Source organism: Corticium candelabrum, chromosome 2 (assembly GCF_963422355.1).
Source record: "Corticium candelabrum chromosome 2, ooCorCand1.1, whole genome shotgun sequence".
Lineage (NCBI taxonomy): Eukaryota > Metazoa > Porifera > Homoscleromorpha > Homosclerophorida > Plakinidae > Corticium > Corticium candelabrum.
In genome coordinates this window covers 6439504-6510068 of record NC_085086.1, presented here as the reverse complement: position 1 = coordinate 6510068, position 70565 = coordinate 6439504, and the positions used below count along the sequence as shown (strand labels likewise).

The 70565-nt window shown below is 42.6% G+C and overlaps 10 protein-coding genes and 1 long non-coding RNA gene across 11 annotated transcripts; 8 read left to right on the top strand and 3 right to left on the bottom strand.

Moving 5' to 3' along the window:
- Positions 1-4454: 4454 nt before the first annotated feature.
- On the top strand, positions 4455-6269 carry LOC134176135 (mitogen-activated protein kinase kinase kinase 20-like). The gene is made up of 2 exons (XM_062642813.1): positions 4455-4813; positions 5616-6269. Exons 1-2 carry the CDS (start codon positions 4769-4771, stop codon positions 6111-6113), a joined length of 543 nt encoding a protein of 180 aa, XP_062498797.1. The 5' UTR covers positions 4455-4768; the 3' UTR covers positions 6114-6269.
- An 11119-nt stretch (positions 6270-17388) lies between these two features.
- On the top strand, positions 17389-19662 carry LOC134176411 (jerky protein homolog-like). The gene has a single exon (XM_062643081.1). It carries the CDS (start codon positions 17766-17768, stop codon positions 19446-19448), a length of 1683 nt encoding a protein of 560 aa, XP_062499065.1. The 5' UTR covers positions 17389-17765; the 3' UTR covers positions 19449-19662.
- A 7531-nt stretch (positions 19663-27193) lies between these two features.
- Positions 27194-30384, bottom strand: LOC134176410 (circumsporozoite protein-like). The gene is made up of 4 exons (XM_062643079.1): positions 30379-30384; positions 30297-30337; positions 27425-27711; positions 27194-27369 (listed from the first exon to the last, which is right to left on the bottom strand). Exons 1-4 carry the CDS (start codon positions 30382-30384, stop codon positions 27194-27196), a joined length of 510 nt encoding a protein of 169 aa, XP_062499063.1.
- Positions 30385-37216: 6832 nt separating this feature from the next.
- LOC134176409 (jerky protein homolog-like) lies at positions 37217-38812 on the top strand. The gene is made up of 3 exons (XM_062643078.1): positions 37217-37488; positions 37696-38311; positions 38483-38812. The coding sequence occupies exons 1-3, from the start codon at positions 37217-37219 to the stop codon at positions 38810-38812; spliced, it is 1218 nt and encodes a 405-aa protein (XP_062499062.1).
- Positions 38813-40018: 1206 nt separating this feature from the next.
- Positions 40019-43201, top strand: LOC134176408 (uncharacterized). Its single transcript, XM_062643077.1, has one exon. It carries the CDS (start codon positions 40019-40021, stop codon positions 42980-42982), a length of 2964 nt encoding a protein of 987 aa, XP_062499061.1. The 3' UTR covers positions 42983-43201.
- A 5182-nt stretch (positions 43202-48383) lies between these two features.
- LOC134176406 (uncharacterized) lies at positions 48384-50100 on the top strand. The gene is made up of 2 exons (XM_062643076.1): positions 48384-48798; positions 49119-50100. The coding sequence occupies exons 1-2, from the start codon at positions 48500-48502 to the stop codon at positions 50098-50100; spliced, it is 1281 nt and encodes a 426-aa protein (XP_062499060.1). The 5' UTR covers positions 48384-48499.
- On the bottom strand, positions 50087-51678 carry LOC134176131 (transcription factor Adf-1-like). Its single transcript, XM_062642809.1, has 3 exons — positions 51146-51678; positions 50986-51069; positions 50087-50929 (listed from the first exon to the last, which is right to left on the bottom strand). Exons 1-3 carry the CDS (start codon positions 51436-51438, stop codon positions 50548-50550), a joined length of 759 nt encoding a protein of 252 aa, XP_062498793.1. The 5' UTR covers positions 51439-51678; the 3' UTR covers positions 50087-50547.
- An 864-nt stretch (positions 51679-52542) lies between these two features.
- Positions 52543-53833, top strand: LOC134176405 (jerky protein-like). Its single transcript, XM_062643075.1, has 2 exons — positions 52543-53069; positions 53512-53833. The coding sequence occupies exons 1-2, from the start codon at positions 52714-52716 to the stop codon at positions 53831-53833; spliced, it is 678 nt and encodes a 225-aa protein (XP_062499059.1). The 5' UTR covers positions 52543-52713.
- LOC134198389 (uncharacterized) lies at positions 53071-55507 on the bottom strand. The gene is made up of 3 exons (XM_062667769.1): positions 55088-55507; positions 54832-55025; positions 53071-54769 (listed from the first exon to the last, which is right to left on the bottom strand). Exons 2-3 carry the CDS (start codon positions 54836-54838, stop codon positions 54126-54128), a joined length of 651 nt encoding a protein of 216 aa, XP_062523753.1. The 5' UTR covers positions 54839-55025; positions 55088-55507; the 3' UTR covers positions 53071-54125.
- A 52-nt stretch (positions 55508-55559) lies between these two features.
- Positions 55560-59513, top strand: LOC134198391 (uncharacterized). The gene is made up of 5 exons (XR_009972829.1): positions 55560-55700; positions 55790-56074; positions 56913-57415; positions 57475-57787; positions 57847-59513. It is a non-coding gene; the product is annotated as an uncharacterized LOC134198391 (long non-coding RNA).
- On the top strand, positions 56101-56902 carry LOC134198390 (jerky protein homolog-like). Its single transcript, XM_062667771.1, has one exon. The coding sequence runs from the start codon at positions 56158-56160 to the stop codon at positions 56794-56796; it is 639 nt and encodes a 212-aa protein (XP_062523755.1). The 5' UTR covers positions 56101-56157; the 3' UTR covers positions 56797-56902.
- Positions 59514-70565: the final 11052 nt, after the last annotated feature.

Sequence of the window (70565 nt, the reverse complement as noted above, 5' to 3'; positions counted from 1 at the left end):
AATTTAAGAAATTTTTTAGGAATTTGCATAATAACTTTGAACTGTAGTTATTATATTTCTAGTTAAATAATTAGATTAATTTTGTAGTTATATGCTATTATTAATAGAGAACAATTGAAAGAGGAATAATTTAAGAGAAGGAAATATTCAAAGGAGAGGGTTTTCAGATGGAGTAGTTCTAGAGATATCAAATTATTACAGTCTAAGTGTACTGTAGATTTACTACTAAATATTTCTACCTAATGGTTACTTCTAAATCATACAAGGTGGGCCATAGCACAAAACACTAGCAAATATAGAAAGTCTTTAAAACATACATACATACTCAACATACCCAACTAAAAACCAAAAAGGTTGATCCTAGCACTCTTCAATTTTAGAGATTTTACCTACATAATATCTTGCAGACGATGTCTACATCTATGTCTGTTCCTCAATAGAATTAACTAGCAAGATGCGTTTGAAGAATCCGTCGTATTGAGGTCCGCCGTCTGGCTGCCACAAAGATTCCACCATCTTCTCATAATCTTGCATATTATATGGCAGCAAAGAAACAGAGCCTTAGTTCTCTGCTGAGAAAAGACATTAACTGCTTTACCGCCACTTGCAAATAAGACCCGTACATGTCAAAGTCCCGTCTGTGCGTGGTCATGCAAGTATCGAGCGTTTCTTCAACTCGTCATTGAACACTCTATTGTTCTTTCAGGAGCACCTGCAAAGCATCTGCCAAAGTTGTCCATAACGCCATTTTCACTTTCGGTTTAATGTACGAAACGTCAATTAATTTAACCGGGTAATTAAATTAACAGATACAAAGTCATGGCAGTTGGTTACCCAGATATTACCCAAAATAATTTGGGCAATAGGGTTCTTTGTCTTTCGTTTGCTATAAAGATAAAAAGAATTGATCAAAGTACTTGTGATATGAACTACTTTCTTCAAGACTCATTTGAGCATGCACGTTTAAGGACAATATTAGAGTAGGCGTATCTCGGTTGCCATGGATACTCGGTGTGCTTTGTTAGGCTCATTTGGACGCCAAACTACACGTTCTATAACTAAATAAACGTGCAGTATTAAAAATTTTTGTTTCAACAGATTTTCTCCTTCCGATTTTGTTCAGCAGTTTTACAAGAGATCTGAGAAATGGCTTTCTCTTCCCCACATATGGCACACAAACGGTGGGCACAAGCTTCAATCTCAAGAGAGAACTAAGTCATCACTGCAGGAGGAAAGGATGGAGAATTGAGATATTTACTATCGATAGAAAGTCTGAAATGTGCCTAATTTGTGTCTATTAATTTGCTTTAATACAAAAAATATTTGACCTAAACCATTTAATAATTGATATCAGCCTGTCAGTAAGAATCTTGTACGCGTATTTTTGCGCTCTGTATTCAAGTTTCACACAACGTTTGAGATAAGTAAATTATGAATTCAGCACGCGATTTCTCATTAGCGATTCTCTCAATTTATATCTCCGTACACATGCAGACACAACGAACGATCTACACTCACAGCGATCGATGCCGAAACACACACGCTGGGACTGGTCACAGATATGCAGAAAACGTGCAATCCTTACGAATGATATCAATCTATTCGTCTGTCTAACAGAGAAAGTTATAACACGTGATCACACATTAATTGATCACGTGGGTAGGTAGTTGCATACACAATAGAGAACGTCACAGGGACTTCTTTCTTTGTAGTCTGTCGATCGGTGTGCTGCGATAAGTTCAGCGCTATAGAAAATGTTGGATGTAAAGTTGTCACTGTTAGGTCTGGCTATAGGCTCTTCGTTTGATCTCCAACGCGCATATCAGTTGCCTATTTTTCATGAGTTGTGTGCTGAAGTGTTATTTTTGTTTGCTGTGAAGAAATGAACAAATAATTGTTTGAAGCAATGAGGAGAAGTGATATTCAGTCGGTAACGCATCTCTTGAAGATGGGAATTGACATTAACTTACGAGACGAGGATGGGGTATGTGCATGTTGTGAGTTGCCATGTATTTTCTCGATGTTACACATTGTTTCATCTCAAAATAGAACACTCTTCTGATACAAGTTTGTGTGATTATAAGAATGAAATGGTTGAGTTGCTGCTCAATAAATCAGCAGATGTTAATGCGACAACTAGCATTGTCAATTGAATGTGTGAAACTGAGATGAGTTCTTGCTTGCTAAAAGATGATGCATATCAAGGAAATGTGACAATCTAATTTAACAATCAAAAGTCTTCGTTTCTTCTTGCTCGTCAAGAGGCAGCAGCGTTGACTTGTGACAGGCTGATTAGTATATAGCCACTGCATGCAGAGATGTAATCTTGTTGGCTTAGATTCTATTCAACTTGGACTGTTTGATGTTTTGCAGAAGCCAGATTGCTTTATTAGGTTGTCTTCATTTTCTATTTCGTTTTCTCTTGCAGCATGTTTGCAGTGTGTTGAAGAGATAACCATAATAATAATAACTCATTCTTCTGTATGCAGCAGGCATCAACAGTTTTGATGATAGCAGCACGGAAGGGATTAGCGGATATTGCCCATTTATTGCTGACGGTCAGAGGTATTGATGTCATGAAGAGGAATCGAGTGAATTTGAGTATTGACACATTCATTCGATATTGAGCTGTCCGTTGTGCATGTAATAAACAAATCTGTGAGTAGAATGCATTCATTTTGCTATTGTTTGTGTTGATCATACTCTATGGAATGTCTCGTTGTATGGTATGCTGTTGCTTTACTCTATTTTACTTGCGCACTTCTTCATTATGATATCGGTATGTTGTTCACTCAGGGAGGAATGACAGCCATCCATTTTGCTGCATGGTGTAATCATGTAACCATTGTAGAGAGACTTATGGGTAGAGGAAGACATCACAACGTGCATGGCCACCATAGAAGACGCCTAGCGCTGACGCGAGATAAAGATGCGTACAATCCATGATGACAATGCTGATACAGAGGAGTAGACAATGTGGGTAGAGGAAGACATCACGACGTGCACGGCCACCATAGAAGCCGCCTAGCGCTGACGCGAGGTAAAGATGCGTGCAATCCATGATGACGACGCTCAAACAAAGGAAATATTGGCGCAAAGACACGAAGAGAAAAGTACCAAACAATGACTTGTAGACAGCAGACTGTGCAGATGAAAGGTGAGCAAACAAACGATCACACAAAAGGGGGCCCCAATGGCCAACAGAGTCATAAACGGCGTTAGCGGCCAAAGCCGCAAACGATGACTTGGACGACGACTTGAAAACTCTTTTCCTTGATCCTTGAGACGAACAGACTAGAAATGTGTGGTCCGCCACTCTTTATCCGGGATCTGTCTATCTGTCTGTTTGTTCGCTTTTGTTTGTCGGGTATTTTTGGTTAGCATTATTTGTATGTCCGATTGTCTCCTTCAGTCATTCAATCTGTCATGCAGTTTGTTTATCAGCCAGTCTTTTATGTTTGTGTGCCTTTATGTATGCTGTGTTTGTTTAGCTTTATGTTTGTTGTTGTTATGATTGTAGGCTGGAGCGACAGCACTGCATTATGAAGCTTACAAGAATCACTCCAATATTGTCAGTCTCTTATTAGCAAATGGAATTGATGTGAATGCAGTTAGTGAGGTGAGACATGCTGCTGCCAATGTAACTGACAACGTGAAATTTTGCAGTTAGTGTATGGTGGCTTATATGTCCAAATGTATTAGCATGTATTGTCATGTTTCAGTTATGGAAGGTGTTTGATTAATTCTGATGCTGGATGTTGTGTGTGTTGGCAGAAAGGAACGGCACTAGAATTAGCTAAAACATGCAACCACAGACATGTTGTTGATACAATCACGTCGTTTGTTACCCCTTTGATAAGTGTGTGTGTATGTGTGTGTGTGTGTGTGTGCGTGTGTGTGTGTGTGTGTGTGTGTGTGTGTGTGTGTGTGTGTGTGTGTGTGTGTGTTTGTCACAGTGTGTAAGTGCATTTTTGGCTGCTTAGTCTCATTGATAACTCCTGTACTTTGCTTGGCAGACGAGAGCAAGAGCACCTCTACAACAGTCTACAGATAAAGAGCTAGTAAAACAACTACTTCAACAGATAGAGCTACTGAGAGGAGAAGGTACAACCAAAGATAGAGAAATCACTCGTCAGAGACAACAAATCATTGATCTAGAGAAAGCATTGAGAGACGAGCGACTGCAAAGAGAACGAGAACAAACAGGCAAAGAAGAGAGAAGAGAGAACGAAAAGGAGGAACATCTACAGCAATTGCTAACTGAAGAACAAGGAGAACGGCAAACATTGAGGAGTTGCTGTCTGATGCCGAAGCAGCACTCGAACGAAACAACCAAAGGAAAGAAAGCGAAGTCCTCAATATCCCTTCACACGACATTCGACTGACTGATACAGAACTAGGACGTGGATCATATGGAGGTGACATGATTGCATTTGTTTCATATTTCTCTTTATTTGTTCTAATCGTTTGCTTGTTGATGTGTGACTAAGTTGTTTGTACTGGATATTGGCGTGGCTGTCCTGTTGCAGTCAAACGTCTGTATGACCACTTGGCTGCTGCTCCACGATACGTTCACTTCGTGCAGCAATGGGTGTATGTAGCGAGGCGGTTGCATCATCCAAACATTGCTGCTGTTCGTGGTCTCACTCTGGAGTTAGAAGAGAAGAAGGCATGGATTGTAATTGAATTACAGAGCGGGTCCACGTCTGGTGTTATTGATGCATGTCATGGCGACGTTGCGCCTCTCACTCTACGAGAAAAAGTCGACATGACACACGATACTTTGTGTGGACTCGACTACATTCATTCTATGGTAAGACATGCCTCTAAGGAGCAACTAAATTAGTTGCCATGTCAACAAGTTAAAATTTTTGGTGAGTTCTAACCGCAATTTTTTTATTTTTAATGGCTGGTAGGTAGTACACTTGTGGCATATAGAAGTAGCAGGTTGTATACCACTGTATGTCAATGCCTAGTAGCCAGTGGCATAGACTAAGCTGATCTTTTCGATCAATTTAGAGATTTTTAATTGCAAATTTTGGATCTTGACTGAATGTGATTGAAGGTCAGTTTATCATTTGAAGTGTGTGTGTGTGTGTGTGTGTGTGTGTGTGTGTGTGTGTGTGTGTGTGTGTGTGTGTGTGTGTGTGTGTCTGTCTGTCTGTCTGTCTGTCTGTCTGTCTATCTGGCTGTGTGTGTGTGTGTGTGTGTGTGTGCGTGTGTGTGTGCGTGTGTGTGTGTGTGCGTGTGTGTGTGTGTGTGTGTGTGTGTGTGTGTGTGTTTGTGTGTGTGTCTGTGTGTGTACCCACACTTGTCCCAGCGTTTATCTCTTGGGCCATTGGCTCCAATTGACTAGTCTCGCGTAGCCAGATCCTTTTTCCTCGTCGAAGTGTCTGGCTACACGCGACTACAAATTGACTACTAATTTTCATCTTGTTAACTAAAGTGTTTCTCTTACTGGCCAATGGCCAGCAGAGCTCAATTTGAACTTCAATGCCAGGGTAAGAAGAATAAACCCATGCTTTACATAAATTGCACAAAAAATAATTAATTTATTTATTGCAAAAACTGTTAATTTTATTTATAATTTTTATTTTTATATTATGTCGTCATAGCAACCCAGAGAAATTCTCCACGGTGACAGCTGTCCAAGGAACATTGTCGTAACAGCAACGATGAGAGCCAAACTTGGTGATCTAAGAGCCATTCGATTCCGCGATGCCTCAATGTCAGTCAGTCTGGTCAGTCCACAATACACAGCACCAGAGAGACTTGACGTTCCAGCTCAACCGAAAAGCACGAAGACCGACATGTACAGCATGACAGTGACGATATGCAAGCTTTTCACCTTCGTTACTCCTGATCGTGACCAAAGAAAAGGTCAAGTCTTACTCATCCGTCAGAGAGACGTCCGTTCCTTGTGTAAGCACTTGATGAGTCATGATCCTGCCACACCACCGACAGCAGCAGAAGCTCGGGATGTTGTCAGTCAAATTTGTGAGACGGACGAGTATACAGCGTGTCCTCCTAGACGAATGGCAATGGGTAAGATGTACGGAATCAGTGAAGTTGCTCTCGTTCAGCCACATGTGGTGAAGCCCACGTGTCTTTGAATTTTGTATTTTAACCTGACACTGTGTATACATGCTAGAGTGTGTATCGACGTATGAATAGCAGCAGACTTAGTCATGATTGTTGGATTTGCATTTTGCTGGTCAGGCAACTAGCGTTTTTAATAAAACAGCGTGACTGTCAAATACGTGTAAGACAGACAGACAGACAGACAGATTGGTGGTCGCTGGACACCCTTTTATGATATGCGCATGTCTACTAGTAGTGTTGATTTATGAAAATTATACTATTACTGACAGACAGAGAGACAGACAGGAACACGCACACACCACATTACCCCCCCCCCCCACACACACACACACACGCACGCACACACACACACACACACACGCACGCGCACGCACACACACACACACACACACACACACACACACACACACACTGTACGCGGTCCTCAAAACGTCAAAGCATGTAGCCACACTGTAAATGGGACAGTTCCTTTACTGTACCATCTGCTTTAGATGTACAAATGAATTGATGCTGTGGCATAAAAATTTGTTATCTATGATACATATATGACGCAAGTTCTATGTAAAGCATATGGTGACAAGGTCCACTCCCAGTCAAAACCGTGTACTCATTTCTACTCCTGACTCAAGGAAGGGAATTGCGTGTAATTTTTTGCCCAAGGGAATTATGCTTGCGCTCTTCTGTCAATGGATTTGTGACATAGAATTTCCAGAAGTTTCTCTCTCGCATACAGCTTAGTCATTATTGACGGACAGATGCCACACATGCATGCATTCACACACACACACACACACACACACACACACACACGCACGCACGCACGCACGCACGCACGCACACACACACACACACACACACACACACACACACGCACAAACACAAACGCAAGCGTGCAAGCACGCATGCACACACAGACATGCAGAAACATACATACATACTCAACATACCCCACTATAAACCGAGAAGGTTCATCCCAGCACTCTTCAATTTTAGTGATTTCAAGTATATAAAATCTTACAGACGATATCTATATCTATGTCTGTTCCTAAATAGAATTAACTAGCAAGATGCGTCGAAGGATCCGTCGTCTTGAGGTTCGCCGTCTAGCTGCCACAAAACTTCCACCATGTTCTCATAATCTTGCATATCATATGGCAGCCAAGAGACAGAGCCTTAGTTGTCTGCTGAGAAGAGACATAAACCGCTTTACCGTCACTTGCAAATAAGACCCGTACATGTCAAAGTCCCGCCTGTGAATGGTCAAGCAAGTATCGAGCGTTTCTTCAACTCGCCATTGAGTACTCTATTGTTCTTTCAGCAGCACCTGCAAAGCTCCTGTCAAAGTTGTCCATAACGCCATTTTCACTTCCGGTTCAATGTATGAAAAGGCCATTAATTTACCCGGATAATTAAATTAACAGATACAAGGTCATGGCACTTGGTTATCCAGATATTACCCAAAATAATTTCGGCAATAGAGTTCTTTGTCTTTCGTTTGCTATAAAGATAAAAAGAATTGATCAAAGTACTTGTAATAAGAACTACTTTCTTCAAGACTCATTTGAGCATGCACGTTTGAGAACAATATTAGAGTAGGCGTACCTCGGTTGCCATGGATACCCGTTGCGCTTTATTAGGCTCATTTGGATGCCAAACTACAGGTTCTCTAACTTAATAAACTTGCATTAGTAAAAAAATTGTCTCAGCAGATTTTCCCCTTCTGAATTTGTTCAACAGTTTTACAAGAGATCTGAGAAATGGCTTTCTCTTCCCCACATATGGCACACAAACGGTCGGCACAAGCTTCAATCTCAAGAGAGAACTAAGTCATCACTGCAGGAGGAAAGGATGGAGAATTGAGATATATACTATCGATAGAAAGTCTGAAATGTGCCAAATTTGTGTCTATAGCTTGCTTTACTACAAATTATATTTGACCTAAACCATTTAATAATTGATATCAGCCTGTCAATAAGAAACTTGTACGCGTGTTTCTGCGCTCTGTATTCAGGTTTCACACGACGTTTGAGATAAGTAAATTATGAATTCAGCACGCGATTTTTCATTAGTGATCCTCTCAATTTATATCTCCCTACACATGCAGAAACAACGAACGATCTACACTCACAGCGATCGATGCCGAAACAAACACGCAGTGACTGGTCACCGATATGCGGAAAACGTGCACTCCTTACGAATGATATCAATCTATTCGTCTGTCTAACAGAGAAAGTTATAGCACGTGATCACACATTAATTGATCACGCAGGTCAGTAGTTGCATACACAATAGAGAACGCCACAGGGACTTCTTTAGACTGTCGATCGGTGTGTTGCGATAAGTTCAGCGCTATAGAAAATGTTGGATGTAAAGTCGTGACTGTTGGGTCTGGCTATAGGCTCTTCGTTTGATCTCCAACGCGCATATCAGTTGCCTATTTTTCATGAGTTGTGTGCTGGAGTGCTATTTTTGTTTGCTGCGAAGAAATGAATGAATAATTGTTTGAAGCAATGAGGAGAAGTGATATCGAGTCGGTAACGCGTCTCTTAAAGATGGGAATTGACATCAACTCACGAGATGAGGATGGGTATGTGCATGTTGTGAGTTGCCATGTATTTACTCGATGATACACATTGTTTTATCTCAAAATAGCACACTCTTCTGATACAAGCGTGTGTGAATAATAAGAAAGAAATGGTTGAGTTGCTGCTCAATAAATCAGCAGATGCTGATGCGACAACTAGCATTGTCAATTGATTGAGTGTGTGAAAATGAGATGTGTTGTTGCTATAAGATGATGCATATCAAGGAAATGTGACCATCTAATTTAACAATCAAAAGTCTTCGTTTGTTCTTGCTCGTCAAGAGGCAGCAGCGTTGACTTGTGACAGGCTGATTAGTATATAGCCACTGCATGCAGAGATGAATAATCTTATCGGCTTAAATTCTATTCAACTTGGACTGTTTGATGTTTTGCAGTAGCCAGATTGTTTATTAGGTTGTCTTCATCTTCTATTTCTCTTGCAGCATGTTTGTAGTGTGTTGAAGAGATAACCATAACGCTAATAACTCATTCTTCTGCATGCAGCAGGCATCAACAGTTTTGATGATAGCAGCATGGAAGAGATTAGCGGATATTGCCCATTTATTGCTGACGGTCAGAAGTATTGATGTCATGAAGAAGAATCGAGTGAGTTTGAGTATTGAGACATTCATTTGATATTGAGCTGTCCGTTGTGCATGTAATAAACAGATCTGTGAGTAGAATGCATTCATTTTACTATTGTTTGTGTTGATCATATTCTATGGAATGTCTCGTTGTATGGTATGCTGATGCTTTACTCTGTTTCACTTGCGCACTTCTTCATTATGATATCGGTATCTTGTTTACTCAGGAAGGAATGACAGCCATCCATTTTCCTGTATGGTGTAATCATGTAACATCGTAGAGAGACTTCGGTCTTTTTCTGTTTCTGCTGATATCATTGATAATTATGGTCGTACACCACTGTAGTTTGCTGCCTGTGATGGTAGTGTGTGTTCTGTTGATCTTCTCCTAAGTAATGGAACGAGTTCCCAACATAAGAGGTAACTTCAATGTCCTACAGTCAATAATATTACCAAGGTGATGCCATTGTGATAGTGAGGGAGATGGATCACCACTAGAGATAGCTAAGCAACGTTGTCACAGTAATGTGGTTAAGATGGAAGAAGCCCTAAGCTGTAAGTGAAAGAAACAATTAATCGTGTTTTCATTTTTCTTGTTTGGATCTAATGGCACGATATTGATGAGAGGTTAGATTCATATTGCTTGTTATCGTGCATTTTTATCGAGCTATTGTAGCTCACGATGTGCTGGCATTCATGTTCTCACTATATTCTTCTCAACGTTTGAGTTGAAGTGGTCTTTCTGCAATGCTTGTTTTTAGCTCGTGTTCTAGGCCTGTTCATTATTCAGTTAGACAATTTAATAGCACAATTATGTCTTCTTGTCTAGATAATTGTGTGCCAATCTGGCTGTGGCATTAGGGATGTGAATTATTGTGTATCAGATTTACGGTATTTGCTGTTTATATTGGGGTTATTTATTTACATTCTAATCTAATATTTGTCTGTTTCTGTACTTGTCGAGCTCGAGTGTGATCATTTTGTTATATTGGACATATTATGTTTCTCATTCAATTATAATAGAACGTTCCTGTTTATCTAACATGATGTGTTGATGTGGTGGCCAGTATAGTAGCACCATTTTTAAACATTTCAATTGACTTGCTTTGTACAGTTAGAGCTCATCGCCACGTGGAGAGTCTTGTGTCTGTTATCAGACATCAATATGAACAAACAGTAACGTCACTTAACCGGACATCTCCAGATGTCTGTCTCACAAGATGTATTGGTGTTGCATAGATCGCTGAAATCCAGAATGAACTCGAGAAGATGAAAGAAGAACTAAGACAATCAGTTCATGTAAGTCAAGTGACGAGGCTGAGAAATGAGATTCAACCGAAAGGGGAGAAACTGAGCCGTCTCTTGTCTGATCTTGCCTCTGCTGGCGGAATGACAAGTGAGAAAGTAAAACAAATACACAGCGCTTGATTGTTGTTTTCAAATATTGCTCGTTGTTTTGACTCTCCACGTACTGCATGAGCATTTTCCAGAAAGAAAGCCGGGAAGAAAGATAATTGTCTGTCCTTCTTATTCTTCGTGATTGAATGTTTGTTCTGTTGCCTTGCAGGCTAGTGAAGATCACAACACTTCTGCCGAGTGTCAGATGTTGTCAAATCGAGCAGGAGCGTAGCGTTGCCTCTAGAAATGAGGGGGGGGGGGGTTTAAACTTTACGATGCTACGAAACACTCCCACTTTTATCGAGACAACTACTTGTATTGGCTTCTAATAGACTGATATGGGACAAATATTGGCACTTCCGGACAGGAATAAATTGTGTTGTATATACTATATACAGCTTTGGTCCTCACACGTATTTACAGTCCACAATTCTTATGACCGTGCCTACAAATGATGAGCTATAAATCGGTCTATAGGCTCGGTTCCAAACGCTTTCCCGTACTACTGCGAGTGACAGGTATATGGGGTCAAAAGTAGGAGCAGCAAGCGGGAAAGATATTAAATATGAAACACCCCGCACAAATAGAAACTTTCCGCTCGATCCGAGAAGTGGGTTTTGTTTGGTCTACAACAAAAGCAATACCTTTTAGTTTACTGTTACAATTCTAGGCATGCTACTTGTTGTTAGGCGTAGAGTTAGGCCCGCATTACAACAGCTGCCGCGTTTCTTGCGATGGAGGTCTTCCCGAGTGAATTAGAAATAGAAGCTAACCCTACTACACATACACTGACCCTCGTAGATCCATTTCAGATGATTCAATAGCGGAAGCAGTAGCTGTTTGAAGTCCTCAATTTTAGTGATGGAAGCTCTGAAGCACCTCTGGATACATGATATGTCATCTGGCCTGAGGAGACGACGTTCTGGCATGTTTTGCAACTGGCCATGGCAAGGCTGTGATATTCCACATGATGCCAAGTGTGTGCAACACTCTGCGGTTCATTGGTAATGCAGACTGCTCTATCCATCCAAGCCACCTCGTTCTCTCGTGAAATACCATGTAGCAAGTTTGACTGAACACGGTGTAACAGCTGCGATGATAGCTAGGCGGGAGCTTGTTTGAAAAAGAACAGACTTAACGTGGTAATTTCAGCGTTGTGTTTGGCAGTGCAGAGATGCTCAGATTGGAGAAAAGCCCTCCAACAGAGTCGATTCTGCGATGACGTCATTGCTGTTGTTGCATACGAAGTTCACTGCGTCGTACAGTGGTTAGCCTGTTTTTCCTGACTGTCTTCATGCTATTCGAATGCAGTCTACGGAAACAGCCCGCGCGTTATGTTACAAACAAGACTCGGATTACATGCATCTGGTTGTGTCACAATGTCTCGCATTCGGGTACTTTAATGATAATCTTTGCAGCCGCCAGAGCTTACGCTTGTCTATTAATTGTCACAACTTGTAGTAAAATAAGGTTTGGAGCATAAATTCAAGAAATAGGGGGATGCAACGGAGGACAAGTTTTCGTAGGAGAGGGACGGAAGTGGACGTGCTTTGATCGTGAATTTCATTCCAAGAAAGGAGATGACCAGCTACCCTGTTTCGATCGGCATAGGATGCAGTGTAGCTTATTCGATTGCTAACAGCAGTTTGCGTTGGTCTCGAGATTTCTTTTGCACAGGAGAGGAATAGTGAAACGAGTGGAAATCGAATCTTGAACTGCGCGGTGTGCGGTAAGTACATAAACTACGAAGTACGGGCGCTTTGTATGAATCTTCAGGCTTTCAGGTGTGAGTTGATGGTCTTGCGCCTTGCTTGTTGAGAGATAACTTTGGAACTTCTCGAGCATTTAGCTCCACCGCTAGAATACAATTTGTTTCGCTCATGCTATCGTATTAATGTTTTCCTTTTTCACTTTGCAAGAGTAGCACCAAACCGTTGCTTGTGAGGGTGTCTATCGGTTGCATGAAATACGAATTTCGTCGACTAGGGTCAGCTCTTGTGACAAACAGTAGGCGGGGCTGATGAGAGTATGCGGGACTTAGGCTTTTGAGCTTCGCCAGATGCATACAGTACCCGCACTCATTGTTCCGCGAATTTAAGTCAAAAAACGTTGTACAAGCACATTTACTCTAATGTACCTGTAGTTGAACGTTGTTGCGTCGGGAGCAGAACGTCGAACAATTGAAAAAGGGTTCTTATCGTGAAATCTTGCCATAGTAAGGCAAGTAAGCCAGCGTGACCATTCACATTCGATAAAGGCTATAAAGATAAAGGCTATAAATTCAAGACAACTGATCGTTTTCGCTGATGTCTTACGCTTTGGATTTATCCGGGTACTTTTGAAGATAGACTACGGGTTGTCCGTGCCCTGATGAAACAGACTGATGAGTTACCGACATCATATTGCGATAGCTTTGTGCAACATAATGCAGTTAGATTTGTGGTATAATTTAGATCTAATAGCTTTCCCGCCCCTGAACTCGTTTGTATTAGCAGTGCGCCCAGACGCTTTCCCGCTGGCTCCTCCTACTTTTGACTCCATATACATGTCACGTCAGTAGTACATACGGGAAAGTGCCTGGAACCGAGGCTACCCAGTCTATAGCGTATGCCACGCTACACCCCTGAAATGGAGAGAGGTGCATTCTGTATCTTGCGCAGTGTAGACGGTGATTGCATGTAAAAAGACTGATGTATTGTAATGAAATAGTAAGTGGTATGCAAACATGCACTAAATAATTATGACTGCTACTTACATCACTCCTCAGACGAAGGGAAGGGCAGTCTATAAAATCATACAAATACTATTGTCAAAGTCTTTGGAGTTCAAATCTTCTAAGCACTTGCGGAGAATCAGCATTTCAGCTAGAATCTGATTTGTCGTCCGAATCATTCTTAGAGTACGTGTAAATATCTGAAAGAATCTCTCCGTAGGCTTGCATTTTAATATACAGGTTTGCATGTTAGTACCCAAAAGATCCCTCTATTGGTTTACATCCGTTCTAATGTCTTTAAAATTTATGAAACCGCGAGTCCCGCTGTACATACAGATATAGTTCTATCGTTATCATTCACATTCTTCCTTCAATATGGTTGCCGAACCTTATATACCACATCGAATATTTTAACAATCATAAGGGCCGGTCACTTTTAACTGTCCGTGTGGCGAGCATTTATGGGATAAACCCGACATGGTACATGTACCCATGACCCTGCTTATAGAAGAGTACTAAAATCGTGACCTCCACCCAAGAAAGTTTAAAAATCTATGACCGCCAAACATGTAGTCCAACGAAGAGTTCCACGGATTGCAACACACGAAGGACATGCAGGTATCTCATATAATTGAAGCTTCTTACTGCTAGCGAAGTCAATAAAACGCGATTTCCGGGAAGGCTTCACAGTACGTCCAGACCTACTAGTAGCTAGATACAGAAGCTAGACAAGTTATTTCTCGTCTTCACTTGTCTCTGACTCAGCATCTTCTAAAACGTCCAACACCTCTTCATCGGATATATTATCAGATTGACTTTTCGACCCTAAATCACCGTCTTCAGATCCTTCATGATCGCTTTCGTCAGAAACTCTAACATCTCGCTGGGCTTCTCAAGTCCTTCCCGCAATGCTTCTTTTACTAAGCAATATGATGTAACTTTCTACTAAATGCTGTAATGGTTCTTCAATTTTTACGTCAGGAGGCATCATAAAATGGAAAATATTACTTAGCTCAGAGACTACTAAGAGAGTAGACAACTTCTGTTGCTTATTTATAAAACTATCTCTAACCATACGCTTCGTATAAGTACGTGACTGTTACTCTTCTCTTTCTCTTTTTGGGAGAAAACATCTTAGGGACGCACAGACAGACACACAAACATATGAAATACGTTTCTTCTCGTGTTACATAGATAATCAACTTTGTTTAAACATCGGAACATAGAGATAAAAATCTGACATGTTAGCTCATGAGGGACGCAATTGAGCGAATGATGTACTTTTTGTCCTAGTTTTTGTGATGTAGTAATTCTTTTGCAATGGAGTTCAAAACAGGTCTGTCGGTCATATCGTAGTAGTCCGAATTCAGTTTTGCCTGGCTATCCTTCTTGTAAAGCCCAATTTTTTAGTACATCATTACTTTGAGTTACTGCATTGCAATTGCAGAAAATTCTGTGTAAATATTTTGTGTAAAACTTTATCTAGTATCCCTGCAACTGTACGAATAATGTTTTACATTACGGAGAGCAATATTCCTAGTCTACCTACAGTCAATTTATTAAGTTACTCGATCAAGACGAAGTCATGCAGAATGGTACAGCAGGTCAACAGAGTACATGCAGCACAGGGCTAATAATTTTAAGGTTCTCTTAAGTAGGAAACATAAAGTTCATGGGTGACGAGGCACTTTGGGAAGTGACTGAAACAACACCGTCTGGTTCAACATCGTATCCGCTTTTAATAACCGAAAGGAACGGGTCTGCAAGTAGTATGCGTTCTGACCTGCCGACTGCAGGCATTTGGTATGAGGCTGTCCCTAGAGTATTCAAATAATTATATTTAATCACATATACGCCATTCCGGAAGTTCTTGGGAATAGTCCATTGGTAACAGTACACAAAATATTGAAAAGTGGTCCGGTTGAAATCGGACCAACCGGACGGGGCGAATTTCATTTTTGGACACCCTTTCGATTTAGCCACTGCATGGAGCGAATAGTTCGCTGGTAGTAAATTGGCTAGCAACGCGGCCTTCGATTCTTGGTGGTCAATGGACATGTTAAACTGTGATTGACACAAACGAAGTACTCTCTTATTGCGCGTCTCTCGAGCGTTAACTTGCACCGTTTTCTTTATTTAAAGGGAACCCCAGTTTGAACAACGCCTACTGAACGTTGTTTTCTCTGCGCAAATCAACTTCAAATAGATTGAAGGGCAGCTAACGTGATATATAAATTACTATGCATTGCGTTTAACACATTCTATTATTTCTAAAGTCTTTTTGAGCTAATGTAGCTAAGCACATTGCCTGAACTGAATTGTACGGCAATATTTACGCTGTTGCATACACTGCATACATCAAATTGTACACTATTTATTGCAAATCCATTTTCTGTGTGCAATCATATAATATGCAATATAATACAATTATAGAATGCAAACTAGTACTGTACCACAAACATATTAACAAATATAATTTAAATGAAAGCATTGATGTATTTTAAGGATTACTTAGTTGGTATAAACACGTACGTAAACTAATCTATAGAGACTTCAATAATCATGACAAATCAGTCGTTGGAACGTTATATGCCTTTTACGAGCTGACATATTTTGAAATACATATCATGCCATTGGTTGTTATATAGTTGGTGACATGAATGGCAGTCATATATGTAATTAGTTGTGTGTGTGCGTGCAGCGATTAAAGTGGCTGGGTAATGTGGGTAGAATGAATGAGGAACGACTTCCAAAGAAACTGATGTTTGGGAAATTGAGGAAGACAAGACCTTGCCATGGAACAAGAAAGAGATGAAGAGATCTAGTTAGTCAAGATCTGCAATTAGTAGATATCAAAAACATCTGGTACCAGAGATGCCAAGACCGCAATAGGTGGTTCAGTCTTTGTCAAAGGGGTGTTGAGAAGGTAGTCACAAATCGTGGGAAACGCAGATGTGCAGCGAATGTACGATTCCAAGGAGAAAGTTTCTTATGTGAATGTAGAAGATCATTTAGAACACACGGCGACCTCACAAGACACAGGCGGTTTTGTCCTAGTAATTTGCCAGTTGCCCAGGAGCACAATCCAAGAGCCCCGCTATCATAGTTTCTTTTACTATGGGTGGTTTCAAGGTTCAAGGTTCAAGGTGTGCGTGTGCGCGCGTGTGTGTGTAGTGTTGTGCGTGCGTACTTTACCTACTTGGAGTACGGGCAACATAGGTAAAACTTAATCAATATTTGGTAAAGATCAAATGGTTGAAATGAAGAGAAGATCAATAGTTAGTTAATGCCGCAAATGTTAGACAAACTTAACTTTGACTTACTAGAATTATTACTTTGTAGATGGTAATATTTTATTATACGATCTACACAGCTAATCAACTAAAAACTCTTTTCCTAGTTAATCTAGATTACCTATTTACGTGGAGTATATTATTGCTACGGTTAGTCTTTTACATTGATATATTGAGTGCCTACCTGTTGGTATCAATATATATGTAAGTTTTTTTGACTTAATGTGTTGACTAATTTTTGCAGTCAAACTAATACTTAATTTCATTATCATGCAACAACAGTTTATAGATGTTATAGATACTAAGAAATAAGTCAACAATTAACTGTTTATCTGTTCTTGTTTTTGTTTGTGCGTCAGACCATCTGTTTATTTTGGTTTCTTGTCGGCTTGTTTGTTTGTCCGTCTGTCAGTTTATCTATTTGATATTACATATGTTCTTATTGAGGGTTCTATAGTTTATATGCATAGGCTAAATAAAATAATCTAAACCAGTTAGTTAGCTTTATATGTATGTATATATATATATAAAGATAGATAGATAGATAGATAGATAGATATACTACACATTGTTGTATCTAGGGGCATTCCTTGGTATTTCTCAATGTTTGTCCATTTTTTGACCAAAAACCTACATTAGGGAATTTTTGCTGCTGCATTGGATTTCAGTATACCTTGACACGTAAATTTATGTCACAATGACTCATGTCACAAATAATCGGTTATTCATAACACATAGTAAAATGAGTTGTAATCAAATATGCAGTTTACATTGTGCAAGTTAGTGGTCCAAGTACTGAATATTTCTTGAATGCCTTCATAGCTGTGCCTAATCAATGAACACAATATTATACTGGCAGGTTGAGAGCGTAGTGAACAGTCTATCATCTTTCGGCATATTGTTGATTTTTGGAGATACAGTAGAGCCTCGCTAATCCGAACCTCGTTAATCCGAACCCTCGCTAATCCGAATGTCCCTAACTGCTTGACCTCGAGTTTCCAGAGAGCATTTAGAATTCCGAGGCCTTGTGCAAACGTCCTTTCATATCCGGGAAATAACAAACATCTGATCATATCCGGGTACACGTTCTCATGTCGTCAGACAAAGATATAACAAAGAAGACAAAACGGGCTCACAAGACTCTAACAATAGAGCAGAAGGTAGCAATACTGGATGAACTGGGAAGTGCCTCCTATTCTGTGCTGTGTGAACGATATGGAATCGGTCGAAGCACCATTAGCGATATCAAGAGGAAAGAGTCTGAACTGAGGCAATACGAAAGGAAGCTAACCGAAATGGGAACGAGTCGACTTGCCAAAACAATGAAGCTTTCTACTTACGAGGAGCTGGAGAGGGCTGTTTTCATGTGGTTTCGGCAGACGCGCGAGAAAGGCATTCCTGTATCAGGCCCACTACTACAAGCAAAGGCCTTGCAGCTTCACGAGAAATTGAAGGAGTCTTCTCAAGAAGAGGATTTCGGCAACTTTGTTGCCTCGTCTGGTTGGCTTTGGAGATTTTGTAAGCGTCATTGCATTAGACAGCTGGCCTTACAAGGAGAAAAGCTGTCTGCCGATAAACCAGCTGCTGATCAGTTTGTGTTACGTTTCCAAGCTTTTGTCAAGGATAGTGATTACAGCACTGAACAAATATTCAACTGTGACGAGTCAGGTTTGTACCATAAGCTGCTGCCTCAGAAAACGCTTGCTGGTCACTTTGAGAGGTCTGCTGATGGGCGCAAAACTCAAAAGGACCGTGTTACCATCAGTGCCTGCTCAAACGCGTCTGGTAGCATAAAACTACCCTTGGTCTTGATAGGTAAATCCAAGAATCCTCGTTGTTTCAAAAACGTCAATCGTGATCACTTGCCAGTGAGTTACTACAACCAGTCTAATGCTTGGGTGAACACAGGAATATTTTCTGACTGGTTCCATCATAAGTTTGTTCCTGTAGTGCAGGAAACGTTAAGGGAAAAGGGTTTGGATGATAAAGCTGTCCTTCTGCTTGACAACTGTTCTGCTCATCCGAATGAAGAAGACCTGATATCAGCAGATGGCAAAGTGATCGCAAAGTTCCTTCCACCGAATGTCACTTCGTTAATTCAACCCATGGATCAAGGTGTGCTAGTATCCATTAAACGCCGATACAGGAAAAAGATGCTTCAAGATCTTATTCTTCAAAATGATAGAGGTGTGTCAATCATTGACTTTGTTTGTGGAATCAACATGATGGAAATTTCTGATAAAGTTTCCGCTAGTTGGGATGAAATTACACCTAGAACAATTCGATTGTCTTGGAGAAAGATTCTACCCATTTATCCTGACGAAGGCAGTCAGGAACCTGCTGGCATCACAGAATCAGGAGAGTCATTTGAAGAGCCTTCTTCTAATTTGACCCCTCTCTTCTCTGCTTTGGGTTATGAAATGACTTCAACAGAAATTGAGGAGTGGTTAATGGTAGACAATTTGGATCCTGGTTACACTCATTTGGATGATGATGAAATTGTCACTGAAGTCTTGGCTCACGGTCGTGATGAAGAGACTGCTGCAGATGAAGATCAAATGCAAAGTTCTGATCATGATGCAAGCACAAACCAGTCTGGCATCTCTCATGGCAGTGCATTTCAAATGCTCTCTGATTGTTTGACATGGTTTCGGGAACAGACAGAAGCAACTCAATACAGCTTGAGTGTTCTTCGGAGCCTACGTGACCTTGCAGCTAAAAAGAGACTAAGCATTCTTGAACAGACGCGGGTGACGGACTACTTTGAGAAATGAGTTGCTTTTGCTTGTTGTTGGGTTACCTACTTAGTTAGTTGCGTTGCAAGAATTCTTGTCCCTGCGTAGGCATGTAATTGTTGACATATGTATGCGCAAACGGTCTGGATTGTCAAGGCTATGTCTGGGTCTCCAAGGCTTCGTATTTTGATAATCCGAACAAATTCAGTAATCCGAACAGGTAAGAACGGAGTCTGGTACAGAGCTATTCGGATTAGCGAGGCTCTACTGTACCGTCTTTAAAAGAGTGAGGTCTCTTGATTGAGTTGTTTTTTAGTTGAACTGACATAAAATACATGTCGTCTTTTTAAGTCTCATTTTGATTTTTTTAACAGCTGCAGGGGCTCATCCAGAAGCTGCTGCTGCTTAGCTTGTTGGCTTGAGTAGGGATCCTCATACCTCGCCGCATAACTCCCCCGTAATTTTTTCCAATGACACTGCTCCCAAACGTACAACCGAATTTATGCAAAGCTGTAATCAGATGAGAATTTGTGGGTTTCGTGGATAGTTTATTGTATGTTGTAGAAAACTTTCTAACCTTTGCTGGAGCAAAACATCAGCCGTCAGTTGCTATTTAATATCTTCGGATATTACGTCAACTACCTGACAAAGTTGGTCTTGTTGCTGTGTTTTTTTGTTTAGGACGGACAGTGATATCACAATCATGCTCTTTGCTGCATTGCTTTGTGTCATCATCTACACACCATTGTGGCTGGAGATATTCTGATTGCTCGTACCAGCCAGTTGAAATGTACTGCTGCTCCTGCTCTTGTTGCTGTGTTGGTGATAGTGGTGGCTCGTGTGATTTCTTTTGTTCTGTCAACTGGCTTACTGATTAGCGTATGGAAGAACAAATCTCCTACACATTCCTTGCCATATGCAATGTGTATGCCAACTTCCATTCGTCTTCAGGGTTGAGTGCAGAAATGCAGTTTACTGTTGTGCACCCTAAGTGCAACACAACTGCTGCTTGGAGGCTACACGGCTACCCATCTTGAACTCTTGAGCCCGTGGAATCTCCTATTTTCAGGTCAGTGTAATAAGCAACTTCCGTGTAAGTCTTGCTTGCCACCAAAAAGCATTCTTTTACGATGTGCTTTATGGTTACTTTAGCAAATGCTTTAGCATTTACACCTTAACAGCGAAGAGAAATATAGCGGTCAACTCGACTGTGGGCTACACTAAGCAGATTACTCTGGTAATAACGTCCCATAGTTTCAGATATGAAATAGAACATCCGTACCAAGTTGTATGCTTTCACTCGACTGAAAATGAGCTCTTTCAGGATCCTCATTCCAGCTTCTGCAAGTTGTTCGTGTAATTTCCTCTGATCAGACGTTAGCAGTGCGTCCATTCCCTTCGCCTTGCCAATAGAGACTGCATGTGACTATAGAATTTCGGATATTTCTTTACTTCAGGGCTTTGAAAGAAACTGTTGCAGTGTATCTGTAGCTCACTTTCTGCACCAGTGTAAACTAATTTCTTGACTTTTGCAATAACAACGGTACGATCATTATAAAAATTGAGATTTTTACTATCATACAGCCAGGTCTCCCCTGCGTTGAAGAAAATGGAATGTACATAGGAGATTTGCTGTTGGCCAGAAATTTTGAAGAGCTTCTCGCTCTATATGGCTGTCATAGGTCATAACAATAGTGAGACCATGTTTCGCTCCTTTGCCATTGAATGCTTAATGAGGCAAAACTTCTTTACGAACACCAAGTGGCGAAAAGAGACAATTAATTAGTTAAACCTCAAAGACGATATCTTGATACACGGAAAAAGCAAATGGAAGAGGAAGGAAGATCAGCCTTTGGTCATGCAGACGTGTGGATTGTGCGTGTGAATGGTATTCAAAGTGAAAATGACATTGAATAAACGCCACACCTAACTTAACTGAACTCCTCCACTGAAAGAACGCGCTGCAGGATCCAGACTTGCGAAATGAATAAACGCGCCGCTTTCTTTCGAGCAATAGTTACGAAATGCGACGGCCAGCTAACAAGCAGCTGTAAGTAGTCTCGTAATTCACGTGCCCGTGCCTCCAGGAGTCTAACAGTAACCCTAACCCGTAAGCCTATAGCCTCTGGTGAAAGTTCTCTATACACATTGGTCAGTGGCCTCCCCAACAGCGCCTCAGAGCGGTTCTGATGGACCTGCAAGACGCATAGTTAAACTGTTATATCTAGAGTACGTTTGAATAAGCAGTGATCCATCTTACATGTCGACATCCACTGAGCGCTGTCATTCGCTAATCTAGAGAATTTAGCGTTATGGTTGTCTAAGACAATGTGTCTTGTTATACCTTGTTATGCAATAACCAAAACGATTGTAAAAGAAAGTACTCAAGCTTGGATGAAATTATCAATGACTGCCCAATTAATGCTTTGATCTACCGTGGCATGACATTGGTAGACTGTCATTTGTTGTTGGAAATTTGCATTGTTCACGATTCAAAGGCGCAATTTGACTGTTGCATATCTTACCCAAGTATAACAATGAAACCGTTCATTTCATAATATTGACATTAAAAATATAAATTTTTTGTCATGTTTTGCAGCTGTACGAATGGCAGAAACACAGAAGTAACAGCAGGCTTTACAAGGTATTCGTACCTCAACGTGACTGCTTGCTCGAAAGGTCGTAAGAAGAGATTTCGTGTTTCCAGCTGCACGAAAGAATCAGCTGAACTAGCGGTAAGTACGTGGTCGGCATAAACGCATGCATCGAAGTTGTATAGAAGTGAAGAATGCATGCAAAACTTCGCCCGGTAGATCACTGTCAGGTCCCTTGACTGTTGATTGGGCCGATGCTGGGCAATGCCCAGAGGAAGCACCTAAGAATGATAGCTGTAGTAGCCGGGCTGACGTCGACGTCTTTGGTGTACCGGTCAGTCTGGCAGGTGCTGACCTCAGCGAACCTCTTAATCCTGCCAGTGCACCATGTCGCTGGCAGACGATTGTTCATGGTGAGACAGTGACGCATGACAAACAGCGCGATATCTATACAGTTGAAAGTACCGTGCAATCTATGAGTACTAGTGTACTTCCGCGAGTACAGACTGATTGCACGTCACAATCGCAAGCGCAGACGCGATAGTACGCTTAACCATGAACATAGCATGTAGCACAGTATTTACCGTCTACTGATGCTTTCGCCAGAATCGAAACAAAAGCAGACTTTTCTTGGCGTAGTTGGAACACGAACGTCTTCAAGCAGAAGGTACAAGCATATTTGGTTCGCTTTCATCGCAAAATTTCGAAGTCGCATTCGTCGAAATGTGACGTTTGTCGTGAGGCGTGGACTTCGATTAAAGCTTGCGCACAAGGTGAGTTGCCTATATGTAATCGTTGCCAAAGAGGCAAGCGCCTTCCTAAATAATTCTATATTGAGAACTACGCGATACCGGGGTCGGTCTCAAAGCGATTTGCCTTGCTAGCGATTTGTCCTGCTAGGGCGCGATGCATGAGCCAACTTACGATATAAAGTTGAAGATGCATCAAGTTTGGCGCCAAATAATCTGTTTCAGGAGTCGGTGACTTGCCATGCCGCGCCTATTACGCATGCGTACATACCATATATGGTGCAATCTAAATTAAATTTGGCGCCTAATATTCTGTGCAGAAATCCAGTGATTCGCCCGGTGAAAGAAATGAAACCGTACACCGAAATAGATGTCTTAGTGTTTCTCAAGACTGGAGAAAAACCAGGAATCCTGACATAAAACAAGAAGTGCTCATTCAGCCGTCAAGCTCGCTCATTCAAACTAGATAGCATGCATATTACCAAGTACAACGTTGTGAATTTGAATAACTTACAAGTTAAATGACTATACAACGTGTTAGTCTGCAAAATTACTCTTGCACGGAAGATAAACAGGAGTACATAGTAGAATTCAAGTTATAGTTGATTTAAAACAAACATTAGAAATATTCAACACATCTATCTATCTAAAACAGTTCCCTGCTGCAGCCTTGAAGTTGTGCTGCTTTGTTGTTGTTTGTTGCTGTTGTTGCTGCAGCTGAATAGACAAGTAGAAACTGGTAAACACCCATAGCATATGGAACGTCTCACGCTATAAGAGTGTTACTAGACTAGTTCTAAATTTTTCCACTTCCAGCTTAACATACACATAACAGAAACCAATAACTAGCAGTCTAGCAGTTAGACGTTATCTGTGCATGAAGCAGTATATTACTCAGACTTACATAAACAATGCTTAGATGTTTGATTAATACTCTATTGACTTGATCAACAACAGTCAATATCAGCCTTCAAAGTGATTGAGTGTTGTTAAATTCAGTGGCACATAAACGCCTTGTGGTTAAATTTATTTTCATACCTATAGATTCTGGTCAACTTTTCTACATTGGACTTAAAGGTAAAGCCAACAGACGGGTTCCAATAACTGATTTAGAAAGAAGGCCGGCCTTTATCCACTGTCACAACTCCCCTCAAGGTGGTCATATGGGACGTCATAAGACAATAGAAAAGATAAACTATCGCTATGACTGGTCTGGATTGTATGTTGATGTACTGCAATGGATTGCTGAATGTGGTAAATGTCAAAATTTTGAGCAGATAAAAACTGTAGCACCGCAGTTAAAACCGATAAAAACAAGTGGCCCCTGGGAAGTGGTGGCAATTGACCTAATATGACCATGTAATGTAACAGCACAATGAACCGCTCCATACTGAAATGCCCTTGTTTTTATGGAGTAAAGTTCCCTGTAGAATAAGCTGTTCATGACAAGTCAGCAGCTTCAGTAGCTAGTAAACTTGTCAAAATGTTCTGGCAGTATCGACCTTCTCAAAAAATCATCACAGACAATGGTAGAGAGTTTGCTATCATTGCAATGGCATTCTTTTATAAAAGAAAGTGGTGTCCGCCAAAAAGTGACCTTTGCATATCATCCGCAAACAAATGGTCAAAACGAGAAAACCAACCAGACCTTGAAAAGAAGACAAGGCAAGTTAGCAAATGAACAACAAGACAACTGGGATGAAGACCTGGAAGCAATTCTATTCGGCATTCGCTCCAGCATTTCGCAGGCAACAAAATTCAACCCTTTTTTCTTGATGTTTTGCAGAGAAGCCAGGCAGATTTCAGACATGGTCTTCGCTGATACAGAATGTGCTGCAACCATGCTTCAAAGTGATACAGAAAAGCAAGTACAAGAAAGGACGAAGTTTTGCCAACAGATAGGGCAACGCGTTAAAGTGAACATTGAAAGAGCACAACCAAAGGTGAAGAAGGCATATGAAGCTAGGGTGTTCAAAGGTACAAAGTGTTTTTACATTTAAAGTGGGTGATGTTGTCCTTGTCAAGAACCAAAGTAAAGCTGGAAGAAAAGGTGCAAAACTGGAACCAGATTGGAAAAGAACTTACACAATCACAGAAATAAGTGAAAGTTATGACAACGTACAAAATTCACAAGGAAAACTGCTGGCCAATACAGTGCCCCGTGAACACCTCGAAAGTCTTTTGTAAACAGTGCGATTTCAGTTCAAATAATGACACTGTCACTTCCATCCAAAGAAGATTCTCCAACAAACTTAAGAAGACAAACATTGTAAAATACTTACCACTTACTGTGTACACGTCAATTCTGCAACACAATTACTGCATGAACGATGAAAAATTGCCGCGTAGTCCAGGGCAATTCGCTGAAACAGAGTAAATCGCTGTGATTAGTACAGCGATTTATCTATCCTGCTTATCTAAGCGCATGCGCAGCTTTACACACAGAAGGGCAAATCGGAAGCAAGGGAAATCGCTGTGACACAAGTACCAGAATGTTTCGTTCGGTTGCCCGTAGTAGAGAAATGCTCCTCGCTTACATCATGCCGATGATGCAGACGTACATTTTACCGTACAGTCAGGACGGATACAAAGAGCATGTCATCTGTCTACAGCAAGACGTTCAGTCTGTAGCTACCGCGTTGCCACGTACTGGGCGGTCGGTGGGTGTCATACGCAATAATCGTTACTATTCTAACGTAACGATAGACTGCGACGTTGCAGACGCGTTGCCACAAGACAGTACGTTGTCCGAAATGCAAGTACGTTGTCCGAAATGCAAGTGATTGAAGACGATGACCTAACTAGACTAGACCCAGAAGATGACGCTAACGTAGACGAGCAACCTGATCAAGAAGGCTCGTATGATAATGAGGACTTGCCACTGCAGCGAACAGTGCTTTCGCAGCTAGATACGCGTAAGTGTGAGAACGATATCATACGCGATTAGGTGTATGAAGGTGCCCCTACGTGTACTGCACGTGTCGCACATGCGCAATCTGACGTATCTGATCAGATTATAAAAGAATAATTAGGTGATGGCTACTGTCATCGATTGGTCCGCTATTACCAATCAGTTGATCGACGAGTTTATTTCGAAGATTGCTGGAGCAGAGCGTTTCCTACACTGTTTCCGACGGATGCTGGTGGGTATCTTGCGCCGAGACAGCGACGGATAACGCTCGGGCAGTACTCGAAGCATCCCAGATTTAGTTACTTTGCACTGAACACCATGATGAGATGGCGAGCTCTCGAGACAGGCCGTGTGCTTGTCAAGCAGAGAATTGGAGAAAACCATCTGAGCTTGGAAGAACTGAAGGATATGGTTAATCGAGGTTACACTTCATTTGCATCTCCAGTAATGAGGTTTAGTAGTTCTTTGCATGGAACTAGACAGTACTGGTGTACTCCAAGACTAAACCTAGCGGCCATGCATAAAGCACTAGGCATGCCAACTATATTCTTTACGCTTAGAGCAGCTGATAATCAATGGCCAAACCATCAGGATTTGATGCGTTACTATCGACAAAGCGCTAACCAAGACAAGGCCAGTGAGAGAAGGCGGTTATTCCTCACTTGACTGGTTGGTTCTTTTGCAGAGCAGAAAAATTTATGCGATACTTTTTTGCAAGCAGTCTTAGTGCTGTAGATTTCTGGGCACGCATTGAGTATCAGCACAAAAGGAATTCTCATTTGCTTGGAGTGGCATGGCTGGCCGACGCTCCACATTCTGATAAGATCAGCTGATTTTTGAATGAATTCAAAGTGCGGGAAATGAAGCTTATCTAGCAACGGTGCATCAGACGATTGAATCATTCTTCATCGAGACTCATCGAGAGGTACATGCACTTTCTCTAGCTATGTGTGTGGCGTACGCCTAGGTACCAGAGATTGGATCTTGGTGTGGTAATCGTAGAGACATGGATCACGACTCTACCGTCACAGATACGGAATTGGGACAACATGACAAGAAGGTCAAAGATGAGAAAAGGAGATGGATCCGGAAAAAAACAACCAAAAATCAAAAAGAGGGAAAGCAAGAGGAAGCAAAGAAAAACGAAGAAATAAAAGAACAAAAAAAACTACCACGAGAAATAGTAATTGAACCAGCACAGAAACAGCAACAATAACAGCCAGCAGAGCGACGCCGTCAACAAAGATGCGTCTAAGGGAATTAATAACACAGCGTCTGGAACTGTGTTTAATTTGATTTTTCACGTATACAGAGATAGACGAAGAGGTAGAGAAAGAGCAGGAGCAGGAGGAAAAGTGAGAGGAAGAGCAGGAGGAAGAGCAGGAGGAAAAGGAGAGGAAAATCTAGGGGCGTCGGAGTTACTAACCAATTTTACGCTAACAATATTGTTTTGGATTATAATTAGTGTGTTTGTTGGTTTTACATTTTAATTAGCTGATTCTGTAACTATCAAAATTGGAATAATACATATTACAAATTATGACGCTGCACATCGCGAGCGGAGTCTGCACCGGGACCAGCAGAGCAACAACAACTGGCAAAGAGACCTGCAGCACCTGCACCAGCCTTTCCACCAGCCTCTGCATCGTGACCAGCACAGCAACAACAGCTGGCAAAGAGACTTGCAGCACCACCATCGAGACCTGCTGCACCACCATGGTACGGCCACATCCACACCAATACATAGACACTCTAGATCACCAACAGCAACACGTACAGCAAGTTCTAAGGCACGACCGTCACAACCATCAGCATCATCACGACCATCAACATCATCACGACCATCGGCACGATCAGCATCAACACGACCACCATCGGCACGATCAGCATCATCACGGCCATCAGCACCATCACGGCCATCAGCATTATCACGGCCATCAGCATTATCACGGCCATCAGCACCATCACGGCCATCAGCATTATCACGGCCATCAGCATTATCACGGCCATCAGCACCATCACAGCCATCAATACCACAAGGACAAGCACTACCATTGTAACAGCAGAGGCACGTGCACCAGCACGAGCAAGAGCACAAGCACGAGCACGAGCACCAAACCAAGACACAAACGCTGCCCAACCGCAGACTATGTAAGTTATTCAGTTTTCCATGATATTGCACAACAACCGTAAGCAACGGATAATTGAACGCATGAATCGGATAACTGAACGCCTGAATAGGATAACTGAACACCGGATTCGGATAATTGAACGCAAAATACTATAGAAGAGCAACTGAAAGTCTATTTCCTGAGTCAACGCGTTTGTTTGACAGAAACCATTGCTACGTAACGCAACCATTGTTACGCGAATAAGTAAAGACAGAACGCCATCGCTCGCCAAACACAATGCTAACCGAGCATTTACTAAAGTGCGTTCACGAATTAGAGCGACTGGTGTAATGTAGGGTACACCCTAAGGCGTGGCGTAGTGTTTGCGTAAACGGATGTTATGTTGTCACAGAAGGCAATTAGCATCTGTGTTTCAGAGCGTTTGGTGTCAATGACAAATTAGGTAACTATATTGTTACGTGAAAGTGTACGTATGACGTGTTGCCTCTGGCTGCCTCGCTGGCTTGAAACGCGGTTTGCTTCATGATGCAATGATATACTAAAAATTGCAGTTTTGCTATAACCCATGACAACAGACCTGGATGTTTCTATGCGCTCACTGGTTGTATGTGTCAGTTGCCTCTTCTAGGAACAGCTTTAAGTACCAGATACATACACTCATTCACTTCCGGCTCAGAGAAGCGTCTGGAAACCACGAGAACTTGACTAATTTGACCATATCAGAACCAAACTGACAAGCCATTTAGTGCATTCTTGAGCGTTGATGACATCCATTTGAGGACTTTGACCTTCCTGCTTCCTCTGACCTACAGTTATGCTGCACAGCACAACACAGGGATTGGTGGGTTTACGATGGAAAACATCAAGCGTCTGTGTAGAGAAGGTCTAGCAAACGTTACTGTGGAAAAGTGGGCAAAATGCGTGAGGCACGTACGTGAGAAGGTGGAGAAGCATTACAGGAAAATACACGGTGCGTTAGACGACGTTGTAGAGCAGATGGTCATTGAATTCGAAGTTGGTCCTGAATCAGAAGATTCGTCGTCGTCTGAAACTGAAAGTTCCAAGGATGAAGAGTAGAAACGGACCCTAGACGCACTCTTTCCTAGCTAGCTGACACCCCAACTGGGAAGTTTACCGTGTTGGGTTACTGTTAACAGCCTGCTAGCTATAACAATTATGTACTTAGCTTTATGCAATTAACCCTAATCCCGCCTTAGTCCCTCCTTTCTCCGCCCCTAACTCATTAAAATGCAGAAAATTGGCTCTATTAACTTCAGTTACGTCTCTGTAGCCCAACAGTGAGTGTAATTAGATCCGGCAAATGAAGAGCTTTCGATTGATACCAATATCTGCCCGGAGGACAACATCTTTGTCGCGCAAATGGCCACATTCCACCAGTCTCTCTAATGCGTGAACGCACTTTAGTCAGATGTGAATGTTTGTAAAGTTAAATACATTTGTTGAACAATGAAAGTGAGTCGGTGTTTGGATATTGTGCATCTACCTTTCTGCTTTTAATTGGCAAGCGAAGCGAGCCTCTCTCTTGTCATGTCAATTGAGCTCGAGATATATTATATTTATATATTTATTAATTTATATATATGTGCGTCAGCACTTGTCATATGGATTTACGGCAAAACAGAAAGACAAATCGATAAAACGACGATGCCAGATGAAAGCAACTTTGACTCCGTAACATATGCGCTAAAAATTGAAGCAAGGGACCCCTTTCAAAGGGTCGACTCAATCCTAATTTTTTTTGGCGAGAAGAGTCAAACGACTCTCGATTTTGCTCACTTACGCGACTAAAGAGCAAAGGAGACTGATTTGTGATAAACGGAATAAAAAGGAAAAGCTAAAAGAAGAGAAAAGTCTGTTTTTTGAGTTTCCGCGCCGTACTTTGATAGAAATTATTGCTACGCAACCATTGTCACGTGACTATGCGATCATTGTTACGCAACTATCTCAGTAAACGAGTGAGACGATTGAAGCGTAAACGAAGAATTGAAGACAACTATAGATTTAGCGTTCAATTATCCGAACTCGGGGTTCAGTTACCCGATTCAGGCAAGCAATTATCCGAATTGGGCGTTCAGTTATCCGATTCGGGTATTCGATTATCTGACATACAGTTATGTTCTGTCCTAATTAGAAGTACCAAATATGTAAATAATTATTTTAGTCGCACATTTCTTTCATAATCTTTACCTTAACTCAAAGACACTCCCTTCCTGGACCATCCAGACGACAGATGGACACAAGAACAAGAGATGATGAGACACATGGTGAGAAGTTTTCATATTAAAATTTTTCTAATAAATTTCCAAACACTATTATTGAAACCCACATATCTCTAACCTTTCCTCACAGGATACTCGAGAGCTCACAGTAACCACAGTCGAAGCAGAGACCACTACAACGACAAATGCCGTCGCACTTCGTCACCGAGAAACAAGGTAAGGAGTCAACTCATATTTCTTACCATAACCCATAACCATTACCTTAACTCCTTACGAGAACCTGCAACCAGACCACAACGATCCTAAAAGAAAATTTGAAGACAATAGACACTGCGTTTCAAACCAACATGAGCCGCATTGACCCAGATGAGACAACGAGTCTATTACAAACCGTCACAGGATCAGTCGTGAGAACAGATGAGGAATTAAAAGCTCAACGACAAGCCTCGCAGAAAAGAAGATTAGCCACACTAAGAAACCTCAAACGAAACCGACGTGACAATTGGGACAATGACAGGAATGGTGGCAGCACGACTGGCCAAGCCAAACGACCAAACACACAAGGACACTCCGTTCCTGGACCATCCAGACGACAGATGGACACAAGAACAAGAGATGATGAGACCCAGTGTGAGAAATTTTCATAATTAAAATTTTTCTAATAAATTCCCAAACACTATTATTGAAACCCACACATCTCTAACCTTTCCCCACAGGATACTCGAGAGCACACAGTAACCACAGTCGAAACAGAGACCACTACAACGACAAACGCCGTCACATTCCGTCACGGAGGAACCGACTGCACAAACCAGAAGAAGACAGAGGTCGCAATACAAGGCAAGAAGACAGGCGACGTTGACTATACTCCGAAAACTATGTAGACCTATCAGAATTAGAAATAAATTAAATAATAATAATAATACAGTTGTTGACGAAACCAAGGTTACGAAGTCAAATGTTGATCACAGACACAGAAAGCCAACGAATGCCGCTACGCGAACACCCCCGACTGCCACTATAAAGACGAGGGCAACGACACGAACAAAAACAACGACGACGAGAGCCAACAAATACATTCTGAACAGAAGCAACCAAGAATTATTACACACGCAAATGACCCTGCCCGACAAGGGTCTTATATTTGTCCCAACCGAACGAAAGCCAAACAGACATCGCCAAAACAAGAATTCGACGCTTCTACAATACGACTCCGGATCCATACACGCCGATCGATGGCAAAAACAATGTCATGGCATCAACCACGAAGACGAAATGAAGTACATACCTCCGCAAAACCACACCGATTTCGAATGAAATCAAAATGGAATCCCCAAACTACGGGCAATCAAGCACTAGAGACTTACATAAACAGAACAAGGAAGTTGCTAACTGAAGCAACAAGCAAAACACATTCGTCACAATCTGACCAAACATGAACAAACTGCCATCAAACGACTCACACGTAGGAATGACATAATCATGAAAAAAGGTGAAAAGGGGTTCATGATAGTAATTGAAGACAGACAAACCTATATTGAGAAGGCCTGGAACAAGTACACGACCCACAAACCTATCGACGTCTAGACAAAGACCCGAGACAATGCATAATAGAACAAATCAATCAGACAGTTACTGACGTGCACAATTTAGGACTATTGGATGGAGACACACTGCAATTTCTTTTTCAACTTAAACCATCTCACGTACGAACACAACAATTCTAATTTCTCAGTAAAATACACAAAACTCCAGTCGCATATCGAGCAATCGTCTCTGGTTGCTCGGGACCGACCGAAGCCAACTCTCAATTCGGAGACTATCTCCTTAAACAAATGCCAATTGATTATATGCATTGTGTACTTCAAGGAGTGAGCAAACGTCTAACAAGACTGTCGTTTAACAGTCGAAGTCATACTAATCCTGGTAAAAATTTATCGGACATCTTCTTTCATAACTTTCAGCTGAACAAGACGAACATCATGTCATCTACGCCTCTTCCTGTTCGTTCGCCAAGCGTAACCATTGCACGAACACAGAAGAATCAGCACTCTAGACGTTCACTGACTTGCTTGATATCTGTAATTACTTGATAGTTGTGTGTCATGTAAGTCTCCTGAGTTCTAGTTTATAGCTTCTAAAAATAGTAATAGTAATTTACTGCACATTGTTTGCAGCCATGTCATTTTTGTAGAATAGCATCTTTCAGTTAGCAAATAAGGTTTGTGCTTCCTGTGTTGGCACACATTGTTATAGGACTTACGAGTCGATACTAAAATAGGCAAATTGCTAATCAAAAAGTTAGACAACTGCTAGACAATGCACATCTTGACTGCTAATCCAGATAAAGAAAGAAAAATTGAACTATAATATGATTATCTAATAATTGTCCAAAAGACAATTTGTTGTGACATTTGTTGTGTATACATTTGTGACATTTATAATTTTGCACATCCTTCTATACTAAACACATGCACGAACGAACGCACGTACACACGCACGGATCGTTTCCCTTCTTCGAAGAAGAAATGACAGCTTTGCACAAGCCTCTCCATAGCTGGTACAGAAAATACGTATGCAAGGGTTGGCAGACACGAGTGACGGAGCTGCTAAAAAGCGCTCGCTTCGGGTGACTAGTCTGCTGACGAGGTTAGAGTGATTAAGATGTACATCGCGTTGCTAAGAGAGACCCACCTAAATAGTAAACGTGATCTATTTGCGTACTTTAATAAAGTTCATCTTTGAAAAGGCATAACGGCACGGACGACATGGCTGGCGTGCGTAAGACGTTATGTTTCGCAACTATGCCCTAGCCCACCCCACTCACAATAACATGCGTGGTCGTGGTAGCTTCATTAAATTGAGTTGGCAGCAAATGATGCTTTTGCAAAATCCTATATGAAGATGATGTTTCTACAATGCTGATAAATTTAGATTATGTCTATCAAAACAGCCTAAAGCGCCTTCGTGAGTTGAAGGAAATCGGTGATATCTTGGAAGAGTCAGTTACGAAACCTGGAAAGGGCCATGGTACCAAATGGCTACAGCACAAATATAGAGCACTAAAAAGTCTAATCTTGGAATAGCCTGTAATCTGTGCACATCTGGAGTCTCTTGCTGTTAACTCTGCTGCAAAAGCAGCGGACAAGGCAGGCTTCAAAGGCTAATTAAATAAGTTGCAAAGATTCAAATTTGTGCTGCATACGTCGGTTGTTCTTTCAAGAGTTACTCAATCCACTTGCAAGGCTCTCATGCTGTTTGCAAGAATTTTTTCAGCTGATTTGCCATTTGCCATTTACAGTCTATCCATTCACAGCTTGGCAGCTAACCGCGTCAGCAATCGCGAGACATTTCAAAACTGAAATGTCTATTGAAACTGTCTGCAGAAAGGAACACAGGATAAGATTCTGAAAGCATTTAAGGAATCTTGATCTTCGCACAGAGGCCATTTGCAACGTTCCAGGTACGTTCGATTACCTGCAATAGAACTATAGTCAATCTTCTTGAATAAAAATTGTGGTCAAGGGACAAGAAAGCTCTTGCTAATTTTGGTGTGAACGATATTCGTTTTGCAGTTGAACACTTTCGTCTGCTGCTATTCATAAACAATCTTTTGATAGATGAAGACGTAACTGAATGGAACTCCTTCAAGTTGTCCTGGGCACAGTTATGGGGGCTGCTTCTCTCCCACCTACATGAGAAATATGCCAATAGTTCCTAGTTTCTAAATTGGTGAATTCCCTAAAAACTGCAAAATCCAGTGCCAACATGATAAGGTTGCTATTTGGGAATTAATGGGGCCTACAACTGTGGTAATTCTATAGCAGACCTCAAACAGTCCTAATTGCAAACACGAAGACTAGGCAAGACTCCTGTTAGAAACGAGTCAATTTGCTGAGTACCACACTCACTCGTGATGTTGCATTTGAGAATTGATACATTTCACTACTGTATTATAGACTAGATTCCAATGCAGTCAGTACGGCAATCGGCAGGTTAGGGGTGTTAATTCATGTATGCCATCCCTAGGTACCTCAACACACAAGATTTCAAGCTATTTACTAAATAAAACATCAGCAGATTGGCCGACTGACAAGTGTGTTCAAAAATCATGTGAGTGATACCGCAGCCCTGTTGCTCGACAAATTCACTAATTCATTGAAAATCAGGTTTCCTGACTGAGCATGTGCAGTGCATGTGAGTCGCGCTCCCTCTCTAGCTTACGTGTTGATTCGGTAATTGTAACAAGTTTGTATAATATAGATCAATCTACAGCTGACCCTAATAACATAACTGTGACTCAAGATACGTTTGCTTCAGTTTTGTTCCTTTACGCAGATTTAGTTTTCAAAGCGAACAAACTGTATGGTAACAGCTCGGTGTAACTGCTGAAATTCATTGCTTCAAGAAATATAACCTTCACAACTGACCATCCCTCTTGACTGAAGCAAAGTGAGCATCCAAGTTACCAAAAATTGCTGTCGCTATATAAAACACGAAAACTTAAAGCGAAAGATAAAACGCGTGCTCTCTTTTGGATAATACAAAGGCACTACAAAAATTTCTGGTCTTGATGTACGTGTACATGTATGCAGGAATACTGCAGCCATTGCTTCTACTCTTTGCAGCGAAGCAGCCGAAAAGAAGCATGCAGAGGGAGATTATCCATCCGCATAAAAAGTGTGGCGGCGATAACTTTCAAGACACACTTCAGCCACTTCTTCGACGGTCACAGCGCAGATATCAGAACTCTTACAAGCAAAATAACAAATTCGTTTTTGATAGCGTATAATATAAAATATACGAGCTTATCACAAAAGTACCTACGTCATTGCAAGAGTCAGTATTTCAAGATGCTCCAATGAAGTCTAAGTTGAATGCACAGCTGAGGCACTGGAAAGTGGTGGCAAACGCGATATTTGCCAATTAAGAGCTGGGTGATCTGCGCACTTCAGGTTGTTCGTCTCTGCTTGAAAGACCGTCTTCCGATAACCACATGCTCTAACCTCTTTCACAGATCCTCTTAATTAAGGTGCGCACAGGTAAGAAGCTGGTGTAGAAAAGATTCAGGACTGTCTACTGTTGCATAGTACTTACTTGTACGATCTGCTTGACCTCTAGCTGCTTAGTGGAAATTTGCGAAAAATACGAATGGAAAGTAGGACGAAACACGCTGAGATAGTCGTTGCAAATATCGCCGCGAGTGATTGCCTGCAAATCAGAATCCCGAGTAACTCCGAATTGAATTCGAAGTATACCAAAATTCGCAGACAAATAGCACAAATTTTTCTCGGCGGATCGCTTCAAGCCGCTGGCGTCGAGTCAACGCAGATCCGACACAACTTTTCGTCATGTGAATTAATTGATGTAATGTAGGAATCTCCTGTACCGGTGGAAAGTTCATTAAGTTCAATCACTCAATGAGTTTTTGTAATGTAGAGGGAAAGATGTAAAAAGAACTGATGATGCTGGAAATGTTGATAATGCATGAAAAATGAACAAAGAATGACATCAATTTAAAGTTACATGACGACATTTGCTACAGTACTGTCAAACAACAAACGCAACTGTTGCCGTAAAAGAGTGATATTAGTCTAATGATAGCTGTACGTGGAGGAAAGACAAACTTGTTGATAATATTTTAGGACCAAATGTCGAAGTTAAACAAAAGAATACAGGCACTAGAACAAGCTAGTGGTTTAGATCTAACAGAAATGACGACTTGACGACGAGCTTTGCCTATTTGCTGCCTACAGGTTCAGTCCATCAACAGGATAAACGTTTAAAGTAAGTGATGCACGTAACGCGCGAGAAGAAACTCTAGCGCTCACAGACAGCAGCCAAGGAAACAGCAAGCGACGACTTGTATTCCATAGTGAAACTGAGCCAACTGCAGAGAAATAGCTGCGAGCAGCAATCATCGACGATGTCAATAAACAACTATAGGCCAAACGAAATTATCCTCCTCGAAATCACGTGTCGGTAGCTAAGGATCAGAGACGGTATTTCTAGTACCTACAATCACAGCATATGGAAGCAAAACTCCAAACTGCAGCCAAGTTCAACCTGAGGCAACACCGGATCAGGAACTCCTTAGTTATTTCAGTCGTCATAGTCGTAGCTGATACGGGGAGGAAAGGATCTGTTGTGATCTTGGCATCGACAGATCAAACAGTGCCCTTTATACCATTGAGCAAATATATGCAATTCATGCAGGCAGGCAGAACTTAGCCAATCTTACTTTTTCCTGGCAAAGGGGCAGTATTTAACAAGAACATTTTTTAAACACAATTGCGTACAAAGCTTTTGCAATTGGGTTATGCTTTTGCAATTGGGTTATGCTTCTGCAATTGGGTTTGCAAGCCTCGATATTGGGATTGGAGAAGCAGCATCAGCGGTCAATAGAGCTATGCTATATCGGCATCAGTGATACAGTCTGTGAATCGCTGATCTTCCGAGGCGTTCCGGCTATATCCTCGTTTTGATGACAATATTTTCACGGGTGGCAACAGCTTTCGCTCATAGTTAAGCCGTTTTCTTGGCATTGGTGTCCATGTACCTAGCAGCAGAAATGGCTTAAAGGAGAACTTCACCGATTTACGCACGTGCAGTAGACATTAGGGCCTTGGGCTGCAAAGCAAACGCTTGCTTGTGTTGCGTGGCATATTGTGTCCTGCTTTCCGAGGCCAGCAACTCGTGATGGCAGATCGTACTCGAGAAAGTGATCTAGACGCGTCAGGCAATTCTGAGGGCCAAGAAGTTAAAGTTAAGTTCTGAAACGTGGTATGATCTTAGGAGTAGTAGCAACAACTGTGCGTTATTCGAAAAGTGTAAGCAGATGCTTACGAACCATCGCCGTATGTGAGCTTTTCGCCGTAGATTTAAGGTGAGTTAGTAATGCGAAGGCACGTTTTTTACTTACGTCTAAGCAAATATCAAAGTGTAAGTGAAGCGGTAAAACCAAACTCGCACTTAGTGGACGTTATTTGAAAAAAAAAACCGCCACTTAGATTTTTGTTTTCTGGACTTACACTCAAACCTCCCTTATCCGGACCTCCGAGATCCGGGCACCTTTGCACCCTCGGAAACCCTGCGCATGTCTTGGGGCTCCGAGGTTACACACCGCGTAAACAACAAACTCCCGTATGTACAGTCGCATTCACGCGCCAGTGCGTGGGAGTATGGCTTCGAAGAAAAGAAAGCGCGCCTGCATCAGTCTTGAAACGAAGCTCAAGGTCAATGATGAAATCAGCAAAGGTCAGTCACAGAGACACCCCTCAAAAATCTTCGGAATTCCGAAGTCTACTGTGGCGGACGTGTGGAAACATCGTGATAAAACCAAAGACCACGTGTTTGCTGCCGAAGCACCAGAAGAATATGCTAAGAAGTGCATAATTATTAGAGATCCTGATTTTAGTGAACTAGATCGCTCATGCTACGTCTACACAGCAGCGTAGCAGGAGAGCCCCAGTGTCGGGTCCTTTGTTGCAAGAGAAAGCTCAGCAGCTTTTTCCATCTCTGTATCCAAACGACGACCCTAGTTCCTTCAAAGCAAGCTCTGGTTGGCTGGAGAAGTTTTGTAGTCGACATGGAATCAGACAGATAGCTCTGCAAGGTGAGTCACTTCAGCAGACTAAACAGCTATTGCTCCGTTTGTAAGGGAACTGGAAAGTCGATTGAAAACAGGAGGCTACTCTAGCGATCAGGTTTTCAATGCCGATGAAACTGGATTATGGTGGAGACTGATGCCTTCCAAGTCATTTGAGTGCAGAGAACGGCGGGCAAAGAAATTCAAGAAGGCTAAGGAAAGGGTCACATTATTGGGTTGTGCCAATGCATCTGGAACTTGCCGATTACCGCTTGCATTTATTAACAAGAGTGCAAAGCTGCGTTGCTTCAAGAACATGGATATGAACAACTTGCCAGTCCACTACTTTTCACAACAGAAGTCCTGGATGGACGCTAGACTTTTTACAGATTGGTTCCATCACAAGTTTGTACCTCATGTGAAACGATTATGTGAGGGAAATGTGATTGAGTACAAAATCCTGCTTCTTCTTGACAATGCCCCAGCCAATCCATCAATAGAGGTGTTGCAGTCACATGATGGTTGTGTCACGACAATGTTCCTTCCTCCAAACACAACATCTCTTGTGCAACCTATGGACCAAGCAGTATTGGATCCTTTGAAACGGCGGTATAAGAAACGTCTTTTGCGCCACATCATTTTGGAAAACGAATCTTCTTCATTGTCCATTCCTGACATCCTGAAGAATGTAACCATCAACCATGCTATTTACTGGGCAGCACAATCATGGAATGAAACTGTTACCATCTGATTCTACTTGTGGCTCTGCTACAGATGACTCTGAAGATGCATCAGAAGACTCTGACGTCAGAACTCTTTTAATGATTTGGGCTATGTTGAAGCAGATCCATCTTGGCAGCATCCAGAGGAGTGGCTTTCTGAAGATGTTGATGATCCAGGCCATCAAATTTTGTCAAACGCTGAAATTATTGCCACAGTTGCTGATGAGATCAGTGATCACAGCTCAGATTCAAATGAAGGGGTGGAAATTCAACGTTCAGCCAAAGTAACACACAGTCAAGCATATGATGCTTTGGCCACAGTCCTAGAATGGTTGGAAGAACAAGATAATGTGACGTTGGAGCATTTGTTATTGGTGAAGAAATGGAGAGATCTTGCTGCCAATAGGAGGAGGCAGTCTCAAATACAAACTAGAATTGGGTCGTTTTTCAAACGTACTGAACCTTAGTTCAACATTTCGTAATTGTTGTGGCAGTTGATTTGCTCTTCTTAGAAAGAGGAGTACAAGTGTACACGCATCTACCTATCGTAATGACACTTAGTACATGACAGAATTAGAGTACATTGGACGTACATTAAGAAGTATTGCATAAGAGCCTCAAGTACTGGAAGAAGATCTTTCTGCACATGATTGACTTAGCTATTCTCAACAGCTTCATCATGTTTACTGCCCTTCAAAACCAACATCCTCAAGATGAACGTCTCCAGAGTAAAGGGCAGTATGCGCAGAAAGACTTCAGGTGTGAGCTTATCCGAGGGTTGGCAGGAATTGACATTAGGGAAACTTTAGCCCAATATTGTTTTTTGACAAAACGTATGATTCAGGTTCCCGCACCGACACCACAACAACGGAGACAACAACAAGAAGAAGAACAACAACAACAACAGCAAATACAGCAATTACAATTATTATCGCAACTACAACAACAAAGAGTAGACACACAACAACAACAACTTAAACAACAACAACAACAACAACAACAGATGCAACAAGAAAAAGAACAGATGCAACAACAAAAAGAACAGATGCAACAACAACTCACAGATGCACAACAACAAATACAACCACAACAACAACAACAAATACAACAACAACAACAAATACAACAACGACAACAACAAATACAACAAACGCAACAACAAATGCAACAACAACGACTATTAATATAACACCAGCAACAACAAATACAAAAACAGCAACAACAACTACAACAGGTGCCAAACCCTCGGTATAGCTCCTGGGCTGCCACTCCTACGGATTTTACCGTAGGCTACGGTAAAATGGCCTTCATACTTGCCTACGGATTCCGTAGGCCATTCCTACGGATAAATGCAGCACTGAGCAAACACATACTCGATGATCACATGGCATTTAGTTGTAGGTCTTCCGAAGTCACTCAACGTCGTGCTATCGAACCGTGGTGTGTACTGTACGTAAATTTGTATGTCTAACTTACCTAGTACAATGTACAAACAGTACGAACGTCGATTTCTTTTGCAGTAGTCTAACAGTTCCAGGATGTTCGGGGATGTGAGGTAGTCTCGCGTAGCCAGACCTTTCACTACTTGTCAGGCGCCTAGCGCCTGAGGTGAAAGCCTGGCCACGCGAGGCTAGATGCGGGCAGCGTATCCGGGATAGATCCGATCGTGCATCATGAAACGATGGCTACAGGCCTACAAGAAGGAGTGGGAGAGCGATCCTGTATGCTCTGGTTGGTTAACAGAGTCGAAGAGAAGTGCAGGCATGGCCTTCTGCAGTCTGTGCACTAAGGACCTCAGCTACAAGACTGGCGGTCTTAGGACCTTGCGTACCCACGCAACCTCGCGGGAGCACGTTGCAAGAGTACAACAAAAAAATTTTGGATGGAAAGGCACTATCAAGGCCAGCTTTGCTCCAAAGCAAGAGAACGCTGTTTCGGTAGCTGCAACAAACGCCGTCCTAAAATTGGCATTCTTCTTTGCTGAGCATGACGTAGCTCTTGCAGTGTCTGATCATCTGACTCCACTGCTTCCAATCCTTTTCCCGGATTCTAAGATTGCTTCAGCCGTTTCTGCCGGGCGCACCAAAATGACTGCAGCCGTGCACACCGTTGCTGATAGCATGCACGCACATCTCGTTTCCCAGATGAAAATTGGATTTTTCAGCATCGTTCCTGATGAATCTACTGATATATCAGTGTTTGAACAGATGGCAGTATCAGCTCGCGTGATCGACACTACAGATGGATTGGTGAAGTCCTATAGTTTGGGCATTAAACCAGTCCCGTCAGCGTCTGCTACCAACATTTTCGGCAAGATTGAAGAAATGTTCAAAGATGATGGTATTCCATGGAGAAACATGATCGCTTATGGATCAGATGGGGCCAACGTCATGCGTGGATCAAAGAATTCTGTTTTGACTAGGCTCAAGAACGTTCAACCTTACCTGTATTCTATTCACTGCACATGTCATCAGCTCCACCTTTGTGCTCAGGGTGCTTCTAAATGCATACCACCCATAGTAGAAGACTTCGCTAGGAATGTGGCATACTTTTTTGAGAAAAGTGCAAAACGTGTCGCGAGATACAAAGAGTTTCAGGCAGCTGCAAACGTTCCTTCACACAAGCTCATAAAACCGTCCTCTACAAGATGGCTCAGCTTGCATCAAAGTGTATCAAGAGTCTTGGAGCAGTGGGACGCTCTTGAACAGTACTTCACCCAAGACAACGATGTAAGGAACGTTTCAAAAGTAAAGGAGTGGGTTGAATTGATGGCAGCCAAGTCCACTAAAGCCTACCTATACTTTCTGAAGGAAGTCTTACCTATTTTTACAACAGTGAACTGCCGCTATCAGACAAGCAATGTTATGATTCACAACCTGTATGATGACCAGCGACAACTTCTGAAGATACTTCTTCTCAACTGCATCAAGCAGTCAAGCATAAGCCAAACCACTGATTGCCTTACCCTTGACCTAGACAATGAGGCACTGTGGATTGATGTGATAGATTTGGTTATCAGCAAGGACTGCGAGGCTATTGTGGCAGATATGTCTCATTTTGAAAGGAGCGCTTTCCTGACTGTATGTCGAGATTTTTATCTTGTGGCAGCAAAAGAGGTCAAACGTCGATTGCCTCTGTCATGCCCTGTTCTATCTGCTCTCCGGTTTCTATGCCCCGAAAGAGGCAAGGAACGCTCAGCAAGAGAAATTGGCCACCTAGCTAGCCAATTCTCGAATGTTGTCCTCCCAGAGAATATTACCAAGCTGCAGCGGGAGTGGCAGCGCTATCAGACCGAGAGCACTTCTAGTCGAAGTTCATTACCTCTGGCTATAGACAAACACTGGCATGAATTGATTAAAAGGTCAGATGCCTCTGGCTGCCAGGAATTTCCTCTTTTATCTTGTTTTGCATCAGCTATGCTAGTTATACCACATTCTAGTGCAGATATCGAACGAAATTTTTCAAACATGGGCAGCGACAAATCCAATACCCGCAACAGTATCGGTACGCCCTTGCTTAACAGCTTGATGACAATTGGTTGCAATAAAGGTCAAATGACGTGCTTAACGTTTACACCCACGCCATCGATGAGACGGGAGCTGCCACAACATGTGGCTAAGGCAGCTGGTCGTGCCAAGAATACCAAGTCCGCTGCAACAAATAGGAGCACTGGAGTAAATCAAGAAGCAGCTTGTGCAAAGACACCCGTCCTAGTGTGTCAATCTGAATCATCTGCACACAACCCATGCCCAATGCAAGATTTGAAAGAACCTGTTATTCAATTCCAGACAAAACGCAGATCTAGTTCAGTTACAAAGCATCCTCCTTTCTCACGCAAGCGTCCAAGTACTTCTGCTATCCACACCCATCCTGCCACAACGGCCAGCAAAATGAGCAAACGAGGTGATACTCCAACAGCCCATAATGCAAGTAGTCCGAAAGTTAATGCATTTGAGTTTCTTCAATCACAGTTACTTCACCACAATGAGAATCTAGACTCTAAAGAGATATGGACATACCGGGGTTCAGAATACCTATTAGCACCTTCGCTCTGCCAGTCTCGTATTGATGGACGTGATGGCAGCAATGCTTGCACTGTCATAGCAGCTCAAGTGTGTCAGCTGATTCTTTTGCAGAAAGACTCGTTTTTACTACCGCCTGAAACCTCTTTCCTAGAAGAGACTCTTGTCAACGCTATGAGGGCAGGAAATGCTACGTACGATCAGATGGGCTTGAAGGGGTTTCTGAGTGCATACGATGTTGTAAGCATGGAACCCTCGCCCACCCTTCTAGCTTCGGAGGATTATTTCATACGACCGGGATGTTGGCAGGGGCTAGTAGATTTTGTCTCCGGCAGGCTACGTTCTTTCACTGATGACAAAGTGGTGGCTGGCGTGCTAGTTGTATCACCTTATTCATTTGCAGTGTGCTACCTGCAGGAACACAGCTTGTTCATTGTGTTTGACAGCCATTCACATGGTAACGCAGGTGGCTTGATTGGCAGAGTGCCAAAGAATTTTGCTGCTAAATACTTTGAAGAGTTCCTTGGTCGCCACTATGCACACCTAGAATTTGTTCCTTCTAGTAGCAACAAAGTAGCGCAATTTACAAGCTTAATCGTTAAGGATTTGTGGTAAATAAAACTTTCTGCTGTTCTTTAGTTCTAACAGTTATGGATATATAGTAAATAACTGTTGCTGCTGTTCTGCAATTACGCGTAGTAGCATTTCATTAATACACTGTACCAAGAAAACGTGCAAACAAAAAATGCGTGGGCGCGGTCATTCTAAATTCTAAATTAGGTGGGCGTGGCCGTGCGTCACTGCGCCTACGGATATTTTGCTCTTCCAAGTGTGGCAGCCCTGCTCACACATGCCGGTTATAGCAGAGGGGTTAGTACGTTGCATTGTTTGTTTATCTGAAGGCAGACATAACTCAAAAACCAGGTATCGCTGCCAAGAATGCAACGTCCCCCTCTGTGTGTCATCTGCTGAGCGACAATGCTTTATAAAATATCATACTGAGGATGCCTGAGAATTGCCACACTGTGACTGTGTATATTGTATATTTCTATTTATAGTGTTGTATATTTCTATTATATATTGTTGTATATTTCTATATATATTTTTGTATATTTCTATTTATATATTGTTGTATATTTCATTTATACAGTGTTGTATTAGGTGATCTAGGTTATGTTTTACGATTTGTACATAGTAACAGTTTGTTGTTTTTTAGTGTTGGATTAGGTCATAATAGAAATAAATAGAGGTAATAGACGAAATGAAATATTGAAACAGTTAAAGGTAGTTACAAAAGTTGTGTCATTCAAAAGAGCAATTTACTTACATTTCATACGTGTCAGAATTGCTATTTTTACTTCTACAGTAGTTCTTTGCATGGAACTAGACAGTACTGGTGTACTCAAAGACTAAACCTAGCGGCCATGCATAAAGCACTAGGCATGCCAACTATATTCTTTACGCTTAGAGCAGCTGATAATCAATGGCCAAACCATCAGGATTTGATGCGTTACTATCGACAAAGCGCTAACCAAGACAAGGCCAGTGAGAGAAGGCGGTTATTCCTCACTTGACTGGTTGGTTTTTTTGCAGAGCAGAAAAATTTATGCGATACTTTTTGCAAGCAGTCTTAGTGCTGTAGATTTCTGGGCACGCATTGAGTATCAGCACAGAAGGAATTCTCATTTGCTTGGAGTGGCATGGCTGGCCGACGCTCCACATTCTGATAAGATCAGCTGATTTTTGAATGAATTCAAAGTGCAGAAAATGAAGCTTATATAACAACGGTGCATCAGACGATTGAATCATTCTTCATCGAGACTCATCGAGAGGTACATGCACTTTCTCTAGCTATGTGTGTGGCGTACGCCTAGGTACTAGAGATTGGATATTGGTGTGGTAATCGTAGAGACATGGATCACGACTCTACCGTCACAGATATGGAATTGAGACAACATGACAAGAAGGACAAGGATGAGAAAAGGAGATGGATCCGGAAAAAACAACCGAAAATCAAGAAGAGGGAAAGCAAGAGGAAGCAAAGAAAAACGAAGAAATAAAAGAACAAGAAAAACTACCACGAGAAATAGTAATTGAACCAGGACAGAAACAGAAACAATAACAGCCAGCAGAGCGACGCCGTCAACAAAGATGTGTCTAAGAGAGTTAATAACACAACGTCTGGAACTGTGCTTAATTTGATTTTTCACGTATACACAGATAGAGGAAGAGGTAGAGGAAGAGCAGGAGCAGGAGGAAAAGTGAGAGGAAGAGCAGGAGGAAAAGTGAGAGGAAGAGCAGGAGGAAAAGTGAGAGGAAGAGCAGGAGGAAAAGGAGAGGAAAATCTAGGGGCGACGGAGTTACTAACCAATTTTACGCTAACAATATTGTTTTGGATTATAATTAGTGCGTTTGTTTGTTTTACATTTTAATTAGCTGATTCTGTAACTATCGAAATTGGAATAATACATATTACAAATTATGACGCTGCACATCGCGAGCGGAGTCTGCACCGGGACTAGCAGAGCAACAACAACTGGCAAAGAGACCTGCAGCACCTGCACCAGCCTTTCCACCAGCCTTTCCACCAGCCTCTGCATCGTGACCAGCACAGCAACAACAGCTGGCAAAGAGACTTGCAGCACCACCAACGAGACCTGCTGCACCACCATGGTACGGCCACATCCACACCAATACATACACACTCTAGATCACCAACAGCAACACGTATAGCAAGTTCTAAGGCACGACCTTCACAACCATCAGCATCATCACGACCATCAACATCATCACGACCATCGGCACGATCAGCATCAACACGACCACCATCGGCACGATCAGCATCATCACGGCCATCAGCACCATCACGCCCATCAGCATTATCACGGCCATCAGCACCATCACAGCCATCAATAACACAAGGACAAGCACTACCATTGTAACAGCAGAGGCACGAGCAAGAGCACAAGCACGAGCAAGAGCACAAGCACGAGCACCAAACCAAGACACAAACGCTGCCCAACCGCAGACTATGTAAGTTATTCAGTTTTCCATGATACTGCACAACAGCGGTAAGCAACGGATAATTGAACGCATGAATCGGATAATTGAACGCCTGAATAGGATAACTGAACACCGGATTCGGATAATTGAACGCAAAATACTATAGAAGAGCAACTGAAAGTCTGTTTCCTGAGTCAACGCGTTTGTTTGACAGAAACTATTGCTACGTAAAGCAACCATTGTTACGCGAATAGGTAAAGACAGAACACCATCGCTCGCCAAACACAATGCTAACCGAGCATTTACTAAAGTGCGTTCACGAATTAGAGCGACTGGTGTAATGTAGGGTACACCCTAAGGCGTGGCGTAGTGTTTGCGTAAACGGATGTTATGTTGTCACAGAAGGCAATTAGCATCTATGTTTCAGAGCGTTTGGTGTCAATGACAAATTAGATAACTATATTGTTACGTGAAAGTGTACGTATGAACGTGTTGCCTCTGGCTGCCTCGCTGGCTTGAAACGCGGTTTGCTTCATGATGCAATGATATACTAAAAATTGCACTTTTACTATAACCTATGACAACAGACCTGGATGTTTCTATGCGCTCACTGGTTGTATGTGTCAGTTGCCTCTTCTAGGAACAGCATTAAGTACCAGATACATACACTCATTCACTTCTGGCTCAAAAAAGCGTCCGGAAACCACAAGAACTTGACTAATTTGACCATATCAGAACCAAACTGACCAGCCATTTAGTGCATTCTTGAGCGTTGATGACATCCATTTGAGGACTTTGGCCTTCCGGCTTCCTCTGACCTACAGTTATGCTGCACAGCACAACACAGGGATTGGTGGGTTTACGATGGAAAACATCAAGCGTCTGTGTAGAGAAGGTCTAGCAAACGTTACTGTGGAAAAGTGGGCAAACTGCGCGAGGCACGTACGTGAGAAGGTGGAGAAGCATTACAGGACAATACACGGTGTGTTAGACGACGTTGTAAAGCAGATGGTCATTGAATTCGAAGTTGGTCCTGAATCAGAAGATTCGTCGTCGTCTGAAACTGAAAGTTCCAAGGATGAAGAGTAGAAACGGACCCTAGACGCACTCTTTCCTAGCTAGCTGACACCCCAACTGGGAAGTTTATTGTGTTGGGTTACTGTTAACAGCCTGCTAGCTATAACAATTATGTACTTAGCTTTATGCAATTAACCCTAATCCCGCCTTAGTCCCGCCTTTCTCCTCCCCTAACTCATTAAAATGCAGGAAATTGGCTCTATTAACTTCAGTTACGTCTCTGTAGCCCAACAGTGAGTGTAATTAGATCCGGCAAGTGAAGAGCTTTCGATTGATACCAATATCTGCCCGGAGGGCAACATCTTTGTCGGGCAAATGGCCACATTCCACCAGTCTCTCTAATGCGTGAACGCACTTTAGTTAGATGTGAATGTTTGTAAAGTGAAATACATTTGTTGAACAATGAAAGTGCGTCGGTGTTTGGATATTGTGCATCTACCTTTCGGCTTTTAATTGGCGAGCGAAGCGAGCCTCTCTCTTGTCATGTCAATTGAGCTCGAGATATATTATATTTACGTGCGTCAGCACTTGTCATATGGATTTACGACAAAACAGAAAGACAAATCGATAAAACGACGATGCCAGATGAATGCAACTTTGACTCCGTAACATATGCGCTAAAAATTGAAGCAAGGGACCCCTTTCAAGGGGTCGACTCAATCGTAATTTTTTGGCGAGCAAACGACTCTCGATTTTGCTCACTTACGCGACTAAAGAGCAAAGGAGACTGATTTGTGATAAACGGAATAAAAAGGAAAAACTAAAAGAAGAGAAAAGTCTGTTTTTTGAGTTTCCGCGCGGTACTTTGATAGAAATTATTGCTACGCAACCATTGTCACGTGACTACGCGATCATTGTTACGCAACTATCTCAGTAAACGAGTGAGACGATTGAAGCGTGAACGAAGAATTGAAGACAACTATAGTATTTTGCGTTCAATTATCCGAACTCGGGGTTCAGTTACCCGATTCAGGCAAGCAATTATCCGAATTGAGCGTTCAGTTATCCGATTCGGGTATTCGATTATCTGACATACAGTTATGTTCTGTCCTAATTAGAAGTACCAAATATGTAAATAATTATTTTAGTCGCACATTTCTTTCATAATCTCTACCTTAACTCATTACTACAACCAGACCACAACAGTCCTAAAAGAAGATTTGAAGACAATAGACCCTGAATTAAAAACTAACATGAGCCGCATTGACCCACATCAGAATCTATTACAAACCGTCACAGAATCAGTCGTGAACACAGAATCAGTCGTGAACACAGAATCAGTCGTGAACACAGATGAGGATTTAAAAGCCCAACGACAAGCCTCGCAGAAAAGATTAGCCACACTAAGAAAACTCAAACGAAACCGACGTGACAATTGGGACAATGACAGGCATGGTGGCAGCACGACTGGCCCAGCCAAACGACCAAACACACAAGGACACTCTCTTCCTGGACAATCCAGACGACAGATGGACACAAGAACAAGAGATGATGAGACCCAGGGAGAGAAATTTTCATATCAAAATTTTTCTAATAAATTTCCAAACACTATTATTGAAACCCACACATCTCTAACCTTTCCCCACAGAATACTCCAGAGCCCACAGTAACCACAGTCGAAGCAGAGACCACTACAACGACAAACGCCGTCGCACTTCGTCACAGAGAAACAAAATAAGGAGTCAACTCATATTTCTTACCATATCTCATAATCATTACCTTAAGTCATTACGAGAACACTACAACCAGACCACAACAACCCTAAAAGAAGATTTGAAGACAATAGACACTGCATTACAAACTAACATGAGCCGCAGTGACCTACATCAGACAACGGATTTATTACAAACCGTCACAGAATCAAGCCTGGTTTACAATATGACGCTGACGACGCTCGCGACGCTCGCGGGGACGCTGGCGAAGACGCTGGCGAAGACGCTGGGTAGGTGTCAAAACGCTGCCGGTGACGCTGTACCATTTACAATACCTCTCGATGAGCGTCACTTGGGCGTCACAGAGACACTACGCGCATGCTCACCACCATCTTATTACATGGATAGAAAAGACTTGCTCCTTCTACTGCTAGTGTACCGTAGGCGCACTCGAAGGGCTCGGGAAGCTAGCCGCCGCCGCCGCCGAAAATGGGTGAGAACCATTTTTCAAAGAAGGAGAGAGCACGGGGACTATCACAATCTGCTAGCAGAAATGAGGCTGCAGGATGCAGAGAGTCATTACCGCTTCTTGAGAATGTCTAGGGAAACTTTTGATGCTCTGGTAGCAAAGGTAGCTCCTGCTTTGAAAAGAAGATCATATCAAAGCGTCTATCGGCCGGAGATCTCACCTGGAGAAAGGTATTCCTGTGTACATAGTTCTTTCATTACAGTCTGTGTGTGGGTGTGTGTCTGTCTGTTTGTCTGTATGTCTGCCTGCCTGCCTGTCTCTCTGTCTATCTGTCTATCTGTCTGCCTCTTTGTTGATCTATCTGTCAAGCAAATTTTCGAATCTAGAGTACAAGCAAACAGCTAACCACTGTTCTATCGCAGTGTCCCATTTTGTTTGTCTATCTGATTGTTTAGCTGCCAGTCTCTCTCTGTCTGTCTGTATGTCTGTCTGTCTGCTTGTCCACTATAGTGATACAGCATCAGAAGAAGTAATTCTTTAAATTTTTTAGATTGGCTTTGACTTTACGTTACTTGGCCACTGGCAACTCCCAAGTGTCAGTTTCTTTCAGCTTCAGAGTTGGCCGTGCAACTGTTTGCCACATCATTCGAGAAACATGTGCTGCACTGTGGCAAGTTCTTCAGCCTGAATATGTGAAAGGACCATCAAGTGAAGAGGATTGGAAGGGCATTGCCAGAGAATTTTCAAAGCTCTGGAATTTCCCAAACTGTGTGGGAGCTATTGATGGCAAACACATATCTATACAAGCTCCCGCTTCTTCGGGATCATCGTATTACAATTACAAGGGAGGACACTCAGTTGTTCTAATGGCAGTGTGCGATGCACATTACAGGTTTATTTTCGTCGACATTGGAAATTCTGGTCGACATAGTGATGGAGGTGTTCTTTCAAATTCAGAATTTGGCAGAGCACTAGATGCAGGCAAACTTGGCTTACCATCACCTACAACTCTACCCGGTACCGCCATTGAGGTACCATTTGCGTTTGTGGGAGACGAAGCTTTTCCACTTCAGCGCAATATGCTTCGTCCGTATCCTGGGAGAAATTTGGCTGATCCTGAGGCAGTGTTTAACTATCGCTTGAGCCGTTCCAGAAGAGTCATTGAGAACAGTTTTGGTATCCTGGCTGCCAGATGGCGTCTCTTTAGGAGGCCGATAATTGCTTCTCCAGATCACGTAGTGCTTTTCACCCAAGCAGCAATAGCCCTACACAACTACCTGCGAACTACTGAGTCAACAGTTTACTGCCCACGCGGATTTAGTGATGCAGAGGATGGAGCAGGGAACGTCACTGAAGGAGCCTGGAGAAGTGAGGTGGATGGTGATAATGGATTGAGCAGGATAGGCTCTGTAGGAAGCAATATGTATAGTAGATCTGCAGCTACATGTAGGGACACTATTCGCGACTACTTTATGTCCTCTGAAGGAGAGGTGACATGGCAGTACCACCACATCCATCGTACAGAATACTAGCCATGATATGTGTTTTGGGGCTTTCACCAGCTATTTTGCTGGTATTATCGAAACCTGTACTGTATGTTCAGTTCCCTATCACATCAATGTGCCCACCCTGCATCTGATTGAATTAATGCACCATTTACCTAATAAGAAGGGTGAACAAGCATCAGTTGAAAATACAACTCTCTGCTTTTGTGTCTGTTTCTCTCTTTCTCCCTCTGTGTGTGTGTGTGTGTGTGTGTGTGTGTGTGTGTGTGTGTGTGTGTGTGTGTGTGTGTGTGTGTGTGTGTGTGTGTGTGTGTGTGTGTGTGTGTATGTACTTCTAGGTAATGTAGACTTCAGTCTTTAGATCAGCTCTCTTTGATGATTTTGTGGCTTTTAAAAAAGCCGGTTAAAGGACCATACAGATGCTTCAATTCAAACATCTGGTTAAACGAAGAGAGCCCAGATATGCGTGGTTGCTCAATGCTGGTATTGGTGGCTGCTTTGCTGGTATTGGTAGCCAAATTTTGCCTCCAATAGTATTTCTTCGATTTTAATCTCCGCAATTGCTTTCTCACGGTCGGACAACTGTCTTAGTTTGGCTGCAATGTGTAATCCAAATAGCCCTTCTTCATCTAGCGATGGCTCAGTAGGATTGCTCTTCTGGTCGTTGATCAACTGAAGCATAGCTAAATCAACAGCTTCAGCATCCACCTTCCTCTTTTTGCCCTTGCCTCTGTTGGAACGAATTTCTCCCATAGGTGTTTGCACTACTCCTCCAGATAATGGCACTGATGGTGACGGAGTAGACTGACGTGTTGTCATTGATTGCTTGTGTTCAAACTGGTCAACTGCTACAATGCTAGGCAAAAGATTAAATAAGTTGTCAAAATTACTATTTCACTGATTCAAATGTACCTCTCACTATCATCATCATTGTCCTCCTCATCATCATCATGAACGCAACCATCATCTAGGGGGGCACTAAAGTTGGTAACTGTTCTATAAATGTACAATGAACACCGTTCGATCCTACATACGGTACATTGTCAAACTACACGTGGTAATCATTTCTTACTGGCGATGTTTTATGGTGTCCAGGAGGAAGCTGAGAACCTCAAAGTACTCCCACAATGAGCTGTAGGGAGGTCCCGAGTCTCCAGAACGCATTGATTTAGTTTTCTTCTCTTCCCTCACGAACTTGTCGCGAAGACGTTTCCATACTTTCTGGCAGTCTGCCGCTGGGAGCCCAGTTTCTTCCGAGACCTCTTTCCAAGAGTTCTCCTTCAGACGCAGGTCTTTATACTCCCTGGACTTTACTTGCCACAGGCAGCCGTACTTACGTACACTTTCGATAAGCTTCTCTTCCATAGTTCACTCAGGGATATCACTCCCGGATTTGATAGCTGATTTGTCGACAAGAATCACGTGCTTCCAGTAGACGCTGGACCACTTCCGGTTTGGACGCTGGAGTTGAACTTGTCTCAACTTGAGCGTCAACGACGCTCACGGACGCTGACGACGCTGACGACGCTCATGACGCGACGTGCGAATGTTTACAATATGACGCCCGCCTGAGCGTCTTCGCGAGCGTCCCCGCGAGCGTCGCGAGCGTCGTCAGCGTCATATTGTAAACCAGGCTTCAGTCGTGAAAACAGATGAGGATTTAAAAGCCCAACGACAAGCCTCGCAGAAAAGATTAGCCACACTAAGAAACCTCAAACGAAACCGACGTGACAATAGGGACAATGACAGGCATGGTGGCAGCACGACTGGCCCAGTCAAACGAACAAACACAAGGACACTCCCTTCCTGGACCATCCAGACAACAGATGGACACAAGAACAAGAGATGATGAGCCCCTCACAGGGAATATGCTGCGAAACCTACGTAACCTAGCTAGGTTAATCCGTGGTTTTTTTGGGTTCCGGTTCAAAAAACCCATGTAACACAAGGTGTGGGAATCTGAAACCCTCTGAAACCCTCCTAGCTCACGACTTGATGCGTACGCTGCAGCTAGACAGATCGCAAACCAATAGAAGAGAGCGGAGATGACCTCATGCAACTGTTCTCCGCTTTGTAGCAGCATTGCATCATTGCGGACAAGTCTGTAGACTGAAGTCCACAGAACCCACTGTAACCTTCAAAACACAAGCAAAAGCCAATGCAGTTGCTACCAACTATCTCTAGATACTGCGCGAAAGTACAAGAGCAAGCTACCTGAACGATGGCAAGAAATCAAGTAGGTCTTTCAGCATCCGGTCTATGCTATCTACACGTAGAGATGAACCGCGATTCACCTCGAGCTCCTGTTCTAGGACAAATCAAAAACCGTTTCTAGCACATCGGGACGATGGATCTGTCCTCGCGATCGAGAAGTGTATCTACACCCAAAACGGCGAATCGATTGGCCGATCGCAAGTGCTGTCAACGCCAGCTCTAGCTTCGTGGCGGGAAAAGAAAATGACAGTACAGTAGAGCCTCGCTAATCCGAACCTCGTTAATCCGAACCCTCGCTAATCCGAATGTCCCTAACTGCTTGACCTCGAGTTTCCAGAGAGCATTTAGAATTCCGAGGCCTTGTGCAAACGTCCTTTCATATCCGGGAAATAACAAACATCTGATCATATCCGGGTACACGTTCTCATGTCGTCAGACAAAGATATAACAAAGAAGACAAAACGGGCTCACAAGACTCTAACAATAGAGCAGAAGGTAGCAATACTGGATGAACTGGGAAGTGCCTCCTATTCTGTGCTGTGTGAACGATATGGAATCGGTCGAAGCACCATTAGCGATATCAAGAGGAAAGAGTCTGAACTGAGGCAATACGAAAGGAAGCTAACCGAAATGGGAACGAGTCGACTTGCCAAAACAATGAAGCTTTCTACTTACGAGGAGCTGGAGAGGGCTGTTTTCATGTGGTTTCGGCAGACGCGCGAGAAAGGCATTCCTGTATCAGGCCCACTACTACAAGCAAAGGCCTTGCAGCTTGTTGTTGGGTTACCTACTTAGTTAGTTGCGTTGCAAGAATTCTTGTCCCTGCGTAGGCATGTAATTGTTGACATATGTATGCGCAAACGGTCTGGATTGTCAAGGCTATGTCTGGGTCTCCAAGGCTTCGTATTTTGATAATCCGAACAAATTCAGTAATCCGAACAGGTAAGAACGGAGTCTGGTACAGAGCTATTCGGATTAGCGAGGCTCTACTGTACTAATAAGACCATCAAAGGCGGCACGCTTCGACCACTCTACATTGGCACTGAAGACACCAGGTTAGCTGCAGAAATAAAATACGTGTACAGACGGTAGGCTTACTACTAGTGCACAGTCATGTACGCATGGCGGGATTCCGCGGCAATAGACATACAGCGCGTGTATACAGTCACTAGCCTATCTATATCATAGTTAGGCTGCATACCAAATAATACAAATTGTCTGTAGATACAGCAAGCCCTACCGTGTAGCCAAGCCTAAGCGAGGTACCTACAATCCCTCTGAATCAAGGAAGTGGATACAGCATACGTGTCCTTGTTGCGAAGAGTTTGTGCGTTCCTTCCAAACAGAAGAGCAACGAGTAGCGGTGATGAAGTGCCTTCGTCACAAAGCTCCATGCCGTCCACCTCCCAAAACACCTCCGGGCTTCTGGGATCTAAGCACACCTTTCTGTCCGCCTGTGGATGGAAGTCCGAGGGCTTTGAAGATAAGAAAGGTTGAAACACTGCCAGATACACCAGGAGAAGTGTTGGGGTGGGATTCTGACTGACAGAAACGTTAAATTTTGCCACATTTAAATTGTTTTATTTCATTTCCAAGTTTAGAAAGTTTAGCCAATAGCACTACTAGTAGATGTGCACCTATCATACTATGTGCACACCACACAGACACACACAGACACACACAGACACAGACACAGACACAGACACAGACACAGACACAGACACAGACACAGACACAGACACAGACACAGACACAGACACAGACACAGACACAGACACAGACACACACACTAGATAGACTAGCAATAAGCATATGCAGCAATTGTTGTAAGAATAAAGCTACTGCCATGCACTGTCTGGAATCCATTCTTTGCCATTGTTTGTCCATGTACCTTTGGCAAGGCCAATGATACTTCTTCTGGAAACTTTGTCCACATGCCTACTCTCTCTTTCATAACACTCCTGCCGTCTTCGACTTTGAATGTAGAAAGCTACTCTAATTGACCTTTCCTGATCCACACAGTTACAATCCCCAACTTGGCCAAACCATTGCTGGTCATTGTCTCCCATGATCATAACCATGTCATGAACTTTAAGATGTATTGGCACAATAACTTCAATACACTTTATAGACATATTGTGCAACCCCTTCAGTTGCAGTAGGTCTATCAGTGCTTTACAATAGGAAACATTTTGCCCATTTCCATCTCCTTCTTCGTTTTCTTGAGAGAACTGTTCTTGTTCATCAATTTGCTGTTGAGGGCTCTGGGGCCTACTCAAAACTGCAAACAGTCGCTGTCCATTCTTACACTCTAAAGCATGACGATATGCTGTCTTTCTGGACACTGGCTTATAGTTACAAGAATCACAAGGGCAGTGGCAATGCTGGACAAACACATCTCCACAGTCACAAATCATAGCATGGAATTCACCAATGGGATCAGGGCACACTCGTTTTGCAGCATGAAGTGATGCATTAGAAGCTACACATGCATCACAGAATTTAGATATCTATATAAACAAAGATACTGCTAATTGTTCTTACCAGCCATATCCGGATCCTTTGTCACCAATCTCTATCCTATGGTCATAACAATGTTTACCTTCAATAGTTGCAAGAATCACAAGGGCAGTGGCAATGCTGGACAGACACATCTCCACAGTCACAAATCATAGCATGGAATTCACCAATGGGATCAGGGCACACTCGTTTTGCAGCATGAAGTGATGCATTAGAAGCTACACATGCATCACAGAATTTAGATATCTATATAAACAAAGATACTGCTAATTGTTCTTACCAGCCATATCCGGATCCTTTGTCACCAATCTCTATCCTATGGTCATAACAATGTTTACCTTCAATTAGAAAGCTGAGTCTTGTCAAAATCAGCAGATAGCAGCCCAGAGAGTAACCTACTTAGCTGTAAATTAGGGTATAGAACTATTACTACCCAGTGATTTGGCAGGACAAAGCATAACTGAACCAAGCCACTCTATATATATGAACTACCTAGGAGCAACTTCAGCAATAGGATCGAAAACAGACCAATCAGCTTCAACCTTGCCTGGTCAACCAATCAGCTTCAAGATACTGCCTGCGGACCTGAACGGGAACCTCGGTCAGCCCAAACCTTTGATCCTTGTGATAGCCAATCACTATCAAGCAGTGTTAGATTACACAGATAATAAATAGCGGGAACTTTGATTCAACCGGCAGTTAGGACAGTTCAGCTTGTCACCTTCCCAGCTATATCAGCCTTCACATACTCAAATTTGTTAAAGACTTCACCATGCTTGCCTTCACAGAAGAGGATACCGAACTCCATGAGCAAACTGTTGCTGCAGAAGAGCAAGAGATTGATGTCATCGACCTCATTCAGCCAACAGACAAAGAAATGCCCCTAGAAAAAGGTAATTTGCTAGAAATTTACTCACCAGTACTGTACTTGCCAACATTGCAACCATTGTTCACCCATGCCCTTGCATTGACATTTCTTTAGACTTTCGATCCTGGTCTGTGAAAGAAACGACTATTTGGCTAAGAACAGTTGGATGTGAGGAAGTTGTCACAGCTTGTTTTATTGGTGGGTTTGCACAGTCACTGCATGCTTGAGGCACTAATGAACAAAGTTGCACACTCCCTGTTGTTCTAGATAAAGACATTGATAGAGAAGCGCTGCAACTAATGACAGAAGAGTCCAGACTTGTAGAAATTGGAGTCAAAAAGATGGGGGCAAGACTCAGACTTATAGAGAGAATTGAAGAACTGAAGACACAAATAACGGGTACCGTATCACCGCACATAAAAGCGCATGCGCTACTATGTGAATTCATCTCAGGGTGCGCTTATATCTCGGGGTAGTAGCGCATGCGCCAATACCTCGAGGTAAGGTGCCATCTTTGCGCAATTGCTGTCGGGTTGCAATCTGCTTGCATGGCATCCAGAAGAAAGTCGTACACATTAGATTTTAAGCGTCGCGTTGTGTCGAGCCTTACTCTAAATGAGGGAAACGTATCAGCCACAGCGAAAATGCATGGAATTCACCGTAAGCTTGTTCAGAGTTGGCGAAAACAGCACGCTGAACTCGAGAAACTCGCCACTGGGAGAGATACCACAGGAAGGAAGCGTCGGCGTCTTCTGCGAACACCTAAAGACGGGTCTTCGGCGACGTTTCCGGAAATGGAAGTGCGGCTGCTTGAGTGGATTCGCTCATGTAGGGAAGACGATCACGTACTTCTTGACGGCGCATCGGTGAAAAAACAAGCTCCTAAGCTGTATGAAGACATCTATTTAGAAGAGCCAGGAGACACATTCCATGCTTCAAACGGATGGCTACACCGATTTATGAAGCGTCATCGCCTTTCCACACGAACAGTAACAACGGAGGGGCAAAAAATTCCGGCAGATGCCGCTGACAAAGCAAGAGAGTTTATTGAATGCTCAAAATGGTTGTTCACATATAAGCGCATGCGCCTATATCGGAATGAACGCGTTAATTTTTGGTGAAAGCCGGTTTTCACGTATAAGCACATGCGCTTTTATGTGCGGTAATACGGTAGGCATATCAGTGGCAGTAGTCTGTCTAAATCTCTGGTCTACAAATTGCTTCTTCTTGCATGTAGAAGTACAAGAGAAAAGCGAATCAGCACCAATGGACTTCGATTGCATGTCAAACTTCTATGGCAAGCTACCAAAGGAACGGCAAGCGTTTCTGAAAGCCCACCGTCCTTGGCTGTACAACCAGTACGTGCACAGTAAGTGTACATGCACGTTCAAAAATACAACCTCCGCTGTCTTTAATTCACTCTATGTTGATCTAGGCAAACGATTCATCAGAAGTGAAGTGCGCAAACACCTCCCCATCGCCACCACATTTGCGTCGGCGAGAGAGCAAGAGAAGCTGGAAGGGCTGGTCAAGAACCTTGAAAGCAAGTGCTCTGTGCCAGAAATCGGGTTTGGACTAGGTACGTAGTCTCTGAAGCACACTCGTAATTACAGTAAAATTAGTATAGTAATTATTAGAGTGTCCTCACCTCATTGATTTGTAGTTGGAATCCGCTACCATGCCATCCAGACTACTAGAGAAGCTAGGAGACGTCAGAAAGAAAAGGCGAGAAGACCGAACGTAAGGCAATTTACACTGTACCTCTTTCCACAAACATGTTTTCACAACAACTTGAATAGGGGGCTGAAGAAACGACCAAAAGCTCCCTCAACGACAGGTTGGCTCACAAGACTGCTGTGACAGCTCACAACGTGGACGAGCACGAGTCTAGTAATGACCCTGAGGAGGATGGACAACCAGCTGCAAGTTCTGGCGAAACCAGACATAGCAGAAAACGACCAGCAGATGCAGCATTGGAAGAGCCGCCGCCGAGAATTTTTTCTTGCTCATCGATTGGAAGAGGTCGCCGTGGCGAAAGACAATCCCTAGACAGCCTAGGGATCGCTCCGACGGACACGAGCGACCTCACGGCAACGAATGACAACCATCCTGGTTTGAATACATCTTGGAGCATGCGCAAATCCACTAGTCTAACATTTTTTGCCTGCTAGGAGATGAATTGTCGCAGCGGGACAGCAACATCATCGTGGCTGCAGTCTTGAAGCTGCCAAGCGTCAAGGACGCAGTCATGGGCAAGCTTCGTCTTCTAGCTAGGCAGCTAGGAGTACCACGCTACTCGTCCAAAGACAAAAATTGGCTAGTTCTGGAGCTAGCCAGGCTGTCGGTTCAACAGGGCTGGGTAAAGAACCTTGGGAACAAGGACGTTCTTTCACCCGAGAACGTTTCTGTTACACGCTATTTTGAATAGTTACTGCGCATGTGTGAATTTTTGTTGTACACTATACGTGTATGTACTGTAGTCTAGGTGATTAGCTGATTAGAGTGTTTAATTGAAAATATAGACACTATTCAACCGTTTGCAATCAGCGCTCCCATACAAGGGTTAAATGGGTTGTTGGCGTTTTGGGGGGTTCTGGGGGTTCCATGGGTTATTGGGGTTCCATGGATTATTGGGGTTCCATGGGTTCTAGAGGTTCTTGACGCATGGGTTATCATGGGTAATGCGCAAATTCTGAGTTATTCAAAACCCAGATATAATAACCAATGTGGGTTTTGAGTGGCTTTTGTCCGGTTTTGTAGGCATTTTACGAAAACCCGGCTAGGGTTAATGGGTCATTAACCCAACCGGGTTTCGCTACTTTCCCTAGGAAAACCCTACCTAAAGCCATGAAAAAACAATGTGGGTTTCGCGGCATATTCCCTGTGCCTGAGAAAGAAGTTTCATATTACCATTTTTCTAACAAATTTCCAAACACTATTATTGAAACCCACACATCTCTAACCTTTCCCCACAGGATACTCCAGAGCACACAGTAACCACAGTCGAAGCAGAGACCACTACAACGACAAACGCCGTCGCACTTCGTCACCGAGAAACAAGGTAAGGAGTCAACTCATATTTCTTACCATATCTCATAATCATTACCTTAAGTCATTACGAGAACACTACAACCAGACCACAACAACCCTAAAAGAAGATTTGAAGACAATAGACACTGCATTACAAACTAACATGAGCCGCATTGACCCACATCAGACAACGGATCTATTACAAACCGTCACAGAATCAGTCGTGAAAACAGATGAGGATTTAAAAGGCCAACGACAAGCCTCGCAGAAAAGATTAGCCACACTAAGAAACCTCAAACGAAACCGACGTGACAATAGGGACAATGACAGGCATGGTGGCAGCACGACTGGCCCAGTCAAACGAACAAACACAAGGACACTCCCTTCCTGGACAATCCAGACAACAGATGGACACAAGAACAAGAGATGATGAGCCCCTGAGTAAGAAGTTTCATATTACCATTTTTCTAACAAATTTCCAAACACTATTATTGAAACCCACACATCTCTAACCTTTCCCCACGGGATACTCCAGAGCACACAGTAACCACAGTCGAAGCAGAGACCACTACAACGACAAACGCCGTCGCACTTCGTCACCGAGAAACAAGGTAAGGAGTCAACTCATATTTCTTACCATATCTCATAATCATTACCTTAACTCATTACGAGAACACTACAACCAGACCACAACAATCCTAAAAGAAGATTTGAAGACAATAGACACTGCATTACAAACTAACATGAGCCGCATTGACCCACATCAGACAACGGATCTATTACAAACCGTCACAGAATCAGTAGTGAAAACAGATGAGGATTTAAAAGCCCAACGACAAGCCTCGCAGAAAAGATTAGCCACACTAAGAAACCTCAAACGAAACCGACCTGACAATTGGGACAATGACAGGCATGGTGCCAGCACGACTGGCCCAGCCAAACGACCAAACACACAAGGACACTCCGTTCCTGGACCATCCAGACGACAGATGGACACAAGAACAAGAGATGATGAGCCCCTGAATAAGAAGTTTCATATTAACATTTTCTAACAAATTTCCAAACACTATTATTAAAACCCACACATCTCTAACCTTACCCCATAGGATACTCGAGAGCTCACAGCAACCACAGTCGAAGCTGAGACCACTACAACGACAAACGCCGTCACATTCCGTCACGGAGGAACCGACTGCACAAACCAGAAGAAGACAGAGGTCCCAATACAAGGCCAGAAGACAGGTGACGTTGACTATACTCCGAAAACTATGTAGACCTATCAGAATTAGAAATAAATTAAATAATAATAATAATACAGTTGTTGACGAAACCAAGGTTACGAAGTCAACAGCAGCAACTGCTGCAGTTGCAAAAACTGATCAGCAACTTGCAGGGACAGCCTAGGGTCATACTACATACTACCAGCCAGTGATTGCTTGTGACATGTTGTCTGTGTTTCAGTGGGTTCTTGTCCGCCCGAAACTTGGCACAATACATAGAAAATCAAAACAAATACAACAAAGTAAGAACAACGAAGGGATTTATGGAAGGAATACGGGAAATTGAGGATGCAGAGGTTGGTAGGCATGCAGATTAACTTAAGAAGAAGAGGATGGTAGGCATGGTGGTGAACAGGGTGATCATGGTGAAGATAATGACGTTCCAGAGAATGGTAGGCATGGTGATGACGATGATCATGAAGATGATGGTGACGTTTCGAACCCATCACCTGGAATGTCTGCAGGAACGTCTCCACCACCAACATGCTATGGTGATCTTGGTGTTGGAGACGTTCCTGCAGACATTCCAGGTGATGTCGACGTTCGAGATGATAAAAAGGTTGGTGGGCATCATGTGAATATAAGAAAGCACTGTTGTTCTGATACGTTATTCTATATCTCTGCAGATGCACCCGTTTATGTGGAATGACTCCAGGATTTTAAAGAGAAGGAAGAGACGGCCACCACCGCCGACTAGACTCCCAGTTTCAAAACTTGTATGTGTACTGGGGTATTGCAATGTCAATCAAGAGATCCATTGTTTGTGTTGCAGGACTCTTTAATGATGAAGCTCCACCGCACCCTGCTGGTACGTGCAGTTGAAGTGAGTAAAATTGAAATTTACTAAACCAAATTTCACATAGAACAAGCCTGAAGCGTACGCCGTCAGGGTGTTTCGGCTTCAGATGAAAGCAAGCAATACATGGCGTTGTACTTGCATTAGCTGCACAGAGCTGTCCATTTCCAACAAAATATTTGACGATGAGGTATGGCAGCTTATATAAGGTCGATTACACCAACTTATACGCAGACGTTTTCCGTACAGCTGAGCCAGACAAGCACAAAGACAAATGGAGACCTCTGTCAGTCGGGGAGCTACAATGCTACTTCGGAATGATAATAGTAAAGGGGATCGCAAAATGTCCGAGATTAAATTACTACTGGCAACAGAAATATCCAAACACCTGCCAGATAGGGATACAAGCGGTTATGTCAAAAAATCGTTTTATGGCCATATCAAGGTACCTTATTATTTAAGTGAATATGACAAGTGACTTATTTATTATTATAAGTCACTATGTCATTCTCTAGGTATTTCCATATCTCGGACAGAACCCAGAAATCGGCACGTAGGTCACAGCAACATATGACAAACTCTATAAAGTTAGAGAGTTGCATGACCTACTTGCAAGAAAACACTAGCCCCACTACAACATCGGCCCTGAAATTACAATCCACGAAGCCGTGATTCCCGTAAAATAGTTTACTTGAATTTTTGTGTAATTCTCAGTATATAAATAAATATTTGTGTTTAGTTCAAAGGGCGCATTGGCTTCCGTCAATACATGAAGGATAAGCCAACGAAATGGGGAAGAAAGGTTTGGACTCTCAGTGATGCCAAAACCGGCTACAACTAAAATAGAAAGTAATAAACTGGGAAAAGCCTCACCGAGAGACAGCATGGTCTCCTCGGCAACCGGGTTGTCTACGGACTGTTACACGGTTTTGAAGATACAGGTATCGATTTTTACAAACAATTGTTTCACTAGCATATTCTAATTTCTTTATATGCAGGTGTCCACTTGTACACCGACAACTTCTACAGCAACCTGGAGTGATACCTGCATCTGCAAGAACGCAAGATCTTTTCTTGCGGAATCATCAGGCACAACAGGAAAGGGTTGACGCGAACCCTTCATATGACAAAAGCCGAGGAAAATCGCACAGCAATGGGGACAATTGACTGGACAGTCTCATCTCCGAGACTGTGCGTTACATGGAAGGACAAAAGATTGGTGCGAGTTATCTCCACTATCAATCCTCTTAAAGAAAACAACACCTGGTGTCAAGTACGACGCAGTAGACGGCGTATTCCCACCATCTTGAATTGCCCTGCCGAAAAACCAGACTATGATCTCTATACGAGAGAAGGGGATACAGGAGATCAACTCGTCACTATCTACAACGCCAGCCGACGGTCACAGAAATGGTGGAAGCGGTTCTTCTGGCATGAAGTAGAATGTATGCTTCTAAAAGCTTATATCATGTACAACAGCCAACAGCCAGAAAGACAACCGTTTCTCACATTCAACTCCAAGCTGGTTGAACAGCTAATCGACGGAAGAACTTATAGACAACAGATGGGACGTCCAAGAATCTACCCGGTCCAGGAGCGACTAAATAAACTCCTGGGCCACAACGTCCTCTACTCAAACAAACGATGTCTTTGTGTAGTTTATAAAAAGGTTTGATTTATCTACCGCCCTCACTTGTAGAGGAGATGAGTGCACAGATTGAGTGATCAATATTGTTTTATAAGTCATATTGTTGAGTACTCTCGTTGTAACTATAACAAGAAATATGCCACCGCTTGTCGCACATCACAGAAATGGTGACGAATCTGCAGAATCTGAATCATACGGTTGAATCAGCCTTTATCGAGACTCATCGAGAAGTACGTTCACTTTCTCTGGCTATGTGTGTGGTGTACGCCTAGGTAATGGAGATTAGATCTTGGTTTGGTAATTGTAGAGACATGGATCACGACTCTACCGCCACAGATATGGAGGTGGGACAACATTTCAAGGATAAGAAAAAAGACAAGGATGAGAAAAAAGAGACGGATCCGGAACTGCTGCAGTTGCAAAAACTGATTAGCAACTTGCAGGGACAGCCTAGGGTCGACGAGGAAGAAGAAAAGTACACATCAAGAAACGCGTACAGCGTTTGCATGAAACCAACTGCGCATATATTTGTTTTTTTATAAAACATCACCCAACAGTAAAGCATGGCGGCGGGTAGCATCATGTTTTGGGGCTGCTTTGCAGCGTCTGACACGGGGCGACTTGATTTTCTTGAAAGAAGAATGAATTCAGTACAATACCAGCAGATTTAGGCAAATCATATTAGTCATTCTGTCTAGAAGCTTGGGCATAACCGGTCTTGGACCTTTCAACAAGACAGAGATCCTAAACACACAAGGCGGTCCACACAGTCCTGGCTTCAGGAGCAACATTACAACGTTCTGGCCCGGCCTAGCCAGAGTCCAGACCTCAATCCAATTGAAATGCTTTAGGAAGATTTAAAGAAAGCGGTTCATCTTCGTCATCCAAAGGACTTGGGTAAATTAAAGGTATTTTCGCAAGCATAGTGAGCGAAAATTCAAGAACTAAGATGCCAAAATCTCATTGAATCGTACAAGAACAGATTAATATCAGTAATTGAAGCAAATGGCGGTCCAACCCCAGGATTAAGATTGAACTGGGGTTCAAAACCTTTCGAGCACCACTGTAGACTTAGTGTGCGTACATGTATACATTCAAGAGTGCGGACGAATAGTAGTGTGCAACGCGTGTCATAGTTCAATAGCGCCGTTTATCACAAACATATTCTTACATCTAAACAATATTTGACGTCAAGAAGGCCCACGTAGAGGATTGAGAAATCACGTGAAACAAAACAAGCATGCTCCGTGCAAGGGTCACGCAGCTGTCACAAATGTGCATGCAATAAATTTGAAGTAGTGTGGTGGTCGACGTTGCATGATGATATTTAATTATCTTTAATTAACCAAATCGACGCATCCCGATTTTTAAAAAGAATGAGAGCAACAAGGCAGGTAATGATTAATTATTTAATAAAAATGACCAATAGATAAACATTAATAAAATTTACAATGACATTGACAAGAAATACGCAAACACGCTCGCACCTCTAAAGCGACGGTGTAAACACGGCTTCATTTACTACTAGGAACTAATTTCTTAAAGGCACCTTGAGCATGCACGTTTGACGACAATATTAGCGTAGGCGTATCTCGGTTGCCAGGATAGGCGGTGCGGTTTCTTTGGATCATTTCGACGCCAAACTAAACGTTCTTTAACTAGTTCGGATTTCTAACAAATAGCTTCGTCTTCCTCACATGGCACACAAACAAGCAAGAGTAAAGAATAAAGAATTGAGACAATTATAGTATCGATAGAGACATGTGGGTTGTGCGTGTGCATAGTACTGTAGGTCAACATGATATTGAAAGAACGCCGTACTTAACTTAACAGAACTGCTTCCCTAAAGTATGCGCTCCAGCCTTGGGAAATGAATAAACGCCGCCGCTTTCTTTCGACAAATACGATAGTCACGAAATGCGACGGCCAACTAACAACCAGCTGTAAGTAGTCTCGCATTTCAGCTGTTCCTGCCTCTGAGAGACTAACCGTAACCCTAACTCGTAAGCCTATAGTCTCTGGTAAGTTCACTCTATAAAAATTGGTACGTGGACTGACCTGCTGGACCGCGAAGCGGCTCCTACGGTCATGCATCTAAAGTATGTTTGATGAATAAGAAGTGATCCATCTACCGTACATGTTGACCTCCTATTGAGCGCTGTCATTAGGTAATCTACATGAACTACCGTCATGTTTGTCTTAGTCGTTCACTGTCTTAGTTAATTTGAATCTTTACTTTTGACGTCCTTGTAAACGTGCCTAAACTCTTAGTTTTCCGTAGAAAATACTAAACAGTATTACACCATGCCAACACAACCAACAACAATTAATGATGCATGATGATGATGCTTCTAGAGATGAGCAGTTAGCTACACACGCGCAGTAGATTGGGGTCTTCAGTGAGTTGTTGGCCTTGCGTCATGACTTCGTATTATCGTTCTGTTCTTATGTTGAGGCAGACAACGATGCATGGTGCGTTGTAAGAAGCAACTATGTCTACCTCTCTGATCTCCTCTGATTCAACTTTCTTTTCACCAAATTAAGAAGGAGGATCTGTTGAGAGATGATAAGGACGCTCTTAGGAGTGACTTTTTTCACGCACAACCGACTCGTATTCGTCGTCTTCTCATCGACGTGTAGCCAACGAGACGCCATAAATGCTTCCCGCGACGCACTCAAAGTCGGACAACTACACAGGTCCGGTATGCGAGGCAGATTAGCAGTGTTGGTCAGTTACGGGCACAGGCTGCTGTAGGCAGTTAGAATTGACAGGCAGTGCACGCGCTGTAATGCGTTTTGTTTGGCAGGGCTCATGTACAGCTGATCGCTAGCGATGAAACGTAAAGGAGACATGTTAAAAGAGAAGTCCCACGATTTCGTATGTAAGGTTCAGATGAAAGGTACCAGTGTGAGTGATCCATCTATCAATGATGTACAGCGCTCACCCATCTCGACTGTCAGGAAAAGCCTGTAGAGTAGGGGGCGTAACTATGTAGTGTGCCGCAATGTTAAATGATGACGTCATGACTTCATTGTTTCACGTGCAGAATAGGGGAAGTTACCTCTGCACACGTGCAGATGGTACACTGTATAAACTTCGGTTGCTGTAATAAAGATATCGACATCAAGTGAGGGGTGAGTTTCTTTACTCTACCGCTCAAGGAGCCAGATCTCTTAAAGCAATGGCTTGTCAAGTAGCATTTGAAGACCCACCGGTATCCAAGCACAGCCGCGTTTGATCTGAGAACTTTACTCCAAAACGTTTCAAAGGTGACCAAAATCTGAGCTACTCGGAACAAAGACCGTGAGACGTCTCAAGCCAGACGCGTTGCCTACAATCGTTTCTTTCACGGAGCAAAACCAACACGTACCACCAACAGGAAGTGAGCACAAAGAACTGTAAGATCCGCAATTGGTTCTTCTAGCTGTAATGGTCACGGCTCGCCTTACTAAATATGTATACATTGGGTAGTGTACCAACACGTAACGTATGGCAACATTACGCCACAAAATGTAGACACAAAGTAAATACATATACAAAGAATCGAGATCTGAACACAACACTCTGTTATTGTAAAAAGCCAGGGCGACAATATTAGAAATTACAGTAGTAACGCTAAAGTTTAATTGAACATGCAAACATTCCTGTATACTGTTATAAATTGTGCTTAGGTAGCTTGGAAACCAAGTACTATTCTACTTTGGTGGAGCATAATCCACTTCAGCACTATAAATTTAGTAAATAGACTAAAGCAGTAAATGACCATGTGTTAGGCGGTTGAAGAGATTCTATTGGGAACATCTAGCAAAAAGGCAAAGAAAGATAATGAAGACATAGAAGCACCCCAAGAAAATATTCTTTGTGCTGATGTTCCTAAGTCTACTCGTGAGGTAGCATAGGCGGTTCCAAGGAAGGTTTAATGCTAATGAACCCCCTCAGCTGCCGTCAAATTCTGATTCTCATCTCGTCAGGGTAGTACATATATGTACCCGCGCACGGTTTTGATACAGTCTCAGTAACAGTAAGGTTTCTGAGATAACAACTCGATCATTAGTGTACGTAAACGTACTGTACAGTAGACTCGACATAGTCTCACGCCGCGGATTGACTATCAGGGGTAAGACAAGGGCGGAGTAAGACTAAAGAGAAGATTTGAGCTAAGAAAGCTACGGATAAATCAACGTCAGCGGCATCGAAGTAATGTTCCTGCAACAACTGCAGAAGATTACCACCGAATAGCCCTTTACGAGTCTTTTGTCGCATGTCATTACCGAGTTGCAAGACAGGTTTACCGACAATCCATCTTATGGTAACGGGTTTTGCATCTTGCTCCAAGCCAGTGTCTCCGTTTTGACGGCGAGATTCCTGAAGACCTTGCCAAAGTTGTAGATTTTTACGAAGATGACTTACGCATTCAGCATGTTCTCAACTGAATACCGCATGTGGGCCCGAAAAAGGAAGAAAGATATCGTTAGTTCAGCAGTGCCTACAAGCTTGTAGATGCTTTACAGGTATGTGATCAATGGACTCTTCCGAATATACGAGTTCTATTGCACCTGGCATTAACCATACCTTTGGGTTCTTGTGAAAGTGAGAGAAGGTTTAGTCAGTTGAAGTTCCTGAAAACCTACCGCAGATCCACAATGTCTGCTGATCGTCCGAGTGGACTTGCACTTATAAAAATCAACAGATCGAGGTGTGAGAAAATTCTGAAGTCTCAATCGCAATTAAGTAAACTAGTTGAAGAATTTGGAAAATTACATCCAAAAAAAACTAAACTGCCATTTGTTTTAGGAGACAATGATTGAAGTGTGTATAATATCTATAATCTCAGATTGTGCAGGTCTTGTATGACGTCCGTATACATCATAGGTATAAAACCCGATATTGCGTTTCTAAACGTGTACATTAATTTAACTAATTAATTCATTAAAGTTGCCAGTTTGTAGAAAGATAGTGCACAGTTTGATGGAAACTCCCTTTTCAAAATCCTGGATCCGCCACTGGGTAGGAACACAGTGTGACCTGGATGACATTCTTGGAAACTTTGATGACCATTCTTACTGCATACACACGTCATCACAAGTCAAGGAACTAACAGCAGATATAATGGAAGTCAAATCTGATATCAGTCGAAGTCAGCTTGCAATCACAGATGATAGCCAAGAAGTTCCCTTCCAGCTATTCAAAAAAAAAGTGAAGCAGTAGAGACTGCCCTAGACAGGGACTTTGATCCATCGTTCAGTGTTCATACTAGTGATTCTAATCAAAGCCTATCTGATGTAATTGATTCTGAGCCTGACGACGTAATTCTTAAAACTGAATGAACCGATTCTACCAATGTTTGAAAATTTATTGTTTTTAACGACTGCCTTCAAAAACCATTTCAGTTTGTCCAGTCTGTGGCTCACCTGTCGTTAGCCACACTCAATACCGAACAGGTACACTTTAACAGTAAATATCATCTGTTCCAAAGGACACGAAAGACAATGGAGATCACAACTATCCATTGCAGAAATGCCTGCTGACAACCTGATGGTCTCTGCAGCAATTTTGTTTTCTGGAGAACAATTAAATTCCTCACTTTGCAGAAATTCTCAAATTAGAAACATCAACAACAAATTTTGAAGTCTATAAGGGGACCATTTCTATTGGGGATGAAAGATCCGATAGTCAAGGGTATTCACCTAAATATGGAACAGTTGGTTGAGGTGGGTGAAGTTGCCAACTCCGTTGCTATGGAAAAGGCAGAACTTGAAACGTCACTTCAATATTTGTTGAAAGGTCTTTCCATACATCAATTAGCTACAGACAGACATCCACAAATCAATAACTGTATGCAGAAAAACCATCAGTCAGTTCAAATCAGTACGACATATGGCATGTCTCTAAAGGAGTTTTAAGAATCTCGTCAAACAGGGAAAGCAAAAAGCTTGTCAGAGCCTCCTTCCATGGACACCATCAATTTGCAATCATTTGTGGTGTGCTTCAATATGCCATGGTAACAGAGAAATCTTGAAAGAGAAATGGATGTCTATTCTTCATCACATTTCTGATGTAGACACTTGGGCTAATGCAAACCACTTTCTAGAATGTGCCCTCCAGCAACTTTCTGAGGGAGACAAGGCAAGGAGTGGTTAAAAGATTCTCCTCCTCATGAAACATTTAAGTCAGTTGCCCTTGACAAAAATATATTTAAAAGATATTGGCAAACTTAATCAGTTTTGTCATACTAGAATTCTTGAAGTGCACCACTCCCTTTCACTAAAGTACTGTCCCAAAAGGTTGCACTTTGGCTACAAAGGAATAATTGCTCGAACCCAACTGGCAGCTCTAGATCACAACAATAATGTCGACAGAAGCCCAACTACAACAGCCATGAACAAAAGAGGTACAAAGTTGGATTTCATATAATGAAGCCAAAGTCCTATGGATACCTTAATGATATGCTACCTGCAGACCTTGAAAGAAGGAGAACCACCCAAAGGTCACTAAAGACAAAGAAAGCTTATCCTTACAAGCCTCTATACTCCCTAACATTGCAACAGACGACCAAAGAAAACGATTATAGAAACTAAAACCTAGATTCTGATGCTAGCTAGCTAAAAACTACATTGGCCACTGTGGCGCATCAAAACATTCTTGAAATCCAATATATTCCCCAGTTTCTTCAGAAAGTGCCCTCTGATAGAAGGCATAACACATGCTGGTATCACTCTTCTCACTCCACTCCGCATGTTCCTGTGTATCCAGTATGTAAACTGCCGGTAAGATGTCAACCTCAGCAACTTGGAATGTCCAGTATTTACCTCATACAAACGACTTCAGTACGCTCTACCACAGTACTAACCAGCAAGTTAGTGGCTCCGCGATAGATTCTTGTCTCACTTTAACCATTGCCACCACCGCTGTGCGCAGCAACCCCTCTATTTAGGCTCACAAAAGAAAAATCTTCGTGCTGAGTGATGCAACGTAAACCATAAAACATCAAGTCTAGTTAGTCCATTTCTTGGCAACACAGGCATTCTTTACCGGTAGGCATGATACCACACGTTCCACAGCTACACCACTTCGTGTTGCCAACTCTCTCGCCATCTTCAGTTGATCCACTTCCGTCAAAATCGTCTAGATTTTCCGTACTATCTGCATCTTCCGTACTCGAAGAATCATCAACTTCTCTACGCTCAGGCTCAAAACGGTAAGGTTCAATGTCAGCCATGTAAAAGTCTACATCAGGCAGCTCCCGTGTATATTAGCGTTGTACACGTACAGTACTCATCATAAACTCATGACGTCATCATTTAAAATGACGGCGCACTACACAGTTAGGCCTCCCCCCTCTTTACAGGCTTCCAGTGACAATCAGAGAAGGGTGAGAGCAGTAAATTATTGAGATGGATCACTCACACCGGTACCTTTCATCTGAACCTTACATACAAAATCGTGGGAGTTGTAATTTAAGTGTCCGGAGGCCGGTGGCTATATATCTATATGTCGGAACCGCACATAGTTAGAGATGTGACCACTGCAAATACATTAGTAGATACACACATTGAGACTAATGTGTGGCCCTCTCAAAGACAGAAAGATGGTTACGCTGTCGACTGCAAGCTGTCATTGGTCATTGAACACAGATATATGTTTTGAGGAGATTCAACTTGCTAAATGGAGCTATGCTCACGCCTATTTTAGTGACATGCAATTAACGTACACAGAATGTAAGAGAATTTCATCACCTTTGACTAGCTCTTGGAACAACATGCCAGAGTACTAATTGGCGGTTTGAGATCAAACAGTTCTTCTAGATTTTTGCATCTGGTATACCAGCGCTGCGTCTCGACTGTTGGAGACTCCCTCAAAGTCAATCGTTAGAGTACTGTTTGTGAAACCGTTCTGGCACTAGTCATCCTGTAAAAGTGTGAAAGTAACCGATGGAAAAATAGTCATTCCATAGCTCAATAAAGCCTTTTGATGTCATTACATTTGGTATCTAAGTGGCCAATCACGCAACCCAAGAATGAAGAACTGACGTATTTTTTTGGTAGCATCTCGCATGTCTCCAGGCAAAGAGCAATAGCTAATTAGTGGTATTACTAACAATAGAGAAATATTATCTCGGCATACGCCACTGTAGT

Excerpts from the sequence above, each read along its gene's own strand:
- LOC134176406 (XM_062643076.1), top strand. The coding sequence starts at position 48,500 with ATGGATAGAAAAGACTTGCTCCTTCTACTGCTAGTGTACCGTAGGCGC. Across the intron at positions 48,799-49,118 it reads GAGATCTCACCTGGAGAAAG|ATTGGCTTTGACTTTACGTT; the intron begins GTATTCCTGTGT and ends TAAATTTTTTAG.
- LOC134176408 (XM_062643077.1), top strand. The coding sequence starts at position 40,019 with ATGAAACGATGGCTACAGGCCTACAAGAAGGAGTGGGAGAGCGATCCT.
- LOC134198390 (XM_062667771.1), top strand. The coding sequence starts at position 56,158 with ATGCGCCAATACCTCGAGGTAAGGTGCCATCTTTGCGCAATTGCTGTC.
- LOC134176411 (XM_062643081.1), top strand. The coding sequence starts at position 17,766 with ATGTCGTCAGACAAAGATATAACAAAGAAGACAAAACGGGCTCACAAG.
- LOC134176405 (XM_062643075.1), top strand. The coding sequence starts at position 52,714 with ATGTCGTCAGACAAAGATATAACAAAGAAGACAAAACGGGCTCACAAG. Across the intron at positions 53,070-53,511 it reads GCCTTGCAGCTTGTTGTTGG|ATACAGCAAGCCCTACCGTG; the intron begins GTTACCTACTTA and ends AATTGTCTGTAG.
- LOC134176131 (XM_062642809.1), bottom strand. The coding sequence starts at position 51,438 with ATGGAAGAGAAGCTTATCGAAAGTGTACGTAAGTACGGCTGCCTGTGG. Across the intron at positions 51,070-51,145 it reads GACACCATAAAACATCGCCA|AACAGTTACCAACTTTAGTG; the intron begins GTAAGAAATGAT and ends GTACATTTATAG. Across the intron at positions 50,930-50,985 it reads AATGATGATGATAGTGAGAG|CATTGTAGCAGTTGACCAGT; the intron begins GTACATTTGAAT and ends TCTTTTGCCTAG.
- LOC134176135 (XM_062642813.1), top strand. The coding sequence starts at position 4,769 with ATGACACACGATACTTTGTGTGGACTCGACTACATTCATTCTATG. Across the intron at positions 4,814-5,615 it reads TCGACTACATTCATTCTATG|CAACCCAGAGAAATTCTCCA; the intron begins GTAAGACATGCC and ends ATGTCGTCATAG.
- LOC134176409 (XM_062643078.1), top strand. The coding sequence starts at position 37,217 with ATGGCTTCGAAGAAAAGAAAGCGCGCCTGCATCAGTCTTGAAACGAAG. Across the intron at positions 37,489-37,695 it reads TGCTACGTCTACACAGCAGC|GGAACTGGAAAGTCGATTGA; the intron begins GTAGCAGGAGAG and ends TCCGTTTGTAAG. Across the intron at positions 38,312-38,482 it reads TTCCTGACATCCTGAAGAAT|CATCCAGAGGAGTGGCTTTC; the intron begins GTAACCATCAAC and ends CCATCTTGGCAG.
- LOC134176410 (XM_062643079.1), bottom strand. Across the intron at positions 27,712-30,296 it reads GGTTCTCGTAAGGAGTTAAG|TGCTTGTCCTTGTGGTATTG; the intron begins GTAATGGTTATG and ends TTACAATGGTAG. Across the intron at positions 27,370-27,424 it reads TGCTGTACGTGTTGCTGTTG|CAGGTCTCGATGGTGGTGCT; the intron begins GTGATCTAGAGT and ends ATGGTGGTGCAG.